A 69471-nucleotide genomic window follows, 5' to 3' on the forward strand; every position below is an offset into this window, starting at 1 on the left:
TTTATCAATGAACGTACCTGTTACGGTGATTGCATGCTCGAAGTCGGCACCTCCGTCTGCCAAGAAATCGAGTCCTATAAAAATAATAAGAAATAATGTACACAAATATACAGACAGACAGACACACGCACAATTTAATTTGAAAGTTTATCGTAATTGTCACGACATTGTAACAACTTATTTCAATGGCTCGCGTAATGGAAAATAAGAGATATTTTTCATCTTGATCGTTTGCCTTGTTCGCATAATCTTTCTTCGTGGAAGAAACTTACCCATGATCGTTCGTGGTCAATCGAGACTTGTTCAAATCGCAAAGCGTCCTCGTCAGTTTCGGTGGTGCGGAGGTTACGACGAAGGACTTTGTTTGGGGGGTCCTGCAGGCAGTTACGATGATGCACTGTCGCTTTCCCGTACGTGTACCACGGTTTTGTCTTCTGCCGTAAAGGCTGCACGCCACGCTCATTGGTGAATACTCGGTGGTATCTGATCGCCGTCTTTATCGCTTAAGCGAATTCGACGATTTCCACCAAGAGAATTTTCTCCCGATGTCTTCTCACTTAAACCCCGACGAGATTCTCTTATTTCGGTCTTCCTTCGAAATCAAAAGAAAGAAACTGATTGTTTTCTCCCCGATCTTGCCCGATCTCTATTTTAAATCGGCGGAACAAGCCAAAACCTTTCCCTTCTTCACTGTACCCTTAGGAATCGTGTCAAGAGTACACCAAAGAATGACAACCAACCGATCTTCCACCTTAGCCTAATCGCCGGTGAATGAACGCTACTGGACAGAAATCGATTCTACCTTCTTTACGTATCTCGAGCCCATTCCAGTAGCCCATTCTCTTAAGCGAGATAAGATATTATTACCCCTTCCCCGACGCAATCCATCTTTTCTTTTTTCTCCTTCTGTCTTTCTCTTTCTTTCTTTCTTTCTCTTTTTTTTTTAAATCGTCATCGTCGAAAAAGATGAGACCTGATACTCCGTAATCCATAAAATACCTTTGACGGCAAAGCCAAGCGCGTTCGAAATCAATGATTAAAGTTTCAACGAAGAGTTCAACGATGATCTTCATTATGAACGATTTTAATTTCTCTTAATCAGCCGATGATAGTTATTTTAGAAATATACTACTTATACTAAATTCGATCTTTTTTCTTTTCACCAAATTTAAATATCTCTTCTTCGATCTCTCGGATTATCTCCGATGAGATAAGAAAAAATAATATTTTTGGAGAATCCACGCTACAATACGTAAGATAAGAACTTTGTATTATTTCCTTTTCTTTCTTCGAAAGAAGTTAAATCCTTAAGAAGACAATGGTCCACGTACGTCTCCATTGTCGATCATGTGAGCCATTATAAGGCATAAAGTTATAAGATCACCTGATGTGGTTCAATTTCCCTTTAAGATTTCGAGAAAGATCTTTATCTTGAACTACCAGTTAACAATTTCTGCATTTTTCTATCGTAAGAATATGAAAGTCATACCGACAACATGATCCATTTGTTTGAACTCGGTTAATTGACGAAAGATAACGAGTTCTTGTTTCATCGAAAGCAAGGATAGATACGTCATGAATCGCTACCTTTTTCATAGCTTCTTTCTGATATACGTCAGAATAAATATCTTGGATTATTAAGTCATTTTGATAACGAATGGGATCTTCATCTTCGCGTGAAAGAAGGCGAAGGTGAAGAGTTCTTCTCTTTATACTGAATCTAAGTATATCTCAAAGAAATAAAATAAAACATATCAACGAACGATACAGTCGATCTACAAACGACCAATTTATCTATCATTTATGCATTCTTCTTCAGAAAGAACGGAAATTCACGAAGAAAATGAAATGTACGTTTTTCTTTTTATCTTTCTTTTTCTTTTTCTTTCGAAACGATCGAACATGAATGGTTATTCGTCATGACGAGTAAGTAATTCCTTTGTCGAGTCAACTACGAATGTATCGTAGTTTGTCGATCTTTCGAGCTTCGTAAGCGAGAGAAAATTTTTGCGAAATATTTTACGAGGCTTAAGCTAAGCAAACATTTTTAAGTGCAATAACCGTGAAAGATTACTAAGAAATAAAGTTGACGTTCATCACGTAACCTCACGACTTATCTGATCGGCTATTGTTAAAAACAGATCAAAAAGCTTTCCCGACAATATATCTCCGATCTAGACTGCTTTAAATTGATCGTCACTTAAGTCCGTACTTATGGATTGAATTACCTATTTTAACGCAAACATGTTTATGGTCGACGATCATAAATGTTTTAATAATGTTTTATGGTCTAAATGTTTTTAGTCTTGGACATTTTAAATTTCTCTTTCTCTCTTTTCCTCTTTTTCAATAAAAATTTGTTGATTTCATATAGTCTGATTTAATATGTTGACAAGTTTAGGAATACTAATCAACAGAATACGATAAAAGCGGACAGGAGAAGAAAGAAGAAACGTCGATATTTCTGATCCTTATCACAATCGGATCGATTACGGATCCGAACGAATCGCAAACGGATAAGTTAGTCAGCAAGTACAATCCCACTCTATACGATCGAACGTCACGCAATTGATCGATTTCTTTTCGAAGTACGTTACATCACGATAAAAGCGTCAAAATGTATTCATGGAAAGTCTAGAAATGAGATTTGAAAAAGAATCGCAGCATTTAACTCGTTCGAGATATTTTATCTTTGATCTTTCACGTTATATCTTTTTCGTAGGAGACTATTTCAAGCCGATAGACTGTTCGATTGCAAATGGATTAGAAGAGATTACTTTACTTAACTTGAAAATGGAGTCGCGAATGTTTGAGAAATCATTATTTTTATTTATGAGATCGTTGTATCAGAGCACCCGACGAGCGTTATAAATCGATCATTAAGTTCTCCTCATCGTTCTGAAGAAACAACAAAACTAATATGATCAGATTTTGTTGGCACACGATCTATAAAAAAAGGGATCTCTGCCAAATGTTCGGTCAGCGCATCGTCGTCTTTTATTCGTTCGACGCTTTTATAACGAACCGTTTTATAAACATTTACGTTCTTCCGTCTAATTATCTTTATTCTCTTTCACGTTTCTTTAACTCTTTGAAAATTATTGACAGTGACTTAATCTTTCCCGTCGATGAAACAAAAAGAGTAATAAGAAAAGCAAAGTAAACAATCTTCAACGATATTGTCAACGAACACTGATAAATGCACTCGTACTCGTACGATATGGATGAGACATTTTTCATCGGTAATTACGTAGCAATAGCTAATAATCCAAAACTGGCGCTTTGCCCGAGGGAAAAATGTCTCAAAATAATAAAAGACGTCGAATGCGAGCGACAGCATCTGCGAACTACGCTATCAGTTTAATTTCTCTCGAGATTTTCTACCGCTTCGTAAAAAAGAAAAAGGAGGAAAAGTAAAGGAAAAAAAAGAAGAAAAAGGAAAGAAAAGCAAAAAAGGAAATAGAAAAGAAGAGTAGGATGGATTGTTTAAAATTTATCTCGTTTCGAAAAGGATCGAGCTATTTTTCGAATGATTCGAGATATCTACCCTTGTTAACGTTGTCACAGAGGCAATTGACGAAGCTGAAGAGAAGAAACCGATATTGTGACAAATGGAGAAGAAATAAAAGAAAGAAACAAATATAACAATCAATCACCAGAGAGGTCAATCACTAGTAGTGCGTGTTGGTTTAGGAAAATGAACGGTGCGACGGTATAAGGGCGTCGTCAGATAACAGGAAGGATGTCGTCGGGTCTACGTCTCTGAATTTGTTCTCTTCCGTTTGAATCGAAACGTTAAAGAAATGAACGTTGAAGAGCCGACATTGGTTTTGATGCCAAACGTAACAGCCAACTCCGACACGAGGCGAGGCGACGCTACACGACGCGACACAACGCGACGCAATGTAACGCAAGGTGACGCCAAGTGACACGTTAATTCGCACCATACATATACACGCGCAATTCTCTCTCTCTCTCCCTCTCTCCCTTTATTTCGCTCTTTCTCGGATTGCTATCTTCGAACTTGTAAATCGAAAGTTTTCGTTTTCGTTTAGGAGGAGAGATATTGTTTGGTCCCGTGTCTGGACGCCAATCGGATGGCACTGCCGAGTCTCCTTACGTATTCCTACCTTGTAACTCTTTTCGAAAAGTTATGTATGTTAGTTTATATCGATATAAGTAAGGCACATTGTAGATTGGCGTGCCAATGCGGTCTTAACCAGTCATTTCCGGATGTTTATTTTTCGTACACATTGGCTAGAAGACTTTGCGAAAGGGAAGCTCGTTGGTCAACATCAAGGACGTTCGTGTTGCCAAAAATATTAGGGCGATCGTTCGCCAAATAATTTTGTTTTCCTTTTCCACCTATTTGAAAGTGTCTCTATGAATTATCTTTGAAACAAGTCAATGGTCTCGTTTAATGTAGGAAATAGTTTCTTCTTTATCTCCTTTATTTTATTTTATCTTTTCTTTTTTTTTTACACAATACGACCCTAACATGCACGAATTAGAGTTGATAAAATTTTGTTAATTAAATTAGAACGTGCAATTTGCATGGAACGTTGAAAATTATGATAGTTATGAAACAATGTGAACATTGTGCTTCGTCGATTCACGTTCTATGGGTGAAATTGTTAAATAATATTACAGTTTTTTTTTTTTTTGAGAAATAATCTATTTTTTCATGTATATTCGAGTTCTATTGATTTCTAATCCCATGGTTTTGGAAATTGTTTAAAAATCTCTTTGGGGATTTAATGTCATCTTTGTAAAATGGTAATATTTCGAATGAAGTCGTACGGTAACTGTTCATCCTTAATTGCGTATCGCAATAAGCGTCCCATTTTTTTCACGCGATGTAGTTGTTATCGGAAGGTCGGTTAAGCCTGACTAAGGCTAAGGTACGATGAAAAAAAAAAAATATCTGTGAGATAATATATGTCACGGTATACTTTCGAAATTTATATTCTTGAGAAGTAAACTGAGTGAGCGCGTTGATTTTGAAGACGTACAAACGAGTATTCCTACCTTTGTTCTATCGTGATCTACCACGTTGACCTTATTAATGAAACAAACATTCTTATTATCTGCGCTTTGAACGGTAGGAAATAGAAAAATTCCATGATAAATAGTGTTTCAATCATGTTTCAAAGAACAATGTAGTAAAAACACGAAAACAAATAAAAAGAAAAGAAAAAGAAGGGAGACGTATCGAAGTTGTATATTTTTATTTATTTTTTTTTCATTCTTCGAGAATATCTCTAAATAGCTCGTTGTAGAAAATATCCCAATTGTAATATCTTCAGAATTTGGTTATCTTTGCTTTTTTCATTTCTTTCTTTTTCGGTGTAAGCAAGCAGAGTATACCGCACACTAAAAGTGAAAATTTAAGTTGAAGACTGATTGTTTAGATAATTCTTTAGATTCATTAATATTATTAGCACTCACCAAAAAGTTGTAAGCCTACCAATATAATAACGACCCTGCAATGATAATCAATCAACATTCCGGTCATCAAGTTCCCCATCATTGCTCCTAACCGACTAAAAAATGAAGCAAGACCGGCTGCTATTGATCTGAAAAAAAAGCAACAAAGAGAAATTTTGCGATTATTAATTCCCTCTCTCTCTCTCTCTCTCTCTCTCTCTCTCTCTCTCTCTCTCCCTCTTTCTCTCCTTCTCTCTTTCTTCCATGTATTATCTCTCGTAACGATCGATCTCGAACGATACGACGGATTCTTATTGATCGATTAACAAAACAACCATTACAATCGAAACTTCTACACGTGTTTGTTATCATACATTTTTACTTCGATCGAATTTGATTTTCTTCGACACATATGATCGATTAGGCGAAGTAAGATAATACTGTATATAATGCTCTATAAATAAACATGTGAACCGAGAAAAAAATATACGAATTGTGTATTTGTATCTTTTGATAAATATCTCACGAGAGAAATCAATGTCGGTAGATATAAAATCCTAAACATAAAAAGCCATGTACTAGACTTGTTAAGATTATGTTTAAAACTGTGTGTAAGCAGTTTAGAATAAAATGAATAGTTAGATTTGTTTATAATGACATAAGACACCTTAGATGCGATACCTTAAATGAGTTGGATAGAAGTCGATCAACATACAGGAGACAACGCTAACGCAAATCGATGTAACGGACTCAAAGATACACGAGATGACTAAATTTTCAACAGATGTTTTAACAAGAAAAATACAGAAGGATACAATACTGGCTATTATCGTACCGACAACTAAAACAAAAAAAGGCAGACATGATATATCTTGATCAATAAGTGTTGACTAATCAAAATATATTATGACACAAAGTATATTAAAATCAATACGTGTAAAAAGAAGTATGTTGATTTGTTTCCATAATTGCGTTGACAATGACTCACCTAAAAAGAATTTATATCCTAAACGATTTATTAAGAGAGGTAACGTAAGACCAATAGGAACGCCTGATAATGCTAAAATAAATGCATATAAGAAGACGCTGCTCTGTATCGGAGTATTGCAACCGAAGGGATCCGTACTCGTTATCTAGAAAGAAATGATAGAATATATATATATATATATATATATATATATATATATATATATTTGGAGAGATTGTAAAAAGTTCATTTCAAATTGTTCGCTCACGGTTTTGTTGTTCTTCTCAAATGCGACAACGGTGCATACAGTGGCCGATCGATTAGGAAAATGTTCCTGAAATTCGGCATATCTTCGAAAAAGATCAGGCAACCACAGAAGCAACATATAGTAAGAAGTCATAATCAAATATGTGGCGGAACATACAATGAAGGTCCTATGCAAGTATGGCTTTCGTACGAGCATCAACGTTTGCAAAAAAGTATTCGTTATAATAATCTTCAATGATTTTGGTTCGATCGTCTCTTCTTTCTCGTTCATCTTTTCTTCTAAACGAAAGACCAGTTCTGAAAGCAACTGGTTTTCACAGTTTTTCAAATTCGTCTATTCAAATAAGAGAAGTATTGAATATTGAAAATTTGAAGTTGATCGATATGTTTAATTAAATTTTCAAGAAAATTTGATAAAAATGAACTCACCAAATATTTTTCCAAAGAATTCCCCGTATTCTCTGAATACATTCTAGTTAAAACCTTCAACATCTTAACATTTTGTCCGGTCTCGGCAAGATACTTTGGAGTTTCTGGAAAGAATGATAACCAAATCCCAATTGTAAAAGATGGCAAAGAACAGATCATGATGAACAAGTTCCACGAGTGAAAGGAAAACGTGTCAGTCTTATATTTTATGTCCAACGGGACCGTAGCCCAGGCTACGCCTGAAAAGATAAAAAAGGATGCTAAAAAGAAAAAACAAAAAAAAAGAAAAGAAAAAGGAAAAAAAATGGAAATGAATGCGAAGAGAATTGGGATACTTACACGCGACGATTACCATTCCCATTACCCATGCCGTTTCCATCCATGAGAGAAACAAATCACGTTTTTTAATTGGTTGAAATTCGGCAAGATATGTATAGAGCAACGTTAACTGTCCACATATACTGAAAATTTGTTAACGCAGATAGTCTAGGGACAAAATTTTTTATGGCGTACAACGTACGCAGCTCGATGAATTCGTCAATAAGTTTTGTCGTTTGTGTTTTTGATCATACTAACGCCAGACCGCTGATAAATTTGACTAACACGAAGCCCCAATAAAATGGTATCAGCGATGCTAAGAATTCTGAGCCACCGTGAAGGAAGAGACATGCCAGGAGAGAAATTCTCCGTCCTTTCGTATCAGCGAGGCAGCCCCAGAAATAAGAACCCGACAACATACCTGAAGAGAATACATTCATTTATATCTATAAAGAGGCAACACAGCCATAACCGTGATGCAATCAATTGCGCGAATTTACCTAGCATGGTCGATACAGTCAGGTGACCTTTGTCTTCCGTCGTCATCTTAAAATCGCATGCCGCCGCTGGCAAAATAAATCCTATGCTCAGCATGCCAAAGGCAGCATTCATACAGATAAGAGCGGAAACGGCCAAGACTTTGAAATTAAACTTTCCAAATCCTCAAATAAATAATTTAAGTACACTCAATAATTAATGATAATTAATTGCTAATTAATAATAATAATTAAGTACTAAGTTTGTTCATTGGTGTTATTTTAGGAACGAGTCAGCTAACATAATTTCTTATTAAGCTTCTATCTAACATAATTTTAAATATCATAATTATCAAAGTCACAAATATGGGAAGGAAGTAGTTTATTTAATTTAATCTTAATTTAATTTTTTTATCTCGAAATTAACAATTAAAAACATTACATGATTCAATTTATATAAAAAATGTGTTTTCAATGAAATTTAAATACGAAGTAAAGAATTAGTTTGACGTATAAAGACATTTTTTTATCTATAGATCGAACGATTAGGATGTAGAAAGATTGATCGATCGTTTTCTTTTCTTTATTTCCTTCGGCATTTTAATTGATTTATTAACTTGCTAGATGCATACCATTCCATTGACACTTATTATCATGTTGTTTACAAGTGTCGCATAAGCAGAGTCAATCGATTAATGGAACAAGATCAAATTATTGGTTGAAAGAAAATAATTGTAAGAAACAATTGTCTCTTTATCGTTCCATTCACCTATCTATATGTTTTATCGTACATCGTTATGTTTTATATCGTTCATGCAGAAATAAGACATATAATCTATATTCAATAGAAAGTCGTGATTTTTGATTAAACGCAGAAATGCATTAGATCTAGTTCTTACATTAAATGCCATTCTGAATTAGATATCATTAGAAAATATCATGAAAAAGCTCATACGATTGATATGTGCAATCGAATCATAATAAATATTATGTAAAATACCTGTTTCGTTAAGAGCATCTTGCACAATGATTTCATCGGTTTGCCGGATCTCTGCGAGTAAGAAAAAAGTTCACACTCGTAATATTATTATTCGCGAGAAACGAATTCATCATATTCCAAAACATTATTCCTTTCCACTCTCCTCGTAAATAATTTCTTACCTACGTTGAACTTTGTTAGATGATGTTGACGATGATGAGAAGGGGCAGGAGAAGGAGGAGGAGGAAGAGGAGGAGGAGGAAGAGATGGAGGAGGAGGAGGTGGAGGAGGAGGAGCAGGAGGTGGAGCAAGAGGAGGAGGACAACGAAGCAAGATATCCTCAACACCGTGTTCCTCGCTTCTCAACGACATTTGAAAACTCGAATATTTCTTATTGTAGCCTCGATCAAAATTATTCCTTAATGAAGAGAGTTCGCGACTAGAAAATATATTCAATGTCAAATGATTAAAATGTCATGATGAGATAACAAAAGAGGCTATAAACAAGAATATAGAGATATGTCAAGGATGTCGTTTCCTTTTGTCTTTTTTCACTGACTCGATGTTCATCGAAACATAGCAAAGTCGAAAGACTGGATCAACTCTATTATAAGGCGATCACGACACTGGCGTGCTTTTACGTAATTGATCGTGCAGTAGCACGTGATAACGTTTATCGGAGGCGTTACGAGAAATTCCCATTTAATAAAATCAGTCGATTGTCGAGAGTAGGCACTGGATTTTAAAGTCGCAGGTCGTGTATTTTTTCTCCCCTCTTATCTTCCATCACCTCCTCTGTTGCTCTCCAATTTTCGATAATGTCTCCTCTTAATTGTTTGAGATAATGAGACATCTTATTCGATTTCATCTTTTTTATTCTCAACTTAACAATGACAATGTCACTGGCATTTACATTAATACTTATTTAAATTTAATGAAACGTGTTTGACTCTTTAACTCTTATCGACTGATAAGATCGTTAATATTTTACCAATGTTATTTAAAAAATCCACGTTGTTTCTTGATGAACGTAGAATTTCGTGCAAAATAATAAGATGAATTTATTAATCTGTGCGACATTTTCTTAAAATAATTTATACCCGTATGGATCGTAACTCGCAAGTAAAAAGTACTTGGAACGTGAATAAAAAGCGATCGTTCCGCTCTTACTCGAAGCGAGCGACTAGCACGCGAGTAGGCATCGTTGATTTTGCAAGAGACTATTTTTGTACTCGACGCATTCTATTAAATAGAAACGACGCACAGTGTTTCTAAAACCCAAAAACGTAATCAAAATATAAAGGTGTTTTTCAATTTAGCAACATTTAGTAATATTTAGTATACAAAAGTTTTCAAGGTCATGTACGGGACATTCCGTTTTAATTGTTATGACCAAATATCTCTGATATTATGAATTTTATAAAGAAATATTTTCAAATAAAACTAGTTTTTGAGAAAAAATGTAATACCTATTGCATCTATTTCGTAGAGGTTCCTGTTGTCAAGATTAGAAGTCATAATAATTTTTTTAAATAGAAATTAATAATTGAAGTCGAACAAAAGTTGTAGAGAGTATTAATATAAATCGAGCAAATATCTGCAATGTACGTTTTCATCGATATTTCATGACGCCTTGGAATTGAACAAACTTCGCGATGATGCGATTATAAATAATGCAATTAATTTCCCTACAAACATCTAATAATTATTGAATTCATCGATCAATTTTTTTGTCCCATTTTTTTATTTATTTATCTTTATTCATATATTTTTGAAGTTGTGATCATTCGAAGCTCGATACTCTTTACCAGTCATAAAGAACATTATGTATATAGTTAATTAAACATACAATATATTGTACACAGTTAATTAAACTTCAAGGTGCCATAACTCGATAAAATATCGATCAAAAAGCTACATTATAGATACCCATTGGATTCGTATTGATATTCTCTGTAACTTTTGTTCAGCTTAAAATATCGATTTTCAATTAAAAAAGATTGTTGTGATTATATTTAGTATCCTGACGGGAACGTCTATGAAATAACTGCAATACGTATTGCATTTCCTCCTCAAAACCTAGCAATTTTTATTTAAAATATATTTTTATACAATCCATTAAATCGGAAATATTTAATGAAATTATTTAAAATGAGCCATACTCTATATATTTAAAAAATATCTTGGCATATTAAACATGATATATTAACATTTGCAAAATCGTTGATTACGGATTAAAAGTTAAAATTACAAAAAGTAAAATGACGTATCCAATATAGCGGACATATATATTTAAAAAATATTAAATTTAGCTGAACTTAATATATTAAGATTTTTTAAATAAATCTCCCCTTACGAGTCTAAAGTTAAAATTACAAAAGTGATATGTTCGCAATATTTATCGAGAGTATAAAATTTTATACTACCAAAAAAAAATTAAAATAAAAGTAAATATAAATATAAACAAACACTTCCGTTTCTTTTATTAAACCATCTTCAACACTGATAAAACAAAAGAAATAAAATTTAAACTTATTATTAAAATCGCAGATAATCGCACATTCATTAGATATAACATTATTAAATAATTTTTAAAGGGAATAAAAATTTGTCCACCGTAAACATATACAGATATAAAAATTTGTGATAGGTATATTAATTCAGTAAGAGCATATTTACTTGAACACATACAAATAAAATTTAAATTTATTTGACATATAAATTTTCTTACAACCGTTCATCTTACGTCCTATTCGCAACTATCTTATTATCGATTTTATACATTTTATACACTCTTTTGTTGTTTCAAGCTTCCCTACCAGATCTGATTAATTAAGGAATCAAATTCAATATCTATTACCTACGAATCGAATTATTTCAATAACGAAGTTTCGTTTCATGGGTTTCGATTACTATTAAAAAGTGTACTTGCCATGTAACCATTTTATATAAGTTGTTTTTATATATGTTTGAACTCTAGAATGAGTACTTGTAAACTCAAAAACGTGATCTATAAGTAGTTTGATGTTAGAAAGATCTGAACCTTCTACAAGTTCCAGTTGAATTTTAAGTGTTTAGATGCAATAGCTGATTGCATCATTAAATATTGCATCAATATCTGCAATTTTTAAAGTATCTCAGTCTTGATATCCGAGAATAGAGAAGTTAATTAAAAACGAAAAACTATCGCATGCTATAGTTTGCCTTTGTGAATCGTCCCATTATTCAAAGTACTCATAAAAATTTCGAATCTACTCGACCAAGTTGATTTCGAGAATCTAATACAAAAAATTCACTTTTTAGGATGCTATTAATTGGTTACTAATAAGAAATGTTGTTCAATTGTATATATATATAAAGTATTTAATATTCGTTGATTTTCAAACTCAGAAGAATGTAAGTGTTTGTATTTATAAGTACTTTGATATTTGAATAGTTTAAATCTTTTAAAAGTGGTAATCAATTTTAGAATAACTATGATTTCGCTCGCATATAAGCTCGTTTCAGTTATAAATTAAATATATGTAAATCTATCAGTTTATTATCGTACAATTACTATAAATGTTGTCTGGTCTACAAATCTTTTATTAAATAATTATATTAAACATACGATATTTGTAATAAAGGGTATATTTCTGACAGAAAGATATTCATATAGTAATTCGATCTGATAATATTGGATTTTTTACAATTTCATATATAATGTCGAAATATAAATATTATTTTGTCATTAAATCAATGAGTACATGTATATATGCATAAATACATAATATATATACGTTACTGTGTCAATTTTGTCAATTCATGCGTTCGTATTTATGTTCACCATTAGATTATCTATTATTTGTCAATTATTTATCATTTGTACAGTATAGAGTTTGAAGAGCATAACAAATATGCCGGAATCTTCTTATTATTTAGAACCTCAAGATTCTTGTTACATGTAATACGCGTACTAAAGAATTAAAGTTTGGTAAGTGTAATACTAATTTGATGACATTCGTGCACACACGACTTCTTTCCTATATGTCTATATCTATACCCACATATGTTTTTCTCTCCCTCCCCACCCCCCCTCTCTCGCTCGTTCATTTCTTCATATATAAAGGTAAATGCCGTGAACAGTTTTAAGAGAATTTTTATTTTTTTCTTTATTTTCAAACATGACATTCAGAATGATAATTTATTTTTTTAATTTATTTTTTATATAAGCTCAAATCTATCCATTATATAAGGATAGTGAATACTTGGAAATGTAAAGAACTAGTAGCACACTGCACTATAGTATTTTTACAAGAATTTAATGAAAATCACTTTAATCATACTTAAGTACTGCAAATACTCTATAATTTCAAAATGTGATATGTACATGTTTTCATAAAACTTGTAAAATATAACTTGAGAATGTATTCGCAATAAAAAATATGAAAAAAATAAACATGAATAAAATTATGTACAACGTTTTACAATTTTTACTTTGATTTACAATATGATTAAATCTTCATCATTTCTCGAATCTAAATTATTATTAATATCACGAATCTTACAGGTTAGTTTCAATAAATCTTTTTCGTTAAATAAAATCCTTAACTTCCTCTTCCTCATTTTCAGAAGAATACATTTAGTTCATAATTATCTTTTTTCATCTTTTCTTTTATTCTACACCTTTTGCTACCTCTTTCTTCCAAATTGATAGTAGATGTCCGCAATTAGGAATTCAGCAAATATGTTTGAATAGTGAACACCTAATCAAACTCCCAAGTGCAAATTATAAAATAAGAAATCTAAACAATAATCTATACATTGAATTTGGTTAATATGATATATCAGTTAATAAAATATAACAATGGTTTGTTGCGAAAAAAAATAATACATACGAACCTTTTTAATAATAGTGACAAGGCACACTCTATCTGGAAGAAACATTTATTACTTTGCTAATGCTATTTATAACTGAGAAAAGATCTTTATCATGATGCCTCATAGGACCAATAGTTCATAACGTCACTATTAAATGAGAAGCTTTCACATTTGTTGATTTGAGGCAGCTTTAACGTCTTTAATTATTATTTTTAATATTATAACTCCAAAATGTCTACTATTGGAGCGTTGTCCACTACTAGAGCATTTATTTTATGTCCGTAATATCAGATCACGTCATTATGTTTTTCATAATTTTGATTTCTAATTCGTAATCAGCGACTTCAAAAACCTTAATATATAAAGTTTTAGCTAAATTTTTTTTTTAAATAATATCCTAATTATTGCGCGTAATACTGATAATATTCAATTAACAATGTACCAACTTTTATTATTATTACCCGCACACATTTCGGAAGAAAATTTTTATTGATCCTATTAAATTTTAGTATTAATCATATATTGTTTTTTTCTGCATTTTGCTATATATACACTACAACTATCATTTGATTTTTCATCAAAGGATGTTACTATATTTTTACATTATAGTTTGTAATTATGATTTTTTTCCAAGACATGAATATAAAGTTTACTTACTTTCGAGATTATTTTTCATTTTACAGAACAAACATTGATGCATTTTGAAGAAAATTACGAACGTTCGTTGCGTACGTTATTTTTTCATTCCCACACAGATTCAAGTATTACTCGAACGAAGATCACTTTTATACTCTATTATAAATTCAGAAAGAAATAATTTGCTTTTTTCCTCTCTGTCATTCAATGCTTCGACTATCTGTATATTTAACTCAACGATCAAAAATACAAAATCTGAAACTTTATTTTTGAGGTTTTGACAAGGTTTTTGGGATTTGAAAATACCATGTAACGCAAGACGTGCACTAACTCGATGAAACAAGAATGCATCGTCCCGTATCGATTCATAAATGCGTCAATGAACGACGATTGATTTTTCACGAAGAAAAACCTCATTCTTGTATTTAAATCGACTCTATCTAGATAGTGTCGTTGAAATTTAACGTTGATTTCCCGTTCACGTGATGCAAGATTGCATCGAGTCGCGTAACTTTTGTTTCTTTAGAATAATAACTGCATTATTGCCACTTAAAATTATCTAATACTTTTATCTCTATCGTAAAATTATCAATAAGAGAGAGAGGCAGAGAGGTAGAGGGATTATATCATAATTGTAACGACAGAAGAGCCGATACATTCTAAATGATACATTCCTGATATATTCTAAATGAATTTTATCAATCACATAGCAGTACATTAAAAGCTGAACCGATAATCGCGAACATGGGTTAATATGCAGAAAAAAGTTAATATGCGAATCATTGAAAAGAAAAAAAGCCATTAGAATGATTAATACTTTGATTAATATCATTGATAGAAAACAAAACAATATATTAGAGAATATTGAAAATCTTCGAAATTATAAAGCCAATCTTTTCTTTTTTCTTTCTTCTTCTATCTTTATAATTAATACATTTTATTTATCAATCTTATCCTATAAATAAATACAAACTGAATCTACTGATAAATTCTCTTTCCGTTGCTTGATCTACCCTTATACTTTTAGCAAAAATTATTTTTCACGATATTGTTACGATTCAACACGTTCAACTGTAAGATGAAAAGAACACATTGAAGATATTTCTATTTGTCAGAATTCAATAATAAATCTTACAATGTGATTATTATTAGTATTATCCCTACTTCGTACGTGAATGATACGTGATACTCATAAGTATCTTTCTTCGTTCAAAAAAAGATAAGAAATGTAAAATTTTTATATTTGTTGTTTATTTTCCTTGTGTTACACTGAATTCATACAAAAAAGGGTGATTTTGGGTAAAATGAAAATTTTATGAACGTATAATATAGATTATGTAAATTACGAAGAAAAATATCAATTGCTGAAATATTAATGATCAGGTCTTCTATCGTTCGAAGCATGACGTGTAAAAGATGAAAGAAGAGTGCTTCGAATACATTATTAACGATTTAGCAATAGTTCATTGTTTTCCTTTGTACGATTTCTTTTTTTTTGTATTTACGTCATTAATTAAATTCGAAAATCACGATAAGATAGCATTTTTTAGATATAATCCCAATATATTTTTGTAATCATTATCATATAATTATTTTCGTTATCGTCTCAGATGTTTAAACGAGATAAAATATAACATCTTCAACTTAGAAAAAGTAAATGTATATACAGGGTGTTCAAAAAAAAAAGAACATTTAATATTTATAGAACAGATATTTATAGAACATTCAATATTTATAGTGCATAGAACACATTATAAGTAAAGTAAAAAAGTCTTAGTAAACATAAAGTAAACCGTTTCTGAGATGTAAACATTTCTCTACTATTATTATGATTGACTTATTAATGGTTTTGCGATTTATAGAAGGTATTCTATATATCCTCCTTCCATTTTCGCTTGGCATCTTCTTCTCAGAGTCACGAACCCTCTCAAAAATTTCACATCTCTGTCAGATGATTTCACAAACATTGCAGATTTGGTTCCGTAATTCTTCTAAATTATTTATCAGCGAAGAATATAAAAATAAATCCAAAGGGTTAAAATCAGTTGATCAAAAGGGCCACGTAACTGGTCCATGCGGAGATTAGAGTGATACAAAGTAGATCAAAGTAGATAACAGAATATAGTAAATAGTACAGGAGGGAAAAGCAGAACAGAATAATTGGGTACTATCGAGTATTAAGTATCGAGCGAATGTACAAACCATAGGAAGTTTGTATATCTCGGGAGACAATAGAGCAACTGTTAATATTCTTTATTTTAATAAAAGCATTTGTCGTTTTCCAAATACTCTGGCTTAAGTTCACCATTTCTACACATATGCATATATACGTACATATCTATAGTTAATTTATAATAAAACAATTTAAAATATTGGCCGTAATAAAAAAATACAATAAAATGAGCGTATCTTTTTTCTCTAAGCGTGCAGATCGTACTCATTAATTTTGGAGAAATACTAACGGCGGAAAAGACCGTGTAGTTTCTTTTTTAAAGGCTGACGAGGAAAAATAACACGAGTAGATAAAGGATAAAGAGAATGAGAGAGAGAAACAGAAACAGAGAAAGAAGAAGAGAGTATTTCAAGGAAAACAAGAAAAGTAATTTACGTTCTTTCCTTCATCGGAACTTCCACGATCGATCGAAGAGCGTTGCTTAAATCCTACAGAGCTTTCCTTTTTCTCGCGCCTTGAGAAACGATAAAGCCGAGAAGGACGGAAACTATTGAATTCCTTCCGTCGTGAGAAATAAGGTTACGAAGAACGATTTTCATTCTTCTTTCTAAAACAGTAGTGATAATGGTAGATGCATAGAGTTGCAAACACCAAACTAATACCTAATCTTCAATTTCCGTTCTTCAATAGTCAATGAATGAATCGGTAGTGAATCAATCGGTGATTATAATAATTTGGTGATAATCGGTGATAATAATAATTACATTTGTAAAATTCGTAAAATATCGAAAGATATTTATATTTCATCATTGTAAATATACCTAAGCCGTTACACGCACAAATCTTTCATCGATGTTCGAAGATTTATAGAAAGGAAAACAATTTGATAGAATGCATTGAATAATGCGTTGAATAATGCGTTGAATAATACGTTGAATAAATCGTACTAGCTTTTATCCTCGTGCTTTTGTCTTGATCGGGAGAAATGTTGTCCAAAGATTGCTAGTGGATGAAGACGTTCGAAGCTTTTCGCGATAAACAAGCAAATCGGATTTACGGGGGTGTCCTTCTTTATTGAAGTTCTCTCTCTCTCTCTCTCTCTCTCTCTCTCTCTCTCTCTCTCTCTCTCTCTCTCTCTCTCTCTCTCTCTCTCTCTCTCTCTCTCTCTCTCTCTCTCTCTCTCTCTCTCTCTCTCTCTCTCTCTCTCTCTCTCTCTCTCTCTGTAATATTGATACATAGAGAGTTCGCTATTATAGATAGTTTATATCTATCTATTACTCGAAAAGTTTACTTGAAAACAATCAAAATGTCAAAAACGCATGAACATTTGATAAAGTATCCAAAAAACTACTGTTTTTCTTTCAATTGGAACGATTTATCATTAATAATCACATGGGAAAAACTAGTAAACAGTAACAAAAATTGATTTGAGATTAATTTAAATTAAACGTTGATGAGTTAGAACTGGGTAGGCGAATAGAGATTCTAGATCCTGTAGTAATGAGATAGAATACCTTGTGGAGGAAGTTCTTTTACACGGACACATTAAATAGTAATATCCAATACTTAACGACAACCATTTTTTAAGTCAAAAACATTTGTTCACTTTTCTTACATTTTCTGAAATTACATAGTTTCTAAAATATTTAGTAAACATTCTAGATAAAAATTAGCGAAGGTACACTGATAGTAGCAATACCATATCAAGTGCGATCAGGTAATGTTCTCAAATCGAACAATTATTTCATTTCCTAACTTTTCTTTTATACTTTGAACAGTCTTATTTTATTATAATTCTATTATACACGAAGCAGTTACAACAGTGTATATATATATATATATATATATATATATATATATATATATACACAACATGTAAAGTTTATCGTACCGAAAAAACTGACAATATTCTTCGAATATGAAAAATAAAAAGCAGAGCATCGTGTACAATAAATCATAAAAGATTCGTTGTAAAATAGAAGAAAATGCAATTACAGCACTTTAATCAACACTTTACTATTATAGTTCCATAAATGAGCATTCATATCATTGTTATTATGCTTATACGGTTCAAAATCATAGTACAATTGGTAGTGTATAAATGCTGAAGATACATTAAATAAGTTTAAAAGTGAAACCATAAATATGAAAGTTTATCTGAAAATGTCTTGAAAAAAATGAAATCACTCTATGAGAATCTAAGTAAAAACTTTGTTACAACATTTTGTTGATGGATTTACGCAAAATATTATACTAATAAGAATTTTCGTCACTTTCTTTGAACTTCGATTTCAAAAAATATCAACTACGGATAGAAATTTCAGAGAAGATCGTGGAAATTGATCTGTTCAATGAACGCACGTCATCAATATCAAAAATAATGCGAACATCGAATTGCAAAATTGATCCACTCGCCTAGTTTGTCGTACAAGAAGACGATCGTCGCATAAGTAAGACCGCTGCAAAAGAGGAAATCTACAAATTGAAAATGAAACCTACAAACCTAGAAAACTTTTTTCAACAACTAAAAGCTTCTTATATGATTTTAGAATTGATAATTCATTATAAGCAAATAATTATTATTTCCTTATAAATATAAAATAAGAGATTAATAATGAGTCTTTCCTCGAAACTGTAAATTCGAAAATTTCAAAATCAGTACCCGAAATTTCTCAAGAACTACTTGATCGATTGATTAGAAATTTTCATAGCATTATCTGCATGAAATTTAAGTATTTCTCTCAGTTGTTTTTTTCTTTGTTGTAAAGTATTTACTTTCTGTTTAAATAAAAGCGAAATAACGATTTTTTCCCCGAAGAACAATGTAAAAAAAATGTATAAGTCTTCTTAATAATAATCCATGCGCGTAGAAAAAATGTCATACGTGTTTGTCAAGATTTGACTTAATAGTTCAGTTACTATTAGATAACGAAGTTCGTACAATCTGTAAAAAACAGATTCCAATAATATTGGGTGGCTATTAGGACGATTTATCAATTATTTATACTTTTGTGAAAACTCTAATTAAAGTCAAAGATATAGAAGAAATAAGACGATGTCTTTAAATATCGAACTAGCTTGTAATACGGAACTTTTTGTCAAGGCCAACTACGCAACAAGACCTACTTAGTAAGACTTCTTTCGACTGACAGCTTGCTGTATTTGAATCGATTCAATGCATCATCGAATAAGTCTCTCTCTCTCTCTCTCTCTCTCTCTCTCTCTCTCTCCCTTTTTTATGGATTCTAATATATTGTTTAAAAGCAATGCAGCATTTAAAGTTAATATAATTCTCATTCATTTTGTAAAGAGATATGTATTTGAATTAAAAATTATGTTAAGAGGATACTTAAAAGTTCTTTAAACATCAAGCAACGATAAAATTATTACTATATAGGTAGATACGAATGAAAATAGCTTACAGAAAAGAACATCAAGCAAACTAAATGCAAATACATAATTTCCGGAGGAGGAAATTATATTTACGTTCGATAGTAAAGCCTTCGAACGAAGGTTGCGAACGAAGCTCGTTTCTTCATATACATAGCTTTCTGAATACACGTAACTAAATATCCATACACTGAATACGTACATAAAACGTTAAACATATACACAATGCAATAAACATATACGGAATACAATATATGCATATTAAACATATTCATAATAAATTAAACATATACAAAATATATCAACTAGATGTGTAGTATACATATAAAGTGACATTTAGAAAGTGCTGAAAAGTTTTCTCTAGAAGAGAGATGCTTTAGATTTTTGGTAAATGATTTCGGTCCCGTTCCCCGTTAATTTTCGAGAAGACAAGCTTACATTCATATAATAAAGCTAATTTCGTCAGTTATCAAAAGTTCGACTTGTATTTCAAAGCTGAGCAAGGTGAGCTTGTGAAGATGAAAAGTGATGGGAACGCTGGAACTCTGAGCAGAGAGAGGGGGGGGGAGGGAAGGGTGAGGATAAGGGTGTGGGTAAGGGTAAGGGTGAGGGAAAAGGAGAAGGAGAGGAAGAGGACGAGGAGAGCTTTCGCTGGAGCTTTCGTGGTAGCAAGTTTACAGTGATGTCAGTTGAGCGGCGCTTCTCGACAGTGTGTTACGCAAGTTTTGTACGTGCGAGAGGAAAGAAGCGAAAGAGAAAGCTTTCGTGACGTCTGAAGATTAAATTCTAGCAGCGTGTATGAGCAAGTAGAGTAAAGGATCGAGTAATCCGCAATTAAACAAATCCGATATCGACGAGCATATTTGAGCAGAGTTGCTCGTTTTTCCATCCTTCATGATAATGAAAGCACGAACTTACAATTGAAATTATCAAAAGTGGTCATCGAGCTTGAATAGTGAACCATGGTGGATAAATTGCACGAGTACGAAGGTTTCGCTGGTAGAGTTCACGACGTTCGCGATAAAGTAAAGGAAAAATGGGACCTCTTCAAAGAATGGAAAAACGGTGTACCTCTCGATCAAGGCCTACCGGGTGTCTTGAATCATCTTCGTGGTCCTCCTAAATTGGAAAGGACCTTGGATGATTATGCTCATATTTACAGGTATTTATGTGTATCGTGTATCGTTGATTATACGATAAAGAAAAAAAAAAGAAAAGTAAAATAAAGAGAAAATGAAAATATAATATTTGTAAAAAAAATGTATAGAAAGAAAACACGCCGCGAATTGGTACGGGTTTCCGCAGCTGTCATGGGAATCGAATTTTCCTATGCCGCCGAGACGGCTTTCGTTTCGCCTACTCTATTGAAAATCGGTGTGGATCATCAGCACATGACGTTGGTTTGGGCTCTGAGTCCTCTCGTCGGTTTCTTCGTTACACCAATCTTGGGTAGCGTTAGTGATCGTTGCAGACTAAAATATGGTAGAAGACGACCGTTCATTCTTTTGTTAGCGATCGGAGTTCTGATAGGTGAATGATTAACTTATATATGATCTTCTCGAAAGTCAAACCGATCATGTAATCAAATTTACAAAGAGTCGAATAAAGTCGGTTTAACTTCCGAGAGGCTTATATCTTGGTAACATTTGTGAAAAATCAAAGTTTCTTAAACGATTTTCTTCTTTTGAATCATTCGATTCACGCGTCAGGATTAATTTTGGTGCCAAATGGCGAGGACATGGGTTATGCATTCGGTGACGTTTCATCGTGGAGCAATCATACGATACCAATAGGTCATCGAACAACGACAAAATCATCAAAGGATGATGACGCATCGATTTTGAAACCATCTTCACATTCCTGGGGTATATTTTTCACGATCTTAGGTACGGTTCTCCTTGACTTCGATGCCGATGCTTGTCAAAGTCCAGCCAGAGCTTATCTTCTTGATGTTACTATCCCTGGTAAAATAATAAGATTCAATTCATTAGTAATATTTACATTTGCCATTGTCAATTATTAAAATGTATATGAATGAATAGAGGATCATGCCAGAGGATTAAGTACATTCACCATAATGGCAGGACTTGGTGGTTTCATGGGATACGGATTAGGTGGTATCAATTGGGATGCTACGGCGATTGGCATTATGTTGGGAGGACATCTTCATGCTACTTTTACATTAATCACTATCATTTTCATAATATGCGTGGCTTTTACCATTACGAGCTTCAAAGAGATTCCTTTGGAACTACTTGAAAGGGACCAATATCAGCAAATTCAAGAAGAAAAGGTATCGTGAATATTTGTTCAATTTCGAACTCAATCGAAACAATTTTTTAAACATTTTCTAGACCGAAGAATACAAAGGAAACGAGTACGATAAAATAACTGGCGAAGAATGTACTTCGTACGGAGCAGTTGATAACGAGCAAGATACCAATATGGCGAAAAACGATGTGAGTAGTTCTTTGTGAGGCATCTCCTTCTTTTGAAGTAATTTTACTCTCGCATATTTTGCAGGAATTCGTGTTAAAGCCGCTTCCGGTGCAAGAATCCACCAAAAGATCAGGCGAAGTGCCAATGATACCCGATATACCCATTCAAGATACGAATCAAACGAAATATGAAATGACTGACGTAGAACACGATCCGAAAGTTACCTTGAGAGAATATCTTCTGTCTATCGTTTATATGCCTCATAGTCTTCGAATGGTTTGTTTGACCAACCTCTTCTGCTGGATGGCACACGTATGCTACTCTCTCTATTTCACTGACTTTGTTGGCGAAGCTGTTTATGGCGGTAATCCTCAGGTTAAGAATTTCATTATTGATCGCTAATTTATTATCTGCTAGATTCGCGTACGATTAAGAAAAATGTAAAATCGTTTGTAAGATCTATCGAAAAATTAGACGATTATAGTGATTCCGTAACAACTGGAAGCAAACTATACATGTTAAGAAATGAGTTTGTTAATATATTTTATAAAATATTCACAACCGTTAAATCGATGATTTATTTGTAGGCTCCTGATGGCACCAAAGAACGAGAATTATATGAAAGTGGTGTTCGTTTTGGATGTTGGGGAATGTCGATGTATTCTTTATCTTGTTCGTGTTACTCGTTGATCATCGAAAAGCTAATAAAACATTACAAGTTAGTTACAAACAATTCCAGCTCCGCACAAAACTCGGAACAATCAGCAATGTTAATTCGTTGCATTTCTTTTGCAGAGCTCGCAAAGTGTACATTTGTGGCCTGTTATTTTACAGTACTGGAATGATGTTGATGGCTATCGTAAAACATCCTGCTGGTGTAATAATATTCTCTTGGACAGCTGGTGTTATGTACTCCACTTTATTTACCATGCCTTATTTGTTAGTTGCTCATTATCATGCTTCATCAACGGTGAGTACGGTATACTTTTTAATGAAGAAAAAGAAAAGAATATATAAATGTTCTAACATCTCCTTTGTAGTTCGAAGTTACAGTCGAAGGAGAAGCTATTCAAAGTGGCGGCGTTCGTGGTCTTGGTACTGATGTCGCCATCGTTTCTTCAATGGTCTTCTTAGCACAGTTTTTTCTTTCTTGTTGTCTTGGAACTATCGTTAGCATGTCTGGAACAACAACGGCGGTGGTTTGCGTAGCAAGCACTTTGGCAGCCTGCGGAGCTATTTCAGCCACTCAAATAATGTACCTGGATCTTTAAAAATAAAATCAAACAAAAAAGATGCAGTCGGTGCACGAGGTACCAAATCCAAAGGACCAACAAATAGACGAGCATTTAGCTGAAAGTAAGTATATTGTAATTTGCCGACATATTTCACGATCAGAAATGTTTCGTGCGCGTGAACATATTCATATAATGTCGCAGAATTTACATTTGTCGTATGTATACCGCCATAGCACAAACGATTTTCAGCCGGAAATTGAAAGTATTTCGAGATATGAGTTGAATTAATTATATAGAAAACATGCTATAGATGCTATAGGATTGTTAATCGAATAATAGTATAAGAGAAGAAGGTAAAATGAACTTCGAAGTGTTCCTGCATTTGTATGCAAGTTCGTAGGAATGAATAAACAGGATATATCTTCGTAAATCGATGTTTTACTTCGAATTGCAAATTCGAAACGCAGCACGAATCTTCAACAATAGGACTTCGCTTATTTTCTCTATTTGTCGTTGGACGTATGAATTATTATCTAGTAAACCCTTGTATATAAAGCGAAAATTATAAATAAGATAATACCGAAATTTCTCTGAAATATATAGGTAATAAAAATGTCTGGTACTTGAACGATCTCGTATTCTTTGTTATTGCAAAACACTGGATAGGAAAAAAATATTCCTTCGTGAACACCGTACGAACTGTCGGAGTATACACCCATACAAGTCCATTCACCTTGTTCTGTCCCATACCATAATACTTTGCAATGTTCTGCAAGTGCGTATGCAAGCGATCTGCTATACAAAGATCTATTTAATACATCTTGCAGTATCTGGTTAAGAAATAGTTTACGTGTCAAATATTTCCTAACATTTATATGCATTCTGATGGTAAATTATCAATTAAAGTATAATTTAAACATACCCGTGGTAAATCGACTTTTAACCATGCACGTAAACAGTCATTAATAATCACATCTTTTGCAAAAGATATGTATCTGCAATCAGGAAACATACTTTTATTATCGGTACCCCATAAAATAATATTTTTAATTTGATCGGCACGACAACCAACTCGCGTTGCTATCTACAAATGCAATGAAATATTTGTTGCGATATTGAAAAAGAATTACACATTACTGGTTACAAAATAGGAAAGGAAAGCTAACATGAGCCGCGCACATTTTCATGTTAAATTTGGATAAGGTTGTAAAGTTCTTTCTAGGAATAGATTTCGCATAATGCGAAATAATAGTAGCCGTCATATTTCCGAGAACGATTACTTTTACGTCTCTCTTTGCATATCTTTCTAAGGTTTCACCCTAAAATAAAAGTCATCGTCAAATACAATTATACAGACTTAAAACAAAATTTATCGATACATGAAATTTTGCAATTAAGGCACACTCCTCGAAAAATAAATCTTCATACTCTTCGTCCACAAATTCATATCCTCTTGCTAATCCAATACAAAACACAATATCCGCATCTTTAAAAGCGATCGACGGTTCATGCGTATAAATAATTCCTATATATATATATATATATATATATATACAGAAGAAAATGTTTTGAAAAAATATATCTAAGATCACGCAGTAAAGATTTCTCAAAAGGCTGATTACCATAGAGCTGAGTCGGACTGGATTCCGTAAGTTCTATTACAATGCTTTCTAAAAATAACGCTTTTTCGAAGGTTTCGTAAACAACTAAATAAATGAGTTGATCATCTTCAAATACGTTATTAGAAAGAATGCGATACATGAGAGCGTGAGCGATTTCTGTGCTCGCTTCGGTAACCACGATTCGTAAGACATTGCGATCATCGGATGAATCACCGAAGACAATATTTTCATCGTCGTCCACGCCGTTGGCTAAGAAATCCATGACACTTCTTTTTGTCTTCTTCTGTCTGAAGCGATTTGAACATCTGTGCTTTGTACATTACGTTTGACAAAAACAAATAATAGCGACGAAATACCTCTGACGTTACTATAACATTTTTTAGGCCTATCAAATCCTTCGAGATAAAAAAGAAAAACATAAAACTGTGAATAAATATTCTTTATTTTTTCGTCATAATTTCATTTGTTTGTAGAACAAGTGATGTTTATTTGGTATTCTTAAATATATCATTTACTAAACCATTTTTTTTTCCTTAAGCGATTAAGTGCGAAGATTATTAATAGCTTTTTCCAAAACATCTTTTCTAATGCGAGGATAGTCAGGATTTTGTCTCAATACTTCGTTGCAAGCTTCTATGGCATCCGCATAAGATTTTCCCTTCAAAGAGCAATAGGCTAATTTGTAGCCAATTGATAATTTAGATTTACCACCGAATTTCCATGCTTGCGCGTATCGCACAGAAGCTTCCCGGTAATTCTGATCTTTTTCAGCGATATAACCGGACAATTCGTGAGCTCTCACGCATGTTGCATTATGTTGCAAAACGCGTTTAAGTAGCTCATTCGCTAGATCATATTTGCTCGATTGAACATAAATATCTGCCAAGAGTAACCAACATCGTTCCAAGTACTCCGCATCCTCGAAAGTCCAAACGTTTTTGCTAACACGCTTAAGATGATTTCGGGCGCGGGGAGTTTGTTTTAATAAAATGTGTGCTGCTGCCATGCCTAAGGCTGGTCCAACGTGATCTCTAAGTGCTTCTTGACTAGCTAAATTTGTGCAATCCTGTAAAGCTTTTTCGATGTTTGATTTTTGTTTCGTAGCGAGAAGAAAGAAGTTACCCAGAAGCCGATGAGTCAACATCTCATGTTGACTACCTCTCGGATTTAATTCCTAATAAAACGAATTTTAAAGATATACATTTCCATTTCAATAATTGCAATAATACCTGTAATAAACGATAAGCAGTTTTCAGGGCCATTGTCCTTGAATCTTGGTATTCCATATCTTCGTCATTGAAAGCTTCATTGGACAATGAAGAATCGTCATCAGGATCCAAACAAATTTCAATCATATTATAAATAGCTTGTTGACCCCATTCAGGATCGCGTCTTGCATAATTGAAATTTCTAAGAGCCGAATTTAATCTTCCCATTCGCCAGTCTAATAAACCAGTGCAATAGTATAAACCAGCCTCCATATTGCCAGATCCCATTGCTGTTTGCGCTTGACTGAGCCATTCATCTAAATTATCCATATTTCCTGAAAGCATTTATAAAAGATATCATTCGGAAAAATTGTCACAATATATCGTTAATTCAATTAAATAATTAATGAAAAATGATATAACCTGTCCTGCGGGAAACTTCTATCAATCTAGCTAATGCCGTCCAATACGTCGGTTTTTGTAATAATAACTGGCGAAAATGAAATGCTGCAGTTTCAAAATCAACTTTTCTAAATGCGAGATCAGCCATCATAACAGATGCAGCCTCGTTATTCGGATCAGCCTTTAAAAGAGTAGTACATGTTTGAGCACACCTGTCCAAGTTGTTTATCTAAAAATTATAATACTCTTTACTCTCAAATTAACATTTCTCAGCAAATTCAATACATATCTACACAATTATTAAGAAATGATCACCTGCATGTATAACTTTGCTAATGATAGCAATGCTTTAATATCAGCTGCTTTATAACTCAAAGCTTCTTTATAGTGTAATACCGCTTGATCGTAATCTCTTATAGAAGATGCATGATCTGCCATAGCCACACATATCTCTGCTACTACATGTTTTTGTTCCATTGCACTCGAAGCCATGGTAAGACGTTGTATATACCTCATTTGACTTTCTTTAGCTTCTTTTAGTACAGAAAGTGCTGCTTGTATATTACCAGCTTTCTCACGGACTTTTGCAAGTAAGAGTAATTGTTGTCCTCGACTTTCTAAACTGTCCAAATCGGATTCAAATCGAGCATCTAAAAAAAAAAATCTTTAAAATAATTAATATTTTTGTTTCGTTATTAAAATTAATACAAAATATACTTAATTCTCAATTCCTCCACCAAAGTAGCTTCAGCCTTATCGTATTGTTTCATTTTAATAAACAATCTTGCAAGATCCAATTTCAAATCTTTACATTCTGCTTGTTTTATCATATCCTTATAATAACTAATAGCCTTAATATATTGATGAGTTTTTATCAATGCCTTTCCCATTTTATTTGCTATTATCGCCTTGTCTTTTGGATTTTGATTTAAAGCTTGTTCATAGGCTTCGATAGCTCTTTCTGGTTCTTGTATAGAAATATATGCATCACCAAGCATACCGTATGTCTTAGGACCAGGACAGTGTTCTACTAATTCTCTGAAACAGATCAATACGTATGAGTATAGGAAAAGTTATCCAATGAACTAGAATATTATTAAAATAATATCAAAACGTACCTGAAACATTTTGCAAAGGCTTGCCTGTCTCTTTTGTACTTTAAATGTATTTGAGCCAATTTCGTATGAGCTTGTACATAATAAGGCTCATCTGGCTTTACTTTTGCTAAATGCTCTGTTGCTTTTGCCAATTCTCCCATTTCCAAGTACAGATCTGCATATCCTATTGTGGCTTTGCTTTCTTCTGCAGTACCTTGAAGTTCTATTATTGCGTCTTCCATCAACGCTAATGCTTCACTAAATTGTTTCATTTTACTGTATCCAGAGATCAATTCAAGATACAACATTGCTTTATCTTGCATAGAAATTTGCTTAACTTCTGCAATATTTTTATTTCGCTTCAAACCTGCATACAACATAGCTAATTCAAAGCTTTTTATACAATTTTCGAGATCTCCATTCTCTTTTTGTATAATACCATTGACCATGTGATAAATTGGATCATCTCTAACTTTAAAATTGTAACTCAAACCCATTTCCAAACTTTGTAAAGCTAATTGATAATGACCTTGATATGCCAAAGTCTGTGCCATTAATAAATGTCCCTGCGCATTGGTAGAATCGATGGAGTCCAAAAGATTTTTTAAAATTATTAGAGCTTCCTCTAGCTTTCCACTTTGCATTTTGATTTTACTTAATATTAATAATACATTGCTTAAACCAGGACATGCTTCTGCAAGTTTTTCCAATAAATCTAAAAGAGGTTCTTTTTCAATCTCGTAACTTCCTTTATCCATGGACGATGTATCATGAACAGAGTAAGTTAAACATTGTTTTCCAATTTCTATACATAAATCAGGATTTAAATTTGTCAAGTATTTATATCCATAAAGGATGGATTCGCAATCCTTTAATAAAACTTTAGCTGCCATATTTAAATACTGAAGTCCTTTTTTTTGATCATCTTCACAAAGTATTGATGACATAAACAATAATTTAGGATTCGCCGAAGTCGATTGAATTTCCATTAAAAAATCAATTTGTTGTCTAGCTAAAACTCGAGCATTTGCAGAATTATCTAATAACTGACAATGTGCCAAACCTATCAAAGCTGGAAATGATGACTCCTCTATGCGTATATTATTCCTATACCAATATTCAGCTTCTTTTGTTTTTCCCAATAAAACATATAGATTACCAAGTTCAACCATTAATTCTCCGCAATTAGAATTTTGTTGTAACATTTTTTCAGTTATTTTACATAACTCCATTAATATATTTTCATTTCCACATGCTATGCATGAAAATAACTGTATGTTTTTGATCAAAAGATCAACATTTTTTGCTTCTACAAGAATTAAATTCCTTAAAAATAATTGTAGATGCTTTAAACTTTCATTGTATTCTCCATCTTTGCAAAGAGCAACAACACAATGAGCTTTTATTGCATCTAAATTATTAGGATCTATTGTTAATATTCTATTAGCTGTTTCAAGTACTTGTTCCCAATCTTTCATAGCTAATTGATTAGATAATTTTTCTACCAGTGGAAAGCTTAATTTGGGATAATGCACTATTAATGAATTCAATATCAATATTGCTCCTGTATAGTCTCCACAATGTTGTTTATATCTTGCGGTACCCATGAGAGCATTAAAATGCTTACTATGTGTTTTTAAAACTGCGTTAAAATAGTCTATCTTTGTATAATTATCTTCTTCTTGTACGTACAATTCTACCCAACCTTTAGCCAATAGGACGTTTGTATCAACAGGATTAATATTATATGCTCTATCAGCATAGTCTTTAGCTTTGTCAATCTTTTTGTACAAAAGTAGTATCAAAGCAGATAATGATAGTGCAGTGGCAGATGCTTTTCTTCGTTCATCTCTGATTTTTATATCGATTTGCATTATCGTCGATTTGTCTACATTTGTGCTTACTTTATATGCAAAACTTTGTATAAGCAATCCTGGTAATGAGACTTCTGTGTTATTCATTAAACTGCTACTTTCTTTAATGGCATCGTGTATCCTTCCATTTAATAAATAGGCAAGGCTAAGCAACAATTTCAGATGATCACTTGTTGGATAAGCATCACATGCTTGTTTCACATGATTAAGCATTCCATTATAATAAAACTGATAGCACAACCACTCAATCCATGTTATATATTCCTGTTCTTCCATCTTAATGATTCAAAGTTTTTAATTAATGCAATGAATTTGCTTGGACACAACTTCTTGGAAAGCTTTATATCCTTTTTTCCCTCTTATATTCTTTTATCATATATAAGCACATCTTTATATCTCAAATATATCTTGCAATATAATCCCTGCTAAAAATAAAAATAAAAGGAGCCTTTGTAAATTTATATTTACAATTAAATCATACAATAGTTTGTAATATACTATATGAATATAATACTACTATATGAATGTAAATTATTAATCGATCTATTTTTTTTTATAAAATCTAAGTACTTTGACATAAGCTGAAATAAAAATACTCTATGTATGTATTGTGTGTGTGTATATATATATAATCTAAGGTTAATATGTATGTATATATATATATATATATATATATATATATACACATATATATATACATTCACGAATCACAGGTATATAATATTAATTACTATATATCTAATTAATATATACTTAAACTTGTTGCATGATTTATAAAACAATCAAAATTAATATATGTAAGTACTACCTTAATATACAAAGCAGTTACTTAGCAACCATAAATAAAAACATATGTTATTATATGTTATTATGTATCCTTAGTTATATTTGATGTATTTAAGAAACTATTATGTATTTATGTAAAATGATTTATATAAACTACATACTTAATAATTTTAGTCGAGATATATTAGTTTTGTATTAAAATTTATTTTAATTTATAAGCGCGGGTAAATGAGAAAAACAGTCATTGATAAAATAATTTTTGAACATGAATACCTAACACATAAAATTTTTGACATTTTCTCTCGTAGTTATGGATTTCACATAAAATATTAATAAAAAATAAATATAATATTTTCGACTTTTTTAATTTTAAACTTTACATTAAATCTAATAAATGATAAGATGACAATATTACGTTTACCTTCTAAGTGAAACGTTTTACTTTACCAATGACAGTAGACACAATGGCTGAAATTAGTTGGAATGCTAACTCAGCATTTCGTATCCGGTAATTAAATCATTGTTTTTAAAATGAATAAGATAAAATTAATAAAAGTTACTTCTTTGATCAAAGCTAATTTTCATATTTATTTCTAGGAAATAATATAATCTTATAAACAATAAGAAATTTTAATTTTGAGGAATTATTTCAATATGGAGATGAACGTCTTTCTCTGCAGTATATTAGCAATTTTGGCTATATCGAGTGCAAATGATTCAACTGAGAATAAAAAAAAATCATGGCGTGATAAAGATATAAGAGATATGACAGATGCAGATTTGGAACATTTATTGGATCAATGGGAGGTGTGATAACAACTAATAATATGAAGTGTTCGACATTAAAATTTTTTCTTTTTTCTTTTATCTTTTCTTTTTATTTCAATCAGGAATAAATACATTTTTAATTTTGATTACATGTAATAAACATATATTACATCATCTTATATATCACTGCAATATTATAGGAAAATGAAGAACCTCTGCCTTCAGATGAACTTCCAGAACATCTTAGACCAAGTCCAAAAATAGATTTATCACAGGTAGCCAATTAATATATATTATTTGTGATATAACACTTTTGTTAACAAGGATTATAGAAAAATGAATATTAGATATTTTGTAATTTATTAGATAGATGTCTCCAATCCTGATAATGTTCTCAAAATGACAAAAAAAGGTAAAGGCGTTATGATGTTTGTGGATGTAATAGAAAATATTTCACAAGAACAAGCAGAAATTATAATGCGTATTTGGCAAAGTAGTCTACAAAACAACCATATCATAGCAGAGAGGTAATTTTCATTTATAAACAAGTATAATAATTTATTTACGAGATATTAATAATTTTCATAATTATTGTAGATATCCAATTGATCCTAAGCGATCAGTCTTCTTATTCCGTGAAGGATCTCAAGCTGTTGATGCTAAGAATTATTTACTAGAACAACCAGAGTTGTCCCACGTGATGCTTGAAGGACAAACGTACTATAGAGATAAGAAAAAAAATAAAGAAGACAAGAAAGTAAATCATAAACCAAACAAATCGGAATTATAAAATATTGAAAAAAATAATTTCAGATAAATTAACTACAAAACATATTCTTTTTTTTTTTTCTAATAAAAATACACAACTTATTTTAATTACTTAAATATATTTTTATAACTTAAATATAATATTTATATATTTCTTTTGAAGGATAAGAAACAAATTACTTTTTTTAAAAAATTATATCTCGTTGGAATGTCCTCTAATGTCATATAAAAAATGAATAAAAAGGATATATCAATGATAACTTAAAAGTATATTTAATTTAATGTCAATTAAACAAATCAATTTTAGACATATGAGAAAGCTGCTTTAAGGAAAAGTAATAGAGAAAGGTAAATACTTTAGAAAATCAATTGTTTATTGAATATACAATCCATTTTTATTTGATTGTATTTACAAAATTAAGATCATGAAAATAAATGTATTATACAAAATTGGAAGAGTATATATGTCATGGTAATTGTACAATTAAAATTTGTTATAAGTAAAAGAAATTAATTGTAATATTTAAACCATTCATTATATAGAATAACGAAGAATAGAAAATCTATTTATAGAGAGCATTTTTCTGTATTAATTACAACAAGATTCATAACAACAAAATCAGATTAATCATTTATTTAAACTAGATTTACTGACTGTAGGATCAGCTTGTGCATTATTCATAGCTTTTGCTTCTCTTTGTAATTCTTTTACTACCGTGGCAAGAGCATAAGGGTTTACCCCATTTTCGCACAGCCTTATACAAATACTTAATGTTGCTGGATCTAAGTTTGTATTAAGTAGTTTAGAAATTTGATATAATGTTTGGAACGTTTTACGAGCCGCATTTACCTGATGATTTACAGGTTCTGGCATGCTGGCTCGATTTTGTTCCTTTCTGAAAAATAAAATCAATTTTATTTTTTACATTTAATTAAAGTAAGAGGTTATATTCATATCATATATCATACATAATTTAAAGTAGTCGCTTTAATTATTTGTATAAAATTTATTTTCTATATAATTAAAAAGATAAGAAACATTATCCAATACTCACTCTCCCGTATTAGACAGTTTTGTGCAAATAATATAAACACATTTATGAATAAAAATATAGTTCTTCGTGATTTAAAAACATTTGAACGTTTAGCTTTTCTATTCTCTATCGGTAAATTTCTGTAACGAATAAAATCTTAGCGCCATCTAGGAATTGTATAAAAGTATTAAATCAATATATTTTGGCTTAAAGTTAAGTGATAATGAAAATAATAAATCGGTGAAAAATAGTTCATGATAATAACCACTACAATCGCTGTTGTGATTTTATATCGATATCATCTTATTACTTCTTTGATTCATGCATTCAAATCTCTATGAAAATTTATGTTAATGCTTCTCGATTTATCTTATTTCATATAATGCGTGACAAGTTAACTCTATAAGGTTGCGATGAAGCAGTAGTTGTAAGTATAAATTTATTTTCAATTTATTATTCTCTACATAATAAATGATATATATTTATCTCATTATGAACATTCCTCAGAAAAATCACGATGAGCGATGTAAAGAGTGTGCATGCACAATTAACAGATAAAACTGAGGATCCTTATGAAATAGACAAATGTGTCAAGTGGATTGAAACTTATAATTTGGAAAAGGTTTGTATCTTTTCTTTTTTATGTTTAATCTCTAGTATGAAATAAAATAGTGCGAATAGGCTCACTGATTTTTAAAACGTATTATGATCAATATATTGTATATTTTTTACTTATATTTTTATATTATTAATTTTGTAACCTTTGTTAATATCAATATAAAAAAGAAAAGAAAATAAACGATATATGTTTATAGGTATGTTTACAATTCCCAGATGACCTTTTGTTAGATTCAGTGAACATTGCATTACATTTAGAAAAATGTATAAATAGAAAAGTATATATTTTGGGAGACACTACATGCGGTAGTTGTTGTGTTGATGTAATTACAGCTCAACATGTTAATGCTGATGGTATAATACATTTTGGACATGCTTGTCTTAATCCTGTAAATCAAATATCAGTCTTTCATATTTTACCAAAAAAAAAAATTGACGTAATATGTTTTCAAGAACAGTTTAAAAAAACATTACAAGATATAACAAAAAAATGTATACTTTTTTATGACGTCGCATATGCACATCTGATTGGTAAGTATTTATAGTTTGTTTCAATAAAAAAAAATTATGCTTATAATTCAAGAATTATTTTATTATTTACAGAATATATATATAATAATTTAAAACCTATATTCAAAAACTTAATTTTATCCACATTAAATTGTAAATCAAATGTGGAATTTACGGATTCCAAGGATGCTTCAGCAAAGATTATTCTAGGTAGAACATATATTTTAAAAAATGATTTTAAAATAAATGATTATGAAGCAATATTTTTGGGGGAAAATGGGAAAACATTTTCTACATTAGCAATGAGCATTCCTGCAAAAAAATGGTATTATTTTGAAAGTAACAAAGTCATTGAATTTAATGTTTTAAATTCATCCTGGTTGAAAAGAAGACGATTTCTCGTTGAAAAGCTTAAAGATGCTAAAGTTGTAGGTATAGTGGTAGCTACATTAGGAATTCAAGATTATCTAAAATGTATATCGATGATTAAAAATACTCTCAAGCAAAAGAATAAGAAGACATATACTTTGTGTGTTGGTAAAATAAATCCAACAAAATTAGCTAATTTCCCAGAAGTATGCAAAATATTTTACTTATGCATTAGTTAATTTAGTCTTGATAATAAAACTTCATATTTAATGTTTTATTTTAGGTCGATGCCTTTGTTATAATAGCATGTTCAGAGAATGAGGTATTTGATTCTCGAGATTTCTTACGACCCATATTAATGCCTTTTGAAGTTGATTTAGCTTTTAATACTTCAAGAAAATTTTCCACACAATATTGTATGGATTTCAGGCAAATACTGCCTGGTGGTTTAAATTACTGTGATTTTGAAACATCCATGGAAACAGATGTATCATTGATTACTGGAAAAGTTAGAAATACAGACAATGATATTCTTTGTATAAATAAAATGGATGCTTTAGTTCTAAAAACACCAGGCAATGTTTTTGTTATTATATTATTTATATTAAAATTACATTAAAAATTAGCAATCAAATATTATATTAACTAATATTTTATCAAAATAGGTGTTGTTGCTATTGGCAATGCAGGAGCACAATTTCTTCAAGAACGATCTTGGAAAGGAGTTGAGCAAAGATTAGGGAAAGATTCTCCATGTCCTGCGCAGATTGGACGTATGGGTATAGCAAGTCATTATAACAATGAGTTATGTACAGAAAAAAAAGAGGATATGTAGACATAAGAAATTCTTTATGATTGTAATTTTATATGAGAATAAATATCGATTGTAATATTAATAAGGAATTATTTGCAGTTATTTATAAAGTAGAAATTGACTATAGAACGGATGAAATAATGTAAGATAAAAACAAGTTTAAATGGTTGCCGCGTAAATAGTATCATGGCGTCTATCATTTGATTGGATTTCGGTACACTTGGTGTTGTCATGTGACTTAAAATACAACCATTCTTATTACATTGAATACAGTAAAAGTTGTTAGAAACCACGCAAGTCAGTAGGTTGTGTAATTCAGAAGATAACGTGATTTATACTTGGTTCATGAAATTAATTATGTAAAGAAACAAGTATAAATATGAATCTGTTTTTAACACAATATAAAGTGCAAAGTAAATGGTGTATTCTTTTCGTTATATTGCAATTTGGCGTGATATGTGGTGAAATATCTTTTGCGACGGAGATTACTAACCTTGAAAATAAAAAATTGTCATTGCCGAACACCTCTTTGCCGGTGCTTAACAATTCAAAAAGTATTACAAATACAAGTCAGGTATTTGCAATCACAAGTGCAAATTTGGTTATTGACGATGAAAGTAAGACAAATGGGCCTAAGAATTCTGATAATTCTGATAAATTATCTACCATTAATATCACTATGACAACTTCAAATTCTCAAATTATACCTTCAGGAGTAAATACGGAACAAAATGACAATATCCTTAAAAATGTAACGACCGAAAAAATTAACACAGAAGTAATAGCTACCCCGATTAATGAAAAAAATGGAAGCATAATTACGGATTATCAATCTTCTCAAAATCCAGATATTATTAATGCAACAAATACAAGTACAACAACGATTGCACCTGCAGAACCAGTACTTCCTGACAAAGATTCTGCAGAAGAAGAACATAATAGTTCCATGTCCATATTTTTTGTTCTTTGCGTTTTAGCATTAGGAATTTTATTAATACATCTCATGCTTCAAACAAATTTTCAATATCTACCAGAGTCTGTAGTTATTGTCTTCTTAGGTGCTGCTATTGGCATGATCATAAATCTTATGTCCCATCAAAATATAGCAAATTGGAGAAAGGAAGAAGCTTTTTCTCCAACTGCTTTTTTTCTTGTACTCCTACCACCAATAATATTTGAATCCGGATATAACTTACACAAAGGAAATTTTTTTCAAAATATAGGTAGCATTCTGGTATTTGCAATTGTTGGTACAGCCATTTCTGCATTTGTTATTGGTGCAGGAATTTATTTATTAGGTTTAGCACAGGTTGCATATAGACTTAGTTTTGTGGAAAGTTTTGCATTTGGATCATTAATATCTGCCGTAGATCCAGTTGCTACAGTTGCAATATTTCATGCATTAGAAGTCGATCCAATTTTAAATATGTTAGTTTTTGGAGAATCCATTTTAAATGATGCAATATCTATTGTTTTAACAACCTCGGTATTAGAATCCAATAATGCTACTACTACTAGTGAAGCTATTATTCTTGGCATAAATAGATTTTGTCTTATGTTTTTTGCCTCTGCTGGTATTGGAGTTGTTTTCGCGCTTATAAGTGCTTTATTATTAAAGCATGTAGATCTCAGAAAAAATCCGTCTCTTGAATTTGGAATGATGTTGGTCTTTACATATGCTCCTTATGTCTTGGCAGAAGGCATACAATTATCTGGTAAAGATCTTTTTTATTGATTGTAATAATATTAAACTACAATTTTCTTTTATAATATCTTATATTATTTTAGGTATTATGGCAATATTATTTAATGGAATAGTAATGTCGCATTATACTCATTTTAATTTATCAACCGTTACTCAAATCACAATGCAGCAGACTATGAGAACTTTAGCTTTTATAGCTGAAACATGTGTTTTTGCTTATTTAGGATTAGCTCTCTTTAGTTTTAGACACAGAGTAAGTATATAATACAGAGTATTATATAATATTGGAGTAGTTTTATTTATGAAAATATTTAACCATAGTTGATTGACATAACTTTTATTTAGATTAACATATTTGATTTGTTACAGGTGGAACCTGCTTTAATCATATGGTCTATTATACTGTGTCTTATTGGTAGAGCAGCAAATATTTTTCCATTAGCTCTTCTTGTTAACCGGTTTCGAGAACATCAAATTACCAGAAAAATGATGTTCATTATGTGGTTTAGTGGTCTTCGAGGTGCTATATCATATGCACTGTCACTTCACTTGGATTTTAGCGATGAAACTCGTCATGTGATTATTACAACTACATTGATTATTGTCTTAATCACAACGTTAATATTTGGTGGCTCTACAATGCCATTACTTAAATTTTTACGAGCAGAAAAGAAACAAAAGAACAGTAGAAGGAAAAAGAAAGATAAAGAAGTTTCATTAAGTAAAACAAGAGAATGGGTATGATAAAATGTTATATACATTCTAAACATTTCATTTGCTTTATATCTTCTACATTTTATATCTAATAGGGTCAGACAATTGATTCTGAACACTTGTCAGAACTAACAGAAGAAGAAATGGAAGTATCTTTTCTCCAATCGCGGATTCATGGTTTCGCGAGATGGGATCTGAAATTTTTTATTCCTTTCTTTACTCGAAGATTTACACAGCAAGAACTGAAGGATTGTAAATCACAAATGACAGATTTGACAAACCAATGGTATCAAGCAATCAGAATTAGTCCATTAGAATCAGATGATGATGCGACAACTGCATCAACAGCACAATTAAATATTAATGTTTCTGAAGAATCTCGAAACGAAAGATGGGTGAAGGAAAAAAAAGGACGTTCTAGTCATGGGTCGATATTAAGTATTTAATATATTTCTTTGGGTGTGTCTGATGCGTACTAAGAAATGTGCTTCTTGCTGAAATAAACTATCCGTATATATATCCGGATTAATGTATGTATGTATCTATGTATCTATGTTCTCTCTCTCTCTCTCTCTCTCTCTCTCTCTCTCTCTCTCTCTCTCTCTCTCTCTCTCTCTCTCTCTCTCTCTCTCTCTCTCTCTGTGTGTGTGTGTGTGTGTGTGTGTGTGTGTGTGTGTGTGTGTGTGTGTGTGTGTGTGTGTGATTAAACGGCGCTAAGCTCAAATGTAACGAATAAGAATAAGAAGAAAGCATTTTATTAATTATAATATTAGTATTTTAGTTTGTATATCGCTTATTTATAAGTGAATTCTATTGTTGAATCTTCTTTATTTATTTTTCAATCTTCTTAGATTTTATTTTTAAATTCTCTTTATTTATCTTCGATATATAGAAAAAAGTTATATATAATGAAAGTAAGATAGCAATCTCTTTCTATTGTTGTTTCTTATCTTTTCAATGTTTGTTTTTTTTAATTTATACAAGCATATATATGTAAAAAATACATATATATAATCTGTATATAAAAATTTGTACGGAAATAATAGGTTGGCTATATATAAACCAATTGTACTCATTAAATTGTAAACTGGTGAGGAATTGAATTCAATTGTTTATTCTATTCTATCCCATTTTGTTTTTCTATTATATCTTTAAATTGAATAGATGTAATATATTATAATAGATAATGAAAACTTAATACCATGCTTCTAAATCAGTAGGTTAAATATCTTCATGAAAGTTTAAAATTGTTTTAATGAGTACAATATCTTTATATATGAAAAGTCTAACAGTTTTGTTTTATCCTATTGTATGTACGTGCATATAATTATTGTTCCTACGTTACTCGGTAAATCTTGGGTGATATATGGTATAAAGTTGGAGCAAATTCTTCTATTTTTGGTTTGCAGTAAATAACGCTTCTTGATGGTGATGGGTTGTGTTTCATCGTTAATTAATTTTCGAAAATTATTAACCAAATTGTAATTAATTTGCAGAGATGACGAAGAATGGTCTGATTCAAATTGAAGTTTATATAATTGTTTAAAGAAATAATATTATATTATGCAGCGATATGCGATTGTACAAGTAACTTTTAAAATGTAAAATCTGGCATATCCTACTTAATAATTGACCTAATAATGACTTTGTGGATAAGTTTCTACATAGTATTATAATATATGATTTTTTTCTTAGTAATATACTACTACTTATAATTTGTTTCTATAAATGAAAATTAAACTCAATATTCATTTAATATGAAAAATGTGCATATTATATAAACATATTATAATTCATTTTATAATTTATGCTTATATAACTTTATTATGATCTATTATGATACGTGTTAAAGTATTGAGTGAAACGTAAATAGAAATTTCAGTCAATTTTTTTCTTTCTCATTATTTCACTTACTACATTTTAACTTTGTAAAACATATTAAACAATCTGCACATAGACAACGCGAACTGATATTCTTATCTATTCTGCCTTATATATTATGCACAACTATTTCTGTACAGTTTTACAAATAAATTTAGTGTTAAGTAACAATTTTCTAATGAATTTTATAATTTATAAATATTTGTATATCACAAGTTACTGTATTTTATAAATAATACGAAGCATGATATCATAATAAGAATGTAAAGCCGAGATTGCGTCTATAAATGTATATTTTTTTAAAATATGAAAATTTGTTTAGATAAATAGTTTTGAAGTCATCAAGGGTTGTCCGTAAAAATCCTGTTAGTACTGCATAATTAGTACGTACGTACAGTAGAATATTTATATTTATATTATAAATAGATTTCTGTTTATGTTATTTCCAATTGTATTTTGAATGACGTATATAGCATGTGTTGGCATAGTGCTCAAATATATTGGTCAAGTTGACGTTTATTAATATCTTGTATGACGAAACAATTTATCCTCTTTATAACATAGAACGTTTCAGAAGTATGTATGATAATCTATATATTCGATTATAATTTTACTTATTATAAGTACGAGTGTTACATTTGTAATGAACATTAGTGTTCATAATTTATTTTAAATATTGTATATTTCGTCTTGTCGAAAATAATATTTAATAGGTAAATAAGAAATAATTGAAAATATTAGATACATCGTATTAAGATCGGTAACATATACCTATTCATTTTTTTAGAGATTTATCAAATGAATATCGAATAAATAATTAAAAAAAAGAAGAAAAACATTCCATAGTGTAAATTTTATGGATGACGGTAAAAATAAATACACGCAGTATTAGGATGAATATAAAATAATAATAAAGTCATCTTACAATTTGTTGAACTGTGATTTAATCACAAATGGTATAGGGTAATTATTTTTAATGACTATCTACGTCGAATAGTAGTAAAACTATATCGTTTTCACATTCAATTCATTTTGTACACACTTTGCATATTTATATTTTAATATCGTTATCAGTCTTTTTAAAGGAATTTATAAATCTTTATATTTAAAACATCTTGTCGATTAAAAATAATTTAGCACATAAATATAAATAAAACATAACTTTCTTTGTAACACGCAAAACGTACGAGAAATAAAAGTATATGTGAGATACATCTTATATTATTAATGATTAAAAATAATTTTATTGATTGAATATTTCGTAAAATAAAGAAAAAAGTTCGCTTATATAAAAAAAATAAAAGGCGAAACCATATCAAATTTCTCCTGTTTTATCTTTCTTTGTCTCTCCGTTTCTTTCACTTAATGGGGCATTGGATGAAATTGGAAAGAAAAAATTCCCTTTTTTTATTTATTTTTATTTTCTTGCGAATTTATTTCTTATATATATATCATTCTCTTAGAGGTGGGTACATGGGTCTATGTTTATTATCGTACTTTTTCCTGTGGCAGGGCATATAATGGAGGCAGCATCTAAACATCAAATCCATTTATTTCTTTCGGCTCGTTCATTTCTTTTTTCAATTAATCATATTAATTTACGAATGTCTCGTGTATTTGCGAGAAATCTATCGATCTCGAAGGACTGAAACACACAAGACATCGTGCCGATTCAACGTGCTTTTTCACGGATTTATCTTTCCTTTATTTTTTATTATTCTTTTTCTATTATTATTATTATTTCATTTATCTTGCGAAACATATCGTGGGGGGGAGGGGGAGAAGGAAATAAACAAATAGACGTAGAAACGAACGTAGTGCAAAAACGAAAAACGATCTCGTGACATGAAAGGGATTAATTCGAGGATGAAAGAATTGTAACAAAATAAGATGAATCTTAAATCGCATCGATCTAACGATATTAACTCGATCATTGAGAAACGAATTATAGCTCGGGGGAAGAGAAAGAAAGATTAAAAAAGAAAAAAGATATATATATATATATATATATATATATATATATATACACATATACATACACACATATATATAATTAAATTCTCACTCGTTCCTTTTCCTACGATTGATAGATTAAAACTTTCTAAACACTTCTCTTTTACTTTCTCGTAATCGGATTTTACTTTTCTCAATATCGGAAGAAGGAATTGGCTGGAAAGGGGCACTCATTAGTGCTAATATTTAGGATATTGTCTAAAAGCTCGGAAGCTTGTTGTTCTCTAAAAACACCAGTCAACTTTTATAACGCTATTTCTGTATGTATTTTCTTCTTTTTTTGCTGTTGTTATCGCTCAAAGTTAATCCTTTCGTTCGATTTTATTCGATCGATAAAACGATAAAACGATTCTAAAAATGATCACACATATGAAGATGTCCTATATAATGTATTTTTTTCTTTTGTTTTTTTCTGTCGTTTGTTTTTCGTCTTTCTTTTATTCTTTTTTTTTTATTTTCAACAATTTATAGTCATTATTTCTTACTCTTTTCACATTTTTCGTATGGCTCGTAATACATCTTTGCGTTTTAATTTGCTAAACATGCATAATTTTTTAACAAAATCTTTCGTGACTCCACGATCCAGACTGACTATGTACCAATCAGTAAGATATACGCTTCTTTTATCAAATTTTTGTTATCTCTGATAACTGTCCCGTTACTCACGATTAAATCTGTATCGATGAAGAGTCAGTCACGGTTAGAACGCTATGCAAAAGAAAATTGTCTTCTGACCATTTCCGTGTATATGTATTTACAATAGGCATCGGTCGAGTACATTTGTGACTTGGTGTTCTTTTTCCCCGTCCGAGTGTCTTGTATTGATTTTCATTTTTTATTTTGCGTTCACTAAAATGATTAATTTCGATTGTTCGTTCTTACGATATCTTTTTATCGTCTAATAGTTTCTCTTAGTCTTCTGTTATTTTGCAATTATATAAAAATCATAGACTACTATAGTATTAATTTTCTACCTATTTTTCGAATTTCTTTCTTTGTAACGTCATTTCATCATTTTCTGTTTTCTTTCTTCTTTTTTAAATTTTCTTTTTCCCACGAGTTCTGACATTTCGACAATTTATTTAAGCAAGCCATTACCAAACATTCTAATATTTCCCCTACCGATTGGAACATGATCCACTGGTATAGTTCAAAATTGGGTCCCTATACAAACCATTCTTTTTCTTTATTCCTTTCCTTTTATCTTCGAATAGTTAGAAATACACGTATGTATTATTAGACATGCCGTTAACGGTAATTCTATTACGTATTATTAATTATAATACGCACGAGAAGATTGTTGAAACGTCTGTTAAGTTCAGATGTTTCAAAGTTATACAAGTCAGTTAATTTTGTTTTCTAACTAGCATTTAAGCAGCCATCGTACATGCTACGTAAATAATGGATTTATATCTCTACATAAATCGGTATTCATGTTTCTTTTCCGGTTTTTTTTTTTTCGGTTTTTTCTCTTTTTTCTTTCTATTTTAATTGCAATATATGAACTACAAGACGAACATACGTCAGGCCAGTGAAATCCGTCAATGTGATAAAGGCGATCAAATATTTTCCCACCTCATGAAAAGTTCAAAAGATTTTTTGTGTTTTTAAAACGTTCACCTTTGAAGTCGATTCTCGTTATAGATTCGAGCGAATTAGTTTAACGTCTTTTGTTCTCACCTAACTCTTCTTATCTTCAATAATAGATTTATCTATGTAAAATACTCATTTATAGCTATTTAAAATTTTACTGATTGATTAATTTAAAAAGAAAGAAAATAAAAGTAACGAAGTAGACGCAATTCGAAATGATACCAACGAATTTCAATGGCCATTAAATCCTCTCAGAAAATTATATCTGTGTATATTCGCTATTTACTCTAATATGTACTGTACAAATTCGACAAGATCGTCATTAGATGATGCGAAGCCGCAATAATATCTACGGCTTGCGTGCTTGATTCAATAGCTTATAGAATCAATTAAACAGGCATAGGGCGCATCATTAGCTAAACGAATCATCTATAATCTTAAACGCGTTTCATACTAATTACTGCATTACAAGTAGAGGGGACCTTATTTATTCAGTGTTGTTGACTTCCTTTCTCTTCTTCTTGTTCTTGTTCTTTCTTGTCACAGAAAAAATATCGTAGTAAACCTTATATATGTCACAATATTTCCTGTTTCTCGCAGTACAGTAGTATATAATAAATTATAATGGTAATTTCAATGACAAAATCGATACATTTTTTTCCCCTTTCCAGAAATAACTGTACAATGAACAACACGTTTCTTTTGTGTATGTGAAGAATATTGTGCCAGGACTTTAGTCTCAAAATTGATACCTTGTTAGTGAGAGCAGATGCATATTGTTCACACGAGATCAATTATTATACAGATTTCCATTATTTTTTACAAAATTTGTTGTTGACGGAAAACAAAATGATTATGATACGTGACGATAAATACTTATATAAATAAAATCGCTTTTACCTGGTGAGAAACACCAAGGTAGAAAAAAAAACAAAGCATGATTTTATTATAATCCTTGTACGTACACATAAGCGTATCCACATGTCGATATGAAACCCTAAGTTTAAGTCTTACCAAAAGAAAAAGAAAAGAAAGAAAGGGAACGATAGAGAACAGAGCTGAACTGCTGGACGAAGCAGAATAACGTGAATGAGCCGATGACGATGAAAATACAGTATATGCACTGTTTTCTTTTTGTTTTACTTTTGTTTTAATATAAAACAGGAAATAATTTACCGGCAAAGAGCTCAATAATTAGTCCATGTATGAAGATGGTTATGCAAAACTTGTGTACACACATACGCGCGCGCGAGATGTTTCAGACTTAACATAGAGAATTTCAGACATAGGAAAGTATATATTAGAATCGATATTTCAGAACACACGGCGAAATAAGACAATTTGTGTAAGACATTCACTTCATTTTCAAAAGAATATAATAATAAATGTTTCACTATGATGGAAACTACAAGATATTAGGTCATCCCATAAGTAAAGCGACTTTTTCTTATTGGTCAAAATGGAGTTTTACAGTTTCATGTAATGTTTTACAGTTATTGTGAATTCGTACAATGTATATGTTTTATTAGAATTTACAGTATCTTAAGTAATTGTGTGCCAGTTTAATTTTTCACACATGAATTTAAATAAACGTGAAAAAAATAAACGTTATGGAAGTGTTAAAAGAGCATTTAAGATATATTTTGTTTTGGGAATTTTGCCAGAACATAGCTACAGCAACAATCAATAAAATACGCAAAATTTATGATTCAAGGTATTATGAGTGTAAGCTAAGGTCAAAAATGGTTCCAGTCTCTTCATTCTGGAAATTATAGTCTTGGATGCGAATAAAAGTCAGAATTCCCTGATAATGAGAAATTAATAGTCAAGATATTGAACATTTTAAATTAAGATAAGAACAAATTGTAAATAATAGCGGTAAATATATCTTAAATTAAAGCTGAACGTGTCTTTTTTTCGTTATTTTAAAACTTAAAAAAACCGCATTACTTTTGGAATGAGACTGCTGAGATTCATAAAATTTGCATAACCAAAAACTAATATTGCTTTAGATACTTATGCGTTCGACTAATATTCCTATTACAATATATATAGTTTAACAATCTTTTGTTTACTCAAATATTTGTGCCCCTTTAATATTCAGCAAAAACATATTGTCTCATATCGATTTGTGTTCGCCCTAGCTTGGCTTTATATACCAAGAATCTGGTAACCAACTCTCACTTGATACCAATCATTCGTACATTTGAATACATTATAAATTCATAGAAATATTCTGTGCATTAACTACATGTTCCGGCATGTGTGTATGAGTATTTTAAAATATCTAATGCAACGAGGTAGTGAGAGATTTACATTATACGTCTAAGAGTTTACAGAAAATAGTTAATAGAAAAAAAACTTTCATTAAGAGTTTATAGTAACCAACATCATCTTAAAAAGAAATCTACTTAGGTTGAGTTAGGTAAATTTACGTGTTTTAACGGGCCTGCCCTTAAATATCTATAAAGTATCTTATGAGTGGGTACCATGACTCTTGGAATACTTGTAGATAAATAAAGTGACCAATACGAAGGATGTAACGAATGTATAAAGTAATAAAATACTATTAACTTTAATTTAAGTTGTCATCGCTAAATGAAAAATATGATTTAACAAATTTATAAATACACGTATAGGCGGTTGATGTCGAGAGTATTTCATTAGGAAGCATACCTCACTGTGTAACGAAATTTCATAGAATTGATTTCTAACTTCTTTTATAGAAATGTTGTCCAACTCCTAATAATATCGAGACATTTATCAGTAAAGTTTATTATCGTCGAGCCATCATTCGCGTATATTTTTACATTATGATGTGCTATGTTTGTGTCATATATAGGCTGCGTCTTATAATTTGTTTATGGTCTAAAATATGAAATAAATATAAGATGTGCGCTCCTAGTTGTATATTCGTTTTATATGAAAATTGAAACTATAATTGGGTATAAAAATTTCTTTTTTTTTCTGATTTCTGCTTCCTATTACACTCTCGACTTGTAATTGCATCAGGGTGGTAAAGAGTGAGGATCTCAGAAATTTAAAGATAAAAGAATTAAAAAAAAGAAAAAAAAAGTAAATAAAATAAAAGAAAATAAAATAAAAGCAGGATCACTTGATTTGTAACCATGGGTGCTTCAGACACTCAGCAGCTGTAGCTCGCATACTTGGATCAAATTCTAACATTGGAGTTAAAAATTCAGCAAATTCGCGTGCTTCGCTCGGTGACCAATCATATTTTTCCGTAAGCACCTCATAAAGTCCCCATGGTTTTAATCCGGTAATATGCTTCAATTCCCCCTTTTTGTTAAAGTACATTTTCGAGTTTTTTCCAGAGAGCGCTATACGTCTAGGTATTTCTCCAAGTAGCTCTATAATATGAGCTAGATGGTCTTCGTCTCTGAAAATATAATTTAAAAAAGAATATACGTGCACAAATGTTATCTATTCTACATGATGCCATTCTCAATAGATCATGTCAAATACTAACCTACAATATTCTTTACCACTATGTGGTTCAAAAAGGTAATCACCAGTTGCCAATTCAAATGCCATACATGCCGTGGACCATATATCTGCAGAAGTATCATATCCTGATCCTAACAAAACCTCTAAAGATCTATATTGTCGTGTTTGTATATCATCTGTAAATTTTTTATGAACCCAGCATGCATTTCCAAGATCAGCTATTTTTACTTCGACCTCACAATCTACCGTAGCTGGATCAAGTGGTGCTACAGATGCCCGTTTTAATTGTTTGCTCTCAGGTGGATTCAAATTACGTCCTGAATAGAAGTAAAAGGAAAAAAAAAAAAAGAAAGAAAGAAAAAAAAATACAAAATGAGGAAACACAATGATCATTTTATAATTTTAGTAATGAAATCTAACCTTCGCTACATTCGTCCGTATCTTCTGCATCTCGTGGTAGAGTACTTTCACCACAACTTTTGTCTACATCGCATAAAGTCACATTCTCCATTTTCTCCGACCGATCGGTTGATTGATTTTCTATTTTTTCTCCACCTGCTAAACCATCCACTCCATTGATGTGTAACGATGGTACAGATGGTTCTGAGATATCAGGAGAACCTTTACTTTCTGTATTATCTTCTATACTTTCTGTATTCACATCTTGATCCGGACTATTTGTCTCCAACTCACCATTTTCTCTTGTACTATTTGCAAGTTTATTCTGTTCTTCTATTTCCTCTATCTGTTCCATTTGTTTCTTCAATAATTCATTTTGCCGTTTAGCTTTTTTCTTCAGTTTCTTCTTTTTATTTTTAGACATTTTGGAATTTGGTGTGGGTTCTTGAAATTCTTTTGGCGCAGTAGAAATTAAAGAAACTGGTAATTTTATACCCAAAGAATGTAATTCGGTTGCCTCGCAAGCTAATTTTCTTATATAAGTTTCATCTACACATATGAGAACATTTTCAGGTTTGATATCTGTATGAATGATTTTACCTAGAAAAATAAATTTGTTAGACATTATGTTTCTATGGTAAAAAATTTTTTGTCCTATGTATATTTTTAAATTTGCGGATATTTAGTTCACTTAATGTACTTCGGTAAGAAATTAGTCACAAAACATTAGTCTAAATACATATCGATTCAAAGATATGTCTCTTTCTCTTACATTTATTATGAAGATAATCAAGACCCTCAAGGACTTGGCGGATGATGCGTTTAACATTGTTTCTTGGAATTCCTCTATAACTAGATTTTATGATCAATTTAAGAAGATTATGTCCAAGCACTTCGAATACCATGCAAACATGAAGACCATTAATGCCACTGATCTTGAAGTCATTGAGTAACTGGACGGTCTTATTTCGTTTAGGATCGCTAGGATCGATATCACGTACGTCTTTCAATAATTTTATCTCATCCAAAGCAGTCTCAGTAAAATGAGTTGCAGATTTCACTACTTTGAGTGCCACAAATCGCTTATCCTGCATATAGAACATTTTTTAAAAATTAATTCCTACATATATTCAAAAAGTATTGAATATAAACAAATTATCCTAATATTTATATTCAAATACCTGTAGATCCCAGCAAAGCCAGACTGTAGAAAAATGACCCCAGCCAAGTTTTCGAGTCACATGATAACGACTTAAAAACAAATCCCCTATCTTCACAGGATGATAACCTCCTTTGCAATAATCACTGCTATCTTCCTGCTCCTCATCTTCGCTACTATACACTTCATCATCATCCTCTATCGTTTCGTTGCTCGAGCTGTGACATGGTTCCAATCTAAAAATTTAATCGACCATTAACAAAATTCTCATAGATTTGTTTTTCCTAAACATACAGCTGATATATTTAAATACACGCGCGCGCGCACGCACGCACGCACTACATACACACAGACACACACACACATTTTGCCCCCACATGCACATAACTTCCAAAATGACAAAAAACTGGAATCGTTATCGAAACTACGTGATATATTAACGCGATAATATTGTAAAAATCCATTTATTACAACGACAAATTTGCTTCCATATCGTCGTATAATCGCGTGAGAAAATAAAGGCTTGTTTATTTACTAATTCTAAACTCAAAGAAAAAAAGAGCTCGTTATTACGTCGTTACTAGTAAATAGAGAAAAGATAAATAGAACCAAGAAGATATTCGTTGAAATTTGAGAAGGAATACAGAATAGATCCCGAAATAATTCTAGCAAAGTTCGAATAGATGGCATATTAATGGTAAGCAGTTACCTATTTCCATTATCGCTGGAGTACGGCCTCTGTCCCGAAGAGGCATCTTGAAAGAAGTCGGATCCTTGTCCTTGCCGTGCGGCGGCTGGTTGTACTTTTGAGCACTGTCCGGTGGTTGAGTCCGTATCACCCTGAGAATTACCTTTTCCTTTTCTTTTACTCGGCTTGTGCCTCTTCTTTTTGGCCTGAATCGCTAGGACTCGCCTGTTAACGTCCGTCTTTGCGCTCATACCGTCCACTCCGTGCCACCACCGAGATTCGACGGCGGAGCCCCCTTCTTTTCGACGACACACTCTTTCCTTTTCCTCCGCGAACTTTGCCGCACTTCCGCCCTGATTCTTTTCTGTCTTCTAATTCTTTTACGCCCAATCGGTCACACTCACGCCTTGCACCTCGTCCCCGGGCCGTGAGCGTTTCAACGTGCCGTATTATCGTTTCATTTCTACGCCACGCCGCGCTCCTCGCTCGGCGGTTGTTTGAGTATGGCTGCCCCCGCTGCCACTGCCACCTCCACTGCCACCTCCACCAACAACAGCAGCAGCAACAGCAGCAGCAATACCATACCACCGACACAACCTTACAACCACTATCGCTATTACATTACGATCATGATCAGGACCAACCACCATCACCCCACCTTTGTCGCTATACTACAAACTATCGTACATCTTATCGTTTTATTCCTTTTCTTTTCGTTATATCGATAGATCGATTTCGCTTTTTGAATACTTCGAACACTGATTTTTTCTCTGATCTTTCCTCTAATATTACTATACTCTATCTATTATTATCGTTCATATTTCAACTCGATATACTATGATTTGTATACAGTGCGCTTGCCTGGAACATTGAAAAGTACCATCTTTCTCCCTTCGTCGTTCTTTTCCTTTAACGCGGTCAATCACCGCGACTTCCTGTGCTACCGACTTTACGAACGATCGTTTCTTTAATTAATAATCTTTTGTAATATCTATCCGCAATATTTCTCTGTAAAAAAGTCGCCCGTTTATGAAATATTAAACTTCTGCAATTAATGGTATACATTTAAAAATTTCATTTTTAATAATTCGACCAATCGAAAGTGATATCGTCAATCGTCTTTATCCAATGGATTCAATGAAAATCTTATTGGACAATAAATGAGATATTACAGTCTTTGATTGGTTGTTTCTTACGTAGTCCAATAACGCTTTTTCGTATTATTAATGTTCATGCGAATCCCTCGTAATAGACAAGAGCACCATCTGACGAGTGGTCGAGATAATCTATCTTTCTAGATTATTTTCCTCGTGTATGCCAGCGACGTAGAAATGTCTATGGAGATCATGCTGAGCTCATCTTATCTGTGATTCATCTGTTCCTGCTTTAATGGCAGAATTATGTGCGAAGTAACTGATTAATTAATGTGATGTTTTGTAGAGACAATAACGAGGTAAGTTTAGATGTAAAAAAAAGTTTCCACGTTAATTCTTAGTTGAATAGGTTCGTCATACGACGATAAAAGCACAACTGTGTTTTGTAGAGATAAAATGTAGAACAGACGTCACGAGGATTTATTGCAAATAATTAAACAATCTTATTGCGACAATCATGGACAATAATATGTGTGTGTGCGCGTGCGTGTGTGTATGTGCATGATAATGTTGATAGATTAATATTATTAATTTAATAGAAATACATACATTTGCCATTATGTTACTTAGATCGTTTTCGTAATAAAACGTAATCAAAAGGGGATTAAACAAACAGTTCTAAATACGATGGATATAAAAGTTGCTAAGCATTTAATATTGAATGTTTACACAAAGCATATTACAACAAATTTTTACAAGTATATTACGTGTATATGCATGAATATTTTAAGAAACTCTATAGCACATGTTTACCTATTACCTATTGAAATATTTTAGATTGTTGCAGTATGTAACTTACATAAAAGTATATATGTAAAAAATATTTCATTTTATGTAAGAAATTTAAATATTTCAAAATTTATAGAATTAATTATTTTATTATTGTTAGTAGTAATAAGAATATATTAAAATATTTTATTTCTATGTTTTAGAATGCCAATACAGGCACCACAGTGGACTGAATTTCTTTCTTGCCCAGTTTGTTGTCATGACTTTGATGTGGCCGTACGAGGTCCAATATCTTTAGGATGTGGTCATACAATATGCAGCACTTGTCTAGCAAATTTGCACCGCAAGCAATGCCCTTTCGATCAGGTACAATGCCTATAGTAACTACATAAAATATAAATGTTTTATATATAATGTAATCCATTAAACAATATCATTTTTAGAGTACTATAAACACTGAAATAGAAAGATTACCGGTAAATGAAGCTTTGCTTCAACTAGTTGGTAATACTGTTCCAACAAATGTTGCAACATCGTATCAAAAATTATTACCACCTGAAGATCATGCTAATTACTTAGTGGCTAAGCGCTGCATTGAAGAATTAGCGCTTTATTTGAAACCATGTCAGACAAATCCAACTATAGCAGCAGGAATGGGACTTGTGTCTCGTCCAATGCAGAGAAAATTGGTTACGTTGGTAGGCTGCCAATTAGTAGAACCAGAGGGAAGAGCACGTGCTGTACGAGCAGCTCGAAGCTTAGGGGAAAGATCTGTTACAGAGCTAATATTACAACATCAAAATCCTCAACAGCTTAGTGCCAATTTGTGGGCTGCTGTACGTGCACGTGGTTGTCAGTTCCTTGGGCCAGGTATTATTATACGTACTAAACTCTTAACTTTTTCAATATTTTTCATATAAAAAATTGGTTTTCACTTCTTGTTTTATACTCTTTTGTTTTTTTCTTTTTTTTTCCTTTTTTTTTATTTTTTTTTATTCTTTCTGCTAGCAATGCAAGAGGAAGTTCTCAAACTAGTTCTTTTAGCTTTGGAGGATGGTTCAGCTCTTTCAAGAAAAGTTTTAGTAATGTTTGTGGTTCAACGTTTGGAACCACATTTTCCACAAGCATCAAAAACAAGTATTGGACATGTAGTACAGCTTCTTTATAGAGCAAGTTGTTTTAAGGTAAGGTTTATTTATCTTTTTTAATTATCACATTATCACACACTTATATTTGCTAATGCATTCTCATAAACTAACAATTTCCGCATAATTAGGTATCTAAAAGAGAAGGTGATTCATCTTTAATGCAGTTAAAAGAAGAATTTAGGACATATGATGCTTTAAGAAGAGAACACGATGCACAGATTGTTCAAATAGCAACTGAAGCTGGATTACGAATAGCTCCTGATCAATGGTCTGCTTTATTATACGGAGATACTGGTCATAAGTCTCATATGCAAAGTATTATTGACAAGCTACAAACGCCACAATCTTTTGCTCAAAGTGTGCAAGAATTAGTTATTGCCTTACAACGTACACCTGATCCAGGACAACTTAGCAGTTTAAGGCCACAACTAGAATTATTAGCTGCAATAGATCCTAGTCCAGGTATTTACATCCTTGTATCTTTTTAATACATGTTATATTTATAAATATATAATATATTTGTCTTATGTAGAAACAGAACCGCCCACATTAGCTGAATGTCGTGCAGCACTGGAAGCTGTTAGAACTGTGGTTGCAGCTTTGGTGGAATTCATTCAGCAACATGGAAACAGGAAATGTTCAGATGGTACTCATAATATTGGCCCAAGTCAACCAAAGTATAAAGTAAGCATGTGTAGAGACCTTGCTCTTAGAGGATCTTGTCCGAGAGCTACCAATTGTACCTTTGCACATAGTGACATGGAACTTGATAAGTAAGTTTTAATTATGTAAATAAGATATTTTCTTTTTTTATTGTATTATTAATGGAGTACATTTTTCTTTTCCTTTTTCTTTTCTTTTTTTGCCAGGTATAGATCAAAGAATCGAAAGTTGAGTATCAGAACAAATTTATCTTTGAATACCAATACGGAATTAAAGACGGATAAATCTATTGTCCAAAACAATAAGGTTTTTAAGCAAAGCGAAGAAGTACCTTATCATTCCATAAAACCGCATGATATTCATAGGGATAGTATGTAATATTGCAGTATAACAACAGTTATCATTTTATTCCTAGAATTTTTTAAGATTTTAATATTTTTTCTAGGTTTTAATTCGTTGAATAAAGTCAGTCCAACGCAACATCCTATCATTAGTAACGAAAATAATTTTGTTGGATCTTTGACAAGTTACATGTTGCCACCACCTCAAAATTTATCACATATGGTTCCAGTGAAAAGCATGGATATTCATTGTCCTCATTATATTATGCCTGCAGCATCTTTAGATTATAACACAACTGATATGAGTATGTGGGATCTGCCGCAAGTAACATCAGGTGTAACAAACGGAATTTCTAATAGTAAAAAGGTAATTTATATACAATAATATACTTATATAAAATATGAAGAAGCGCTTAATGCGAATATTTGTTATTAATTATACATAAATGATCGTGTACTTATGTATTAATTATAGCAACGAACAGTAGCAAAAACATTGGCAATGTTGTTACAACGTAGAATGGAAATTTTGAATCAACTTGAAACTATAGTCAACAAGCAAGCTCCTCAGATGAAAATGGTATAAGAAGTAAATCTATACTGTTTATGATTCTGCGTATGTCATGTTACATTATATATATATATTTTTTTTACTTTTTTACAGAATTGTGACATCCAAGGAGATGTGCTTTCATCGAATTTATCGATATGGGCAAATTCATCTGGAAATCCTATAGGTCCTGCATCAAATATGAGTTGCAGTAATAATTTTCGATGTACAGATTCTGTATTATTTGATGATGAATTTGTACCATTTGACGCTTCACCTTCGAGCAAGTATGGACCAATATCCAAATTATCAAAAACCATGATAAGGTCTGTATAATAAATAATGATTTTTTTTCTCTTTTTGTTTATTTTTTTCTTCATTTTCATAAAAGTTTAATTTTTCATAAGATCTCCAAATGGTGTACCACCTACAAGTCTGTATAACGAGGGTCCACCTACAATATCTACTTTTCGACCTATGCCAGCTCCTAATTCCATTTCATCGTGGTATTACGGTAATCAGCGTAAGTACTAATATTATTCTTCAATAATATACAAAGAACATGAAATATTTGAGTGAGAAATATTTGTAACATAGCTTATGCATCTATCGGTACAAACGGAGGAATGCAATCTGTTACTACATCTAATTATGGAGATGGATATATTGCTCTTGGACGAAATATATCAGAATCACAAACACATTCACATCTTTTGCAACAGGAATGTATGTCCAAAGAGTAAGTTTAAATGAACCATTAGATCGATGTATTTACTGAATATTTTATTGGTTGAAGTGATTTTAATAACATTTATTGCAGTTTAATCTTGGAATCACAGAAAGTAAAACAACAATTGAAACATTTAGAAAAGAAAATTAATGATCTAAAGGTATCGTTGATATCTTAGAAATAATCACATTTTATTTTCTTAACTTCAAATATATTTTAATGTTATGAATATTTGTAGCTTGCAACACAAGGTGCAGCTTTTACAGCTGGTGAAAGACTTGCACAGGAGTTGCAAATGATTGAAGCAGGTATTAGAGAAAAAGAAAAGGATGTGAGAAATTGGAGTCCTTATGGTACCGTACCATGGATTCAATCACCAGCTAACTTACTTACAAATCAAAGTTTCAATCAGGATTATAAGACCGAAGAGGTATAATAATTTAGATATAATACAACAAAGATATAGACTTAAATATAATCGAGGCATATATTTTAATATCTAGGAAGATACATACGAGGCTGGCATTGCGAATGATATGCGCGAATTAGAATTACGATGGGAGTTTGAACTGCAAGAACAGGAAAAACATTGGTCGAGCGAAGAAGATAATTCGAAAAAGTAACATATTCTTGCAGTATTAAATATTAACTCCCAGATCTGACAATGACTCAAGAAAAAGCATGTGTTTTCACATGTTCGTATAATTCTTTAAGAAAACTTTTATGCATCAATGCGTTTACTTCTATAATTGGATAATCGAAAGTAAGTAGAATTTTTACTCTTTGCATAAGAAAGATCTATGATTCTTCTACTCAAAATCAAAATTATGTATGAAGGATGATTACATGAACATTTTTAACAGCATAAATTTAGATTTATCATCCAATTGATAAGTGAAACCTTTTTGTTGATGTAGTACTGTGTAAAGTAGACTTACTACTTTCGCATGTACTCGCTTTTGTAATCATTAATATGTAATATTTCTTATGCATAAAAACAACACCTTTCTGGATATTTAAACATACTAGTTATTGCTGTAAATATGTGATATTTTTAAAAATTTGTTAAACACGTGAAATAATTTATAAAAGCGATTCATTTAGTCAAACAGAAAGCCAGATTGTTTTTATTTATATTATTTTACTGACATTTAAGAAGTTACTTAGTGTATTTGGAAACTTAATAATTCAGCTGCCGCTTTGCTAAACACATTCGTCAGGACAAGCGAAAGGTGGTTGTTGCTTGTAATAAAGTAAAAAATTTCATTGAAAAACAAATGGACATATGAATACAGATTTGTTAAAATTTAACAGAAATTGATGTCAATGTTTTATAAACATGACAATGTAGTATACTCAATTTATATGTTTGCATAATGAAGCAAAACATACTATATTACAGAGACATTCGAGAAGAATGTTACTTAACCTAAGTGAAGGTTACATGATAAAAATATACAATTATACATAAGTATTGCAGATAGGTGAAATTAACATATATTGTCCAAATTTTATATAATTATTATCATTCTGGTCATTTGCTGAATCATTATTGACATGCAAGATATTAATGATAGAATTTTATTATTCTATATAATTTTATATAAGCAGAATTTCTGAAGAAAGTATGAGCATTTTTGGCAAGAAAAGATTTTAAGTTGTATGAGTAACTAATATAATAACAAATTATAATCTCTATTATCTTTAAACATTTATAGAATAATTATAACAATTCCATCATAGTATTATTTAGTGTATTCACCTATATAAATAGAAAAAATTAATCAAACAAATTTTCCATATTAACAAAGATAATACTATACTATAAAAAATTATTTTCGTTTTAAACAAATCTATTAGTATTTTATATTTTTTCAAGTTTTAAAAGTCTTACTCACAAGTTCGTCGTTGTTCTTAATTCTTAATAAATATGTAAAGTTAATATGATTAAATGTAACATTAGGAGCCTATTTCAAGCAAAAATTAACCATGATTTTTTTCTGTGCCTTTAAACTTCTGCATTTTTATGTTTATATATATATATATATATATATATATATATATATATATATATATACGTATATATATATATATATATATATAAAACTATTTAACGTATAAACTTTTCCAAGAATCGATGATCAAATTGTCTTATTAATTTATATCTCTTTGTAAAAACTTGAAATAATTTATATTAATACTATCATTATATTTTGTCTTTGTCAACCAGGAAACGATAGTTGACCAAAAAAATGATGATTAAAAATTTGTGTAGCATGGCCAACTTGACTTTTTAAAAGATAACATATATTTTTTAAATGAATTATTAAATGAATTATTCACTTCCTGTGAGAAAATGTTTATAGATCTATAGATTTTATTTGATTATGAATAAAAGCTATCTGCTTTTTAAAATCGAGATGTTGATGAAAAATTTCATAGGATAGAATATGTTAATCAACTTACTGCGCTCTTTTATGGCATCTTAATGTATGCATTGCAATAGTCTTTAGGTTTTCCTATTTTTATGAAATAATATATAACATAAATATTAATAATTCCAGTTTTAGTGGAAGAAACATTATTGATTTTTTGTGCAAAATGAAGGTTGACAAAGGTTGACTCATTATGTATCAGAATTTTACTTTGTAAACTTATATTTGTTTATCAAGTATCAATTAATTACTTACCTGAAATGGGTGAACAATAATGTTCAATATAATAATAATATATAATTGGTTTATAATGTCTGTTTTGTTATGTTATATAAATGTATTGGAAATAATAAGAAGTACATCTATTTTTAGAACATAGCTAGATTTTTAGCAATTATAGAGACAATGGTGCAATTTTCTTTACTTGATACCTAATATCAGAAATTATAACGTTATGAGATATACAAATAATTCATAGATTTAATTTGTTTATTAGGTTTCGTATGCAAATTAATAGCAAAAGCAATACTTACTGAAAATAGTAACAACCAAATTGTTTACTTCATATTGATAATTTATTATCAGTGTTGGATAAATTTTAGATTTTTTTTTTTTTTTTTTTTTTTAAATAGTTTTATTTTCAGTGTTGCAAGATCTATAGATGGAACCAAAATATAAGAATTCGTTTAATAAGTATACCTTGGTAAAAACACTGTTTTCATTTTGCTGAAGCTATCCCCGCGTATACAGTTTAAAAATTGGCCATATTAACCAATATAAATGACAATATTGCAGAAAGGGGCCATCTATTAATTTTGCTCATATGTAAAAATAGTTGAAATAAAAGAGTATAGTATTTTCAGAAGAAATGGATATTATATGTGAAAATACATGTTAAATTTCTTTTCAAATATTAAATTTCTTTTCTTCTGAATTAGACTAAATTAGTTTACAAGTTTGATAATTATTCTGATTTATGAATAATTATATTAACACTTAAATTGCGGCCATGGTATCTATATTTCGTTCCCTGTTTTATACATTAAGAACATTTGATAAAAAGTTTTAGTTGGAATAAAACAAGATTGAAAATAAAAACTTCAATTTTGTTTATTCTCTTTTCCAGGAAATTATATTCGTATCTTATAATTGATAAAGAATTGTAATTAATTTTTTGGATGCAGACAGATAAATTCTATATATCATTTTCTTAATAATTCCTAAATATGCATTTTGAAAACTGCTACGACGTTTGTCTCTTACATATATAGTTTATGTAAGATTTTGATTTTTCCTGTTAAAAGTTATATATAGAATGCAAAACAAGAGATAAAATTGATGGAAAATTACTAAGAAACATTTACATTTTTTATCAATTTTATCGGATTCTATATGTGATCTCTTTCTACAAGCTCTAATTATTTTTTCTCGTTTCTATTCATAATTTGAAACATTAACTTGAATGTAAAATAAAAGCGAAGAGGGCTGTGTATAATGGGAAGTAATAAGCGCAACAATACTGTTTGTGCAAGCTTCAGATTAATTGCATGTTAAACATGTCACTATGTGTATAATGATACACACATACCTATGTTGATGGTATGAAATCACATACAATCTATACTAACGTTCTTTGTTTGAACATACAAAACGATAATAATTATATACATATCGGTATATAATATATAGTCAATGCACTTGGCACTAGCAGTACAGATCCTTTATAGATTTTTTGTTATATTCCATATTTGAAAATCTTAAGTATCCTTTTTTTAACATTTATATAATATTCATTGTACGAAATTATCAAATTACACTTAAACCAGTATTCACAATATACGGCTTATTTCTTTCATTTTTTAAATATTATTATTCAAAAGTAGAAAACTGATTGCGTAAGATGTTGAGAATAAATATACATGCTATATTAGCATTATGCTTTAGCAATAGAATTTGAGTTTGTAATTTACAAAAAAAAGGAATAAAGGAACATTAGTCTTAAAGAGCTTTGTGTTATGCAAGAGAAATTCTTATATCTCTTTTCATCATCTTACAGCATGTTGAAACAAGAAAACTGAAAAGACTTATCATATATGTATATGGTATGGTATGATAGACCATATATGTATGTATGAAAAATTAGTAAAATGTATTCAAATATTTGTTATTTTGTAAAGGTCGCTAAAAGTACGTGGAATATATCGCATAGAATATTCATTTTCGTTGATCGTTTTGTATCATCATCCCATTCTATGAACAGTACTGAACAAATTTTGTTGAATTGCGTCTTTGTGTGTGCGTGCATGCGTGCGTGCGTGCGTGTGTGCGTGCGTGTGTGTGTGTTTGTCCATGCGATATAGCCGCGTAAGTCTGATGTATTTTTCACAAATGTACTGTAAGTGAAAGTGTAATATATTTATCTACTCAATATTTTGTATTAATCATTATGACCCTTGGTGTCTCATACCCTTAAAAAATATTAAAATAACAAAGGAAACCTTAAAGTCGATAATTATCATGTTTAATTTAAATAAAAGACAGTCGCACGCCTGGTTTTTGTTTCAAAGGGGACGAGAACGCTTGCTATAATCAAGCGTAATACCGAGATGTGTTTGCGTTCGCTTCTTTTCTCGAATTTTCCATTATAATTACAGATAAATTCATTTTTCTGTATACGTATAGTACGTATCTTGTTTTTTAAACAATGTTCAACTTAATAATTTATATTTATTAATTGTCTTTAGTCGTCATATTTGAATTTTGTTATTTTTGTATGCATATTTCTAATAATTTTTTTTTCAGTCTTCATCTCTGTCAATAGGCGGAAAGTGATATATTTTTCTTTTAATATAACACGCGTGTCATTTAATGACTGAAAATATCTAGGGTTCCATTTATAAAATAGCAAGTTGTGACAGAAAATTGCTAGAAAACAATATTCTTGATAGTTGCAACTCTAATGCGCATGTTATTTTTCATGTATGATGCAACTAGTACGTTTCAAGAGAAAGGTATACGTTTCAATGATGATAGTTGAAAAAAGATAGTTTCAAAAGGTAGGAATAAAAATAAACATACGTATATACAATATATGAACTCAGTGTCACTATAGAAAAACAATTTTTTCAAAAGTGGAATAACAAAACAGTATATATTAATTAAAAAACATACAAATTATGTCGGCATATAATATTTATTTATTTATTTATTTATTTTTCTTTTCTTTTTCTAATCAACAATTTTAAACAGTACATATATATTTTCCAACGTTGCTAAACATAAATCAGTATAACGGAAAGCGTATCGTTCGTAATTTCGAATACTACACATTTATGTTCAAGAATAATGTATCAGAAACGTACTTAGGTGCATTTTCATCATTCGAACGTACGCACAAGTTATAAAGTGGAATCATTATTGCGATTCCTTGTCCTGTAACATATCTTCTTATTAAGCATCACTTTGTGTTTATTTAAAGTAAGAAATAAATATTTTCCTGATTCTTAGAGTATTCCAGTACGCATTAAAACGAATAATGAAATTATATTTATTTACAGACTTGAATGCGATGTTACATTACTACTTAAAATATACGTGGAATCAGAAGGTAAAACAAACATGTTCACGCGATTGGCGTTGTGAAGGAGAAAGTGCGTTGCGTTATCATATTAAAAAAAAAAAAGGAGAAAAAAAAAAGTGAAATAGCCTAATAGTGGGAGAAAAGTATTAGTATCTTTTCTCTCTCCTCTCTTAGTATTTTCTTCAGCCTTTCTAAGTACTCTCTCACATTTCATGCTTCTCTTCTCCACCATTTTGTGCATCTTAACATATGTTCATCTTCTTCCTCTTTTCAATATCTCTTCCCTCTTGTCTCATTTTTTGTCAAACCTTTCTGTAAAATCTGTTTAATCTCGAGTTCCTAATCTTTCACCATCTTTTTTCCTCCGCCTATCTCTATCTTTTTCCTCCATCTCCTCATACTTTCCTTTAATTCTCTTATAGAATTCTCTTCTTCCCCTTCCTACTTCAATTCCCTTTTTCCTTTTGCCAAGGAATATTCTTCTTCATTTCTTTGTAACACTTATTATCTCATTTCCTCTTACCAGTTTCATTGGAAATGCAATACAATAATCTTTGTCGAAAGTAAGAGGTCATTGATATTTTATCATTCACTTTATCGGCAAAAAATTAATTATTATTCATATGCAAAAATTTTAATATTTTTTAAATAAAAGTTATATTTAATATGATATAATTATATTAATAGAAATAATATAATTTTCACATTATATAATTTTGTTTGTAGATACAAAAATAAAATACGTTTTTAGAGGATTTAATTTATTTCGAATCAACAAAACATACTTATGTAATGAATATTGTAAAAGTCGTATCATAAGTCTCCACTGAAGATTATTCTTTTAGACTAAAATTTATTCAAAAATATTATTTAACTTTATATTTGTCGCCTGTTTCTTCTTTGTAAAAACTGACCGAACATTTTTTATGTTTTCCTTGTTTTGACTTTTATTCGCGCGAATCTAATATTTCATTGAAATTATAAATTTTATATTCTTAGATATTTATAGATAAAAAAAATGGATATGAATAAATATTGTTTTTTTAAAATCGTTGTGTTGCGGAAATACCTTCCAAGCAAATTATCCTTTTCTATCTTTCTCCCTTCTCTCTCTCTCTATCTCTTCCTCTCAGGATACGTTTATATTGAGGCTATATTCTTTGTTCAGAAAATAATGAATAAAAAATTCTAGTAGTAGTGTTTGGATAATAATTTAAGAACTATATAAATTTATAAGTAATAAAATATAATTCTAAAGCTGTAAATGTCTCTTATTACTATACAAAAGCTAGTTAGAAATATCTTTCTTTAGTTTTTCATATTAAGGCTATGATAATAGTACATTTTCAGTCGTTTAAGATTTCGCGAAAATGAATCATTTAAATATCAATAATTCCACATTGTTCTCTTCCACAATGTTGTTGTTGTTGTTGTTGTTGTTGTTGTTGTTGTTGTTGTTGTTGTTGTTGTTGTTGTTGTTGTTCTTCTTCTTCTTCTTCTTCTTATTATTATTATTATTATTATTATTATTATTATTATTATTATTATTATTATTATTATTATATTAATATAATAATAGTAAAGTGGAATATAGCATTCAAGAATCGGGGGATAAAAAATAAACTGGTCTAAATCGCATTCTTGAAGCCAAACTTTTTGTAACTCGACAGAAAATCCAGAAAGCCAGATTTTGTCGTTGTTGTACAACGACTTAATTGATATCGTGTCCAACAACACATTGATTTTATAGGTACATGTATGCCAGTCTTTAATCATTCTTCTCGCCTCCTTCCTCGTTTCTTTCTAATTTCTCTCTCACTTATCCATCGTCTTTCGAATTATCCTTGCCTGTTGATTCACGGGACACACTCACCCAATTACTAGTGTCTCATCGTATCCCCTCTTCTTTCAGGATCCTTTTCATGTCTCCGCATTCTTTCTCGCTTTCTTTCGACTATGGAATTCCGATGTTGCACGTGTGTCTTGGTTTACTCTCCAAGTGATCTACATCTGTTCTCTATACCACGAGTAAAATGAACGGTTGGTATTCTATTTTTCGGATTATATAGAATTTTTATAAAATTCACGCGGCAGTGTTTGATTTTTATTTCAATAATTTTAAATAGCAAACTTCTTTAGTGATCTCTTTAAAAATTATTTTACTCTTAACGGACTTATCGATGGTCTTTTCTCTTGATTAATAATAATTAAATTTAATAAGGCCTAGTAATAAGACACATCCAGGATTTTAGAATTATAATATTTTATTGCATATAGATTTCACTGTTTAGTTCACAAGTTATTTATTATTCGTTATTTACAATTACTAGAATTTTTTAAATAATGGATAAATACGGAGGAACTTTTAATTCCATTATTTTCTCAACAAAGAGAAATTCAAATTTATTACATAGGTAAATTTATTTATTATTCCATTTATCATTCTCTTCTTTTATTTATTTATTTATTTGTACAAAATGACCGTGAGGTGGTATTTTATATATTTATTCTTATGTCCATTGTGTCACGGTTAAGGTCATTGTGTACTCATATGTGCCAACGGAATACGTTGCTGTAATTAACATATTCTTTTATAACGTATCTCTATATATACTAATAAATAGCCGAACATACTACTTTTATAGTGTAATATACATAAGTCGAGACAACGGCGTTTGAAAATAAAATATCGACGAAAATAAAATAGATGCGAAAGTGCCCAGCGGGGTGTTATTGCGTCTATTTTTTCTTGAATTTTCAGCACTTATTTTTGCGATGTGCGTCTATGCTTCTCGCTTATTACATCGAAATACATATGTTCTAAAATCGCTCAGTGTAATAATTTATCGTTTGTTTAGCGTTGTTGATGATATTTTGTCATCATACAATCATCATATACACATCTAAGTTCCTACATACATACATCGCACATACGCATTCTGTGCAGAGCTGGAAAGAAGTTTTCTGAAAGGAATGCGAGCCTAATTGGTCAGAATAGAAAGAGATTTATTTTTCTCACATCTATTTTCGGCTTTACCGTACTATTTGCAGAGAAAATCACACATACTAATTAGTTCGTAACGTGATAGTGACGTAAATATTGAAGAAGACGTATCCAGAACAAATAAGACAGCGAGCAAAAAAATGAACATCAAATCGTTACCGTAATTCCAGATCATAGAGAGTTAGCTATTGATATAATAAAATAATATTTTTACATTTTTTCTTTGTTTTCACCATAAACTAAATACGAGCATTTTACTACTATGTTAGAGCGTTATAAAAGCAGTATAGTAAGGATTATGGCAGTGTCAAAGGTGCTTATGGGATGAAATTCTAGGGTATCCTCCTCACTCTTGTACCGTAAGACTTCTTTCCAGATCTGCACAATATACATTATTTTATTCTTTCTTAAAGCTGTTCATCACACCTGGTTTCATAATAGTTTGCGTCAATAACGAAAACAGGCGTTCTCTGATAAACAAGGTCTCGTTTTAAAGATGAAGGTTTAATCTAGGAGTCTATCTTTTCGAATTTTTGAATAAACTTTATTTTCTTTGAAAAAAATCGTGTTAAAAATAATATTTTTTCGAGAATAGTTTATTTAGAAATATAAAGCTTTTATAAAAGTTCGAAAAATCGAAGTCCTAGATTAAACCTTCATCTTTAAAATGAGAGACTGTTTATTAAAATCAGTCATAAATTATACCTGTTTTCATTGATAGCATGAATGCTGTTCTTGAGATTTTTCGCGAAGACAAAGTTTTATACAATGACGACTCGAAATTTGCGACAAAAGAGAAGAGACTCGTATCTCCATTACTGATTTTTATATACACGCTTGGATGTGTGTAGGTGTAGTGGACGTGGATGTTGTGTAAAGTAAAGTGAAGTAGGGATTGTTTGTTTGTTTGTATGTGTAAATAGCTGAGGCTCAGATTTTCTGAACATTTCCAAACGCAAAGAAATGCGTTTCACGATGCCCGCACTGAGAAGCTACGATAACTCATTCGGTCATTTTAATGAGCTTTGGACAGACGATTTTATGGCAAAAATAAGGAAAAACGTATCCAATCGTTCATGTCAAAGAATTTGAATTTCTGAAATATTGTTAAATTTTTGAAAAAATTGTAATTCTTTTTAGATTTTATAAACGAAAAAGATAGAAGTTATATAAGCAATGTGTAGCACATTAACAAATATCTAGATCCGTAATCCAGGAATCGTAGATTTGAGACTAAATGATTCCGCTAGTTTTTTTTTTGATTATATCGAAGTAAACCAAAATAATGAATTAATTTATTATTTTTTTCTTATTAGATAATTTCGATAAGGTATTACTATCCGATCTCTTATATTTATTTCCTTCGCTGATGGATAATGTGAATCTCACGTTGATCTATACTAGGTAAAACACAGCAGTAGTATAATTTTGTTTGATGGCAAATGCATATGAAATATATACATTTGTCAATTATTTGTTCAAAATTAATAATTAGTGAATATATATATTATATATTATTTTTAATGAAGATCAAAACACGAGTTCATTTCCACATTATTTACAAAATTTTCCTCCTAACATTGTTTTGTTATGGTTTCCTTTGTAGGAATTCAGTTCATATTATTACTATCACTACTATTGTTATTATTATAATATGTAATGTAATAATAACATAATTAGTAATAAGAACAATAATAAGAAGAAGAAATAGAAGAATATCATGATACATATGATGATGGTAATTTATGATAACAAAAGAAAGAAAAATGGGTCATTTTACGTCATGGTTTATTGCGCGACTCTCAACAAATCGTGTCCTTCATAATTTCGACACATGACCGTTCATCGATATATACGTCTTATACAAACGATATATAATGACAAGTACAAAATGTTTCTTTTGTTTACATCCGTATCGTTTTTCCTTGTCTTATTACTGGCAGAGTAAACGATGAAAAAAAAGCGGTAGTTCTACTTCATAAGTAGTATGGAAATGAACTTTTAATTTGTATTAAAATAATAAATATATGTGTTTACTAATTATTTAAAAAAAAACAATCAACAAAATCTTATTTTTTGTGCAAATTTATATACTAGTTCTTATATGTGTCAATTATATTTATTACTTTCTATGCATTTATCTTTATTCTCAATTTCTTTTCTCGTTTTTTAATTTTAAGAATCCATAATATTTATTTAAATCCTACAGAAATTTGAGATAAAAAGGTAATTTTTAATGTTAAAAATCCGTAATATTTTTCTAAATCTTACAGAAATTTGTAATAAAAGTTAATTTTTAATTCTTAATTTTTAATATCACAAAAATTTTATTTTCTTAAATATATTTACAATTTATTATTTTAATCAGATATAATATTAAATAAAACAATATTTATATATTTTTATAATGATTGTGCTAGAAGGTAAATAAATCATAAAAATGTTGATAAATGAATCAAATTTTAATTTATCATCAAAAATAATTTATTTTTTTATTACCTTTTTCTTTTTATTTCAATTTATTTAAATCTATTAAATTAAGCTAGTAGGTTCATACTCTAAAAATATAATTACAATTATTTTATTAATAAGAAACATTATTAATTTTTATATTTGATAATTTATTTCTGTTAAAATTTCAAAAATTTTCATACTTTTTTTACATTAAAATATAAATATTTCACTAAATTACAAATTATAATTTAAATCACTTTAATTATTAACAACTGTATAAATTTTATTTTTATTAACAAATAATTTTTAAATAATAAAATTCATGTTAATAATTCTTTTTTATCAAAAAAATTTTGTTATTTCTTAATCTCAATCATTTTTTTTTTAGCATTTATTCTTCTAGTTTGAACAAATTATATTCATTTATGAATTATTACAAAAATTAATACTATAATTTTTATCTCTCTTATAAGAATCTATATAAAAAACTTTAAATAAAAATTTCTTTTTCATCACTTAATCAATTTCAAGATAAATATTTTTCTAAATACTTTTTAAAAATGATTTTTTAAATAATTTAATTTTCAATCTTTTTTTAATTATAACATTTTGAATAAAATTTGGTCTCTTTCCCTTACTTTATTAATTTCTCTTAATTAAAATATATTTAAATTGGATATTAATTACAAAAACTATTTCTATTAACAATGTTCAAGACTTTTTAATCAAAGTAATTATAACGTAATTATACTTATAATAATACATGTTTTAATTTTATCATCGTTAATTTTAATTATTATAAATATTAATGAAAGAAATTTAAATCAAATTATAACTTACTCTTCTATGAAGCAGTTAAGATGAATAATTTTTGATTTATCTATATTTTTAATTTATTTTTTAATTTACTTTCTTTCTATAATTTTTATGTTTTGTTTTCAACAAATTAAATATTAATTCATTTTTAGACTTAATAACAATTTAATTCGTTAATTAAAGAAAATTATTTTTATTCTGTCATTACATTTTTTAATTATTGTATATAGCTTTACTTCCTTTCTTAACTATCAAAATTAAAATTAACTCTACAAAAATTATTGTAAAAAATTATTCTCTTTTATCATTTCTAACTATAGTTTTAATTTCAATTTTTTCTTTAATGTTTTATAAAAATATTAATATAAGAATAAATACATCTAATATAATTAAAATAAAATGTTATAATAATTAAAATTTTTTGAATAAATTTAATTTCTGTTTATATATTTATATTAGATTTTTATCATTAATTTTTTTATTTTCTCTTTTTAGTTCCATAAATTAAGATTTTATAATACTTAATCAATTAAACTTGAAAATTAAAAATATAAAATTAATATTTTTATGAAGTTTAAAGTAAACTTATTACCTTTAAATTTGCAATTTAATATTTTTCTTTGTACTATTAAAATTTAATTTGTCAAGATGATTATATTTAACAAATCATAGACATATGTACATTATATTCTATCTTTGCTTTATGATCAAGAACTCTAGGTACATTAATAAATATAATTATTTGATTAGAATCAAGATCTTCTGCAGGTTTAATTAATAACTTTCTTTCCTCATTATTTCCTTAGATTATCAGATTTTTCTCGATGATACTTTGATTATCCTGACATATACACTACTTGAAATGTAATTTCATCAATTGTTTCTATAATTTCTTCTTATTCAATAATTTTTTAAATTTTTATTATTTGAAAATACTTTTTATCTCACTAATTAATTTTATATAAATTTTTTATATCACATAATTTAGAGTGAAATCATTCTTTTTCTTTTATGAACCATTCTTATGAACAAATTTCTTATATCACAAGTTAACTTATAAAATTAATTAAATTATAAGAGCAAAATAGTGTATTGATTTTAACCATCAAATATAAAGAACATTATTATTTTTTTTGTTATAAATTCAAACTTGGTAAATCTTTATATTTAAGACTAATTCTCCTGTCATAAATTAATTTTTTTTTTTCATAATTATACTATATTCATATTAATTATAATTACAATTTTAATTTCTTATATATTTATTTTTCTTTTTATTAATAAAATTGCTAGTCGATTCACAATTAATGAACATTTTATTGAAACAATTTGAACACCTTTTTTTTTATTGTAATTCTTCCATTAACAATTTTATATATAACTGTAAGAAAGATTTAGATTAAGGAATATAATTATAGTCAAATTAGATATCTAATCATATTTACGACGTTTTTTCCGTTGTCTCTGCGTGACATTGTTTTGTTTATTAGAGGATATCTACCTCCCAATGGTTGATCTCACAGTTTTTCGTTGAAAACTACTAAACATATTGTCGACTGTAGACACGTAGCAAAATAGAGATGAAAATCGGCTCTCGGGGATTCGATAGCGGGGGAAAAGTTTAAAAAGCGGCGAGAGCAAATGGACGGGGATGAGAAATCCCGTATTAAAGTCGATGGATTTGTATTGAGAATAGTAGCAAATATTTTCTTCAACTTTTACTATTGAAATCATTAGTTATCAATAATATTGACATTATGAATTTTCCGATTATTTAAATATTACACCTAAATCATATATACTTTTTTTTCAATATTTTCTATAAAAAAGAATAATCTTTCTCAATACCGTCTTTTTGATGTTGATAATCGATTAATTATTCCTTTAACAGATGTAATCCATTCTTGAGCTATTCTAGCTAGAATTAAAATTGATGTTACATTTGGACGTATAAATCATTTATTTATATAGTTGGTTTAGAAATTATTTTTGGTCAATACTCAGAAATTTGTAGTATAAATCATAGTTTTATGTCACTTATAATTGAATCTATTTCAATAAAATTGAATAAAAAATTTTAATACATAATTTTTTTATTTAAAAATTTCATTTCTTATTTCGTTAAGAAATTGTAATGTAATAAAAGACGTTTAAATCTATAATGGTTACTAAAAATTAACCTTTAATAAAAAAGATTAATCAATTTTTAACATTTAAATGTTATATAAAAATTATTAAATTTCTAATATCTTTTTATCTCACAATTAAGTCTTACAAGATATTTTTATTTTTACTTATTAGCTATTATTATTTTATTTTTAACTTTAATTAAAATAATTTTTTTTTATACAATTTCATTAAAAAAATAATTTTAATAATTTTAATAATCATTTAAATCAATATGAATGAAAAATTTGATTTGATGGTAAAATACTTACTTTTTCTTTTTTTTTCAAATTAATGTTAATTAAAAAAATTTTTAATATTTCATTTTTGGTTAACACAACGAATTTTTATTAAAAGAATTTAATGATTTGAAAAAAATTGCACATTCTGATTTTTAATGTATATTTATAATAATTTTAATTACACATTTTTTAAGTTTATTCTCTTAGATTTTTCTATATTCTCAAAACATTAATCTGTTACATTATCATTATCATTAACTATCTAATTATGAATTATAATTTATAATTGATTCAAAATAACAAATTTATCCTTTGCTCAATTAGTTCCTTTAAATACTCCATCAACTTTAATAATATTTATAGTTCTAATCGA

At 30.0% G+C, this 69471-nt stretch overlaps 11 protein-coding genes across 16 annotated transcripts in view; 5 read left to right on the top strand and 6 right to left on the bottom strand.

Annotated features, from left to right (window-relative positions):
- LOC127069206 (synaptic vesicle glycoprotein 2B-like) overlaps positions 1-842 on the bottom strand; it is a 5178-nt gene extending 4336 nt beyond the window's left edge. Inside the window, exons 1-2 of the mRNA XM_051005985.1 lie at positions 273-842; positions 18-74 (exon numbers count right to left, since the gene is read on the bottom strand). Of these exons, the coding sequence (XP_050861942.1) occupies positions 18-74; positions 273-276 (61 nt within the window). The 5' untranslated portion in view covers positions 277-842. The remainder of the gene's footprint in view (positions 1-17; positions 75-272) is intronic.
- A 4371-nt stretch (positions 843-5213) lies between these two features.
- On the bottom strand, positions 5214-10041 carry LOC127069202 (synaptic vesicle glycoprotein 2C-like). Of its 3 annotated transcripts, XM_051005979.1 has the most exons (12): positions 9046-10041; positions 8885-8935; positions 7909-8070; positions 7667-7829; positions 7430-7551; positions 7091-7329; positions 6819-6995; positions 6663-6728; positions 6416-6560; positions 6109-6268; positions 5449-5576; positions 5214-5373 (listed from the first exon to the last, which is right to left on the bottom strand). In XM_051005979.1, the coding sequence occupies exons 1-12, from the start codon at positions 9233-9235 to the stop codon at positions 5303-5305; spliced, it is 1674 nt and encodes a 557-aa protein (XP_050861936.1). In that variant the 5' UTR covers positions 9236-10041; the 3' UTR covers positions 5214-5302. The 3 variants fall into 3 exon arrangements, 2 of the variants coding, with proteins under 2 accessions (XP_050861936.1, XP_050861935.1); XM_051005978.1 differs by having other exon boundaries at positions 6663-6995; XR_007783378.1 differs by lacking the exon at positions 6109-6268 and having other exon boundaries at positions 5352-5373; positions 6663-6995.
- Positions 10042-20557: 10516 nt separating this feature from the next.
- LOC127069098 (proton-associated sugar transporter A) lies at positions 20558-24025 on the top strand. The gene is made up of 9 exons (XM_051005798.1): positions 20558-21084; positions 21190-21452; positions 21632-21886; positions 21965-22215; positions 22277-22381; positions 22446-22736; positions 22949-23079; positions 23157-23331; positions 23402-24025. Exons 1-9 carry the CDS (start codon positions 20885-20887, stop codon positions 23630-23632), a joined length of 1902 nt encoding a protein of 633 aa, XP_050861755.1. The 5' UTR covers positions 20558-20884; the 3' UTR covers positions 23633-24025.
- Positions 24026-24129: 104 nt separating this feature from the next.
- On the bottom strand, positions 24130-25497 carry LOC127069201 (malate dehydrogenase, cytoplasmic-like). Its single transcript, XM_051005977.1, has 5 exons — positions 25219-25497; positions 24976-25121; positions 24763-24915; positions 24519-24680; positions 24130-24426 (listed from the first exon to the last, which is right to left on the bottom strand). The coding sequence occupies exons 1-5, from the start codon at positions 25478-25480 to the stop codon at positions 24130-24132; spliced, it is 1020 nt and encodes a 339-aa protein (XP_050861934.1). The 5' UTR covers positions 25481-25497.
- A 145-nt stretch (positions 25498-25642) lies between these two features.
- On the bottom strand, positions 25643-30409 carry LOC127069102 (tetratricopeptide repeat protein 21B-like). Its single transcript, XM_051005803.1, has 6 exons — positions 27947-30409; positions 27546-27866; positions 27144-27492; positions 26850-27057; positions 26448-26761; positions 25643-26392 (listed from the first exon to the last, which is right to left on the bottom strand). The coding sequence occupies exons 1-6, from the start codon at positions 30073-30075 to the stop codon at positions 25760-25762; spliced, it is 3954 nt and encodes a 1317-aa protein (XP_050861760.1). The 5' UTR covers positions 30076-30409; the 3' UTR covers positions 25643-25759.
- A 526-nt stretch (positions 30410-30935) lies between these two features.
- LOC127069100 (LDLR chaperone boca) lies at positions 30936-32187 on the top strand. The gene is made up of 5 exons (XM_051005800.1): positions 30936-31093; positions 31183-31392; positions 31554-31628; positions 31720-31880; positions 31951-32187. The coding sequence occupies exons 2-5, from the start codon at positions 31240-31242 to the stop codon at positions 32141-32143; spliced, it is 582 nt and encodes a 193-aa protein (XP_050861757.1). The 5' UTR covers positions 30936-31093; positions 31183-31239; the 3' UTR covers positions 32144-32187.
- Positions 32188-32474: 287 nt separating this feature from the next.
- On the bottom strand, positions 32475-33320 carry LOC127069101 (mitotic-spindle organizing protein 1-like). Its single transcript, XM_051005801.1, has 2 exons — positions 33177-33320; positions 32475-33017 (listed from the first exon to the last, which is right to left on the bottom strand). The coding sequence occupies exon 2, from the start codon at positions 32993-32995 to the stop codon at positions 32750-32752; it is 246 nt and encodes an 81-aa protein (XP_050861758.1). The 5' UTR covers positions 32996-33017; positions 33177-33320; the 3' UTR covers positions 32475-32749.
- A 92-nt stretch (positions 33321-33412) lies between these two features.
- On the top strand, positions 33413-35555 carry LOC127069099 (2-(3-amino-3-carboxypropyl)histidine synthase subunit 2). The gene is made up of 6 exons (XM_051005799.1): positions 33413-33582; positions 33663-33777; positions 33971-34304; positions 34377-34858; positions 34936-35227; positions 35318-35555. Exons 2-6 carry the CDS (start codon positions 33673-33675, stop codon positions 35485-35487), a joined length of 1383 nt encoding a protein of 460 aa, XP_050861756.1. The 5' UTR covers positions 33413-33582; positions 33663-33672; the 3' UTR covers positions 35488-35555.
- Positions 35556-35724: 169 nt separating this feature from the next.
- Positions 35725-40978, top strand: LOC127069096 (sodium/hydrogen exchanger 8). Of its 2 annotated transcripts, XM_051005795.1 has the most exons (6): positions 35725-36083; positions 36180-37181; positions 37255-37424; positions 37541-37909; positions 37981-38312; positions 39382-40978. In XM_051005795.1, exons 1-6 carry the CDS (start codon positions 35846-35848, stop codon positions 39410-39412), a joined length of 2142 nt encoding a protein of 713 aa, XP_050861752.1. In that variant the 5' UTR covers positions 35725-35845; the 3' UTR covers positions 39413-40978. The 2 variants fall into 2 exon arrangements, with proteins under 2 accessions (XP_050861752.1, XP_050861749.1); XM_051005792.1 differs by having other exon boundaries at positions 35726-37181.
- Positions 40979-42143: 1165 nt separating this feature from the next.
- Positions 42144-49880, bottom strand: LOC127069097 (SRSF protein kinase 2). Of its 2 annotated transcripts, XM_051005797.1 has the most exons (7): positions 49108-49880; positions 48421-48634; positions 48012-48327; positions 47534-47839; positions 47261-47443; positions 46863-47157; positions 42144-46772 (listed from the first exon to the last, which is right to left on the bottom strand). In XM_051005797.1, exons 1-7 carry the CDS (start codon positions 49335-49337, stop codon positions 46484-46486), a joined length of 1833 nt encoding a protein of 610 aa, XP_050861754.1. In that variant the 5' UTR covers positions 49338-49880; the 3' UTR covers positions 42144-46483. The 2 variants fall into 2 exon arrangements, with proteins under 2 accessions (XP_050861754.1, XP_050861753.1); XM_051005796.1 differs by having other exon boundaries at positions 47261-47839; positions 49108-49879.
- A 494-nt stretch (positions 49881-50374) lies between these two features.
- On the top strand, positions 50375-59264 carry LOC127069103 (roquin-1). Of its 2 annotated transcripts, none has more exons than XM_051005804.1 (15): positions 50375-50539; positions 51173-51335; positions 51413-51839; positions 51978-52153; positions 52246-52579; positions 52650-52890; positions 52987-53150; positions 53226-53488; positions 53597-53701; positions 53786-53997; positions 54079-54194; positions 54269-54410; positions 54492-54561; positions 54640-54831; positions 54905-59264. In XM_051005804.1, exons 2-15 carry the CDS (start codon positions 51174-51176, stop codon positions 55022-55024), a joined length of 2724 nt encoding a protein of 907 aa, XP_050861761.1. In that variant the 5' UTR covers positions 50375-50539; position 51173; the 3' UTR covers positions 55025-59264. The 2 variants fall into 2 exon arrangements, with proteins under 2 accessions (XP_050861761.1, XP_050861762.1); XM_051005805.1 differs by having other exon boundaries at positions 52014-52153.
- The last annotated feature ends 10207 nt before the right edge of the window (positions 59265-69471 follow it).

The sequence above is a fragment of the Vespula vulgaris genome, chromosome 14 (genome assembly GCF_905475345.1).
Source record: "Vespula vulgaris chromosome 14, iyVesVulg1.1, whole genome shotgun sequence".
NCBI classification, from domain to species: domain Eukaryota; kingdom Metazoa; phylum Arthropoda; class Insecta; order Hymenoptera; family Vespidae; genus Vespula; species Vespula vulgaris.

What these genes read in the sequence shown, in the direction of transcription:
- LOC127069201 (XM_051005977.1), bottom strand. Translation starts at nt 25,480, where the DNA reads ATGGATTTCTTAGCCAACGGCGTGGACGACGATGAAAATATTGTCTTC. An exon ending in TGAAAATGTGCGCGGCTCAT is followed by an intron (nt 24,681 to 24,762) that starts GTTAGCTTTCCT and finishes TTGCATTTGTAG; the next exon opens with ATAGCAACGCGAGTTGGTTG. An exon ending in TAAAAGTCGATTTACCACGG is followed by an intron (nt 24,427 to 24,518) that starts GTATGTTTAAAT and finishes TTTCTTAACCAG; the next exon opens with ATACTGCAAGATGTATTAAA.
- LOC127069096 (XM_051005792.1), top strand. Translation starts at nt 35,846, where the DNA reads ATGAATCTGTTTTTAACACAATATAAAGTGCAAAGTAAATGGTGTATT. An exon ending in AGAAGGCATACAATTATCTG is followed by an intron (nt 37,182 to 37,254) that starts GTAAAGATCTTT and finishes ATATTATTTTAG; the next exon opens with GTATTATGGCAATATTATTT. An exon ending in TCTTTAGTTTTAGACACAGA is followed by an intron (nt 37,425 to 37,540) that starts GTAAGTATATAA and finishes GATTTGTTACAG; the next exon opens with GTGGAACCTGCTTTAATCAT.
- LOC127069098 (XM_051005798.1), top strand. Translation starts at nt 20,885, where the DNA reads ATGGTGGATAAATTGCACGAGTACGAAGGTTTCGCTGGTAGAGTTCAC. An exon ending in TCTTGATGTTACTATCCCTG is followed by an intron (nt 21,887 to 21,964) that starts GTAAAATAATAA and finishes ATGAATGAATAG; the next exon opens with AGGATCATGCCAGAGGATTA. An exon ending in ATTATCATGCTTCATCAACG is followed by an intron (nt 23,332 to 23,401) that starts GTGAGTACGGTA and finishes TCTCCTTTGTAG; the next exon opens with TTCGAAGTTACAGTCGAAGG.
- LOC127069097 (XM_051005796.1), bottom strand. Translation starts at nt 49,337, where the DNA reads ATGAGCGCAAAGACGGACGTTAACAGGCGAGTCCTAGCGATTCAGGCC. An exon ending in GGCTTTGCTGGGATCTACAG is followed by an intron (nt 48,328 to 48,420) that starts GTATTTGAATAT and finishes TTCTATATGCAG; the next exon opens with GATAAGCGATTTGTGGCACT. An exon ending in TGATTATCTTCATAATAAAT is followed by an intron (nt 47,840 to 48,011) that starts GTAAGAGAAAGA and finishes TTATTTTTCTAG; the next exon opens with GTAAAATCATTCATACAGAT.
- LOC127069101 (XM_051005801.1), bottom strand. Translation starts at nt 32,995, where the DNA reads ATGCCAGAACCTGTAAATCATCAGGTAAATGCGGCTCGTAAAACGTTC.
- LOC127069103 (XM_051005804.1), top strand. Translation starts at nt 51,174, where the DNA reads ATGCCAATACAGGCACCACAGTGGACTGAATTTCTTTCTTGCCCAGTT. An exon ending in AGCAATGCCCTTTCGATCAG is followed by an intron (nt 51,336 to 51,412) that starts GTACAATGCCTA and finishes TATCATTTTTAG; the next exon opens with AGTACTATAAACACTGAAAT. An exon ending in AGAAAATTAATGATCTAAAG is followed by an intron (nt 54,562 to 54,639) that starts GTATCGTTGATA and finishes GAATATTTGTAG; the next exon opens with CTTGCAACACAAGGTGCAGC.
- LOC127069100 (XM_051005800.1), top strand. Translation starts at nt 31,240, where the DNA reads ATGGAGATGAACGTCTTTCTCTGCAGTATATTAGCAATTTTGGCTATA. An exon ending in CAAAAATAGATTTATCACAG is followed by an intron (nt 31,629 to 31,719) that starts GTAGCCAATTAA and finishes GTAATTTATTAG; the next exon opens with ATAGATGTCTCCAATCCTGA. An exon ending in AACCATATCATAGCAGAGAG is followed by an intron (nt 31,881 to 31,950) that starts GTAATTTTCATT and finishes TAATTATTGTAG; the next exon opens with ATATCCAATTGATCCTAAGC.
- LOC127069099 (XM_051005799.1), top strand. Translation starts at nt 33,673, where the DNA reads ATGAGCGATGTAAAGAGTGTGCATGCACAATTAACAGATAAAACTGAG. An exon ending in AAACTTATAATTTGGAAAAG is followed by an intron (nt 33,778 to 33,970) that starts GTTTGTATCTTT and finishes ATATGTTTATAG; the next exon opens with GTATGTTTACAATTCCCAGA. An exon ending in CGCATATGCACATCTGATTG is followed by an intron (nt 34,305 to 34,376) that starts GTAAGTATTTAT and finishes TATTATTTACAG; the next exon opens with AATATATATATAATAATTTA.
- LOC127069202 (XM_051005978.1), bottom strand. Translation starts at nt 9,235, where the DNA reads ATGTCGTTGAGAAGCGAGGAACACGGTGTTGAGGATATCTTGCTTCGT. An exon ending in GGGAATGGTAATCGTCGCGT is followed by an intron (nt 7,330 to 7,429) that starts GTAAGTATCCCA and finishes TTATCTTTTCAG; the next exon opens with GCGTAGCCTGGGCTACGGTC. An exon ending in ATTCTTTGGAAAAATATTTG is followed by an intron (nt 6,996 to 7,090) that starts GTGAGTTCATTT and finishes TTATTTGAATAG; the next exon opens with ACGAATTTGAAAAACTGTGA.
- LOC127069102 (XM_051005803.1), bottom strand. Translation starts at nt 30,075, where the DNA reads ATGGAAGAACAGGAATATATAACATGGATTGAGTGGTTGTGCTATCAG. An exon ending in TAGCAAAGTTATACATGCAG is followed by an intron (nt 27,058 to 27,143) that starts GTGATCATTTCT and finishes TATAATTTTTAG; the next exon opens with ATAAACAACTTGGACAGGTG. An exon ending in CTGCTTATCGTTTATTACAG is followed by an intron (nt 26,393 to 26,447) that starts GTATTATTGCAA and finishes TCGTTTTATTAG; the next exon opens with GAATTAAATCCGAGAGGTAG.